This window comes from Thalassophryne amazonica, chromosome 2 (genome assembly GCF_902500255.1).
Source record: "Thalassophryne amazonica chromosome 2, fThaAma1.1, whole genome shotgun sequence".
Lineage (NCBI taxonomy): Eukaryota > Metazoa > Chordata > Actinopteri > Batrachoidiformes > Batrachoididae > Thalassophryne > Thalassophryne amazonica.
Genome location: NC_047104.1, coordinates 66,083,061 through 66,155,149, shown reverse-complemented (window position 1 = coordinate 66,155,149; position 72,089 = coordinate 66,083,061). Strand labels below are relative to the sequence as shown.

The 72,089-nt window shown below is 42.0% G+C and overlaps 3 protein-coding genes across 5 annotated transcripts in view; 2 read left to right on the top strand and 1 right to left on the bottom strand.

Moving 5' to 3' along the window:
* The first annotated feature begins 14,139 nt into the window (after positions 1-14,139).
* On the top strand, positions 14,140-17,289 carry LOC117525186 (transmembrane emp24 domain-containing protein 3-like). Its single transcript, XM_034187036.1, has 3 exons — positions 14,140-14,313; positions 14,614-14,859; positions 16,946-17,289. The coding sequence occupies exons 1-3, from the start codon at positions 14,167-14,169 to the stop codon at positions 17,177-17,179; spliced, it is 627 nt and encodes a 208-aa protein (XP_034042927.1). The 5' UTR covers positions 14,140-14,166; the 3' UTR covers positions 17,180-17,289.
* Positions 17,290-22,565: 5,276 nt separating this feature from the next.
* LOC117525175 (isocitrate dehydrogenase [NADP], mitochondrial-like) lies at positions 22,566-49,088 on the top strand. Its single transcript, XM_034187027.1, has 11 exons — positions 22,566-22,789; positions 30,415-30,506; positions 30,754-30,919; positions 34,915-35,075; positions 35,170-35,313; positions 37,017-37,153; positions 37,258-37,409; positions 40,398-40,510; positions 47,792-47,889; positions 47,972-48,064; positions 48,142-49,088. The coding sequence occupies exons 1-11, from the start codon at positions 22,681-22,683 to the stop codon at positions 48,224-48,226; spliced, it is 1,350 nt and encodes a 449-aa protein (XP_034042918.1). The 5' UTR covers positions 22,566-22,680; the 3' UTR covers positions 48,227-49,088.
* Positions 49,089-54,967: 5,879 nt separating this feature from the next.
* The window catches only part of znf710b (zinc finger protein 710b), an 84,003-nt gene continuing 66,881 nt past the window's right edge, over positions 54,968-72,089 (bottom strand). For all 3 annotated transcript variants that reach the window (XM_034187017.1, XM_034187005.1, XM_034187012.1), the window contains one exon: positions 54,968-57,204. In XM_034187017.1, coding sequence (XP_034042908.1) covers positions 57,023-57,204 — 182 coding nt within the window. In that variant the 3' untranslated portion in view covers positions 54,968-57,022. The remainder of the gene's footprint in view (positions 57,205-72,089) is intronic.

Genomic DNA, 72,089 nt, shown 5'->3' with positions numbered 1-72,089 from the left:
AGGCTTTGAGACGGATTTTTCTCCTCGAAACTCTGCGGATCCGAAGATGCTGATCTGTATCTGTAACACACAGATTAGTGTCCACGGACCGCCGCAGTCTTATAAAACTTGCACGATGTCGTAAAAAAAGAATACTTTGCGATAGACATTTTAAAAACTCAGCGATGATCACAATTACAGAGTACAACACTAACACCCCCCCCCACACACACACACACACACACAATGAAATCCACAGAATTTTGCGGATCCGGGGAGTTTTCACAGCCCTGATTTATAACATCATGTTTGAAACATGTTGTTCAGACACTTTTTAAAAAGTTCTGTCTTGTCCCTTTCCAATTGCTGCTGGTACAAGTTTCTGTCTCGAGACCTCATTTGTTCTCATTACACTTGCTTCCCCTTCCATAACTCACAGGTCAGAGCTGTAGGGGCAGAGCTGGTAACTGAATAAGTGTATGGACAGATATTCAAACAGATATTCACAATTTCAGCCAGATTTCAAGTTGTAGCCTATTTTTTTTTTCAGTCAAAACCTGTATTAATTATCTTCTTGGACCAAATGAATGCCATTCTACCCAAAAAATAAAGTGTTTTTTTTTCGACCGAATAAGCGTCTGGACTGGACAGATATTCGGACATATATTCGGAATTCCAGGTTGATTTCCTATATTATGCATCTCTGTGGATCTACTGGATGTAACTCATACCAAAAAAAAATGCTGAATAAGTGTCTGAAAAAGTAACTGGTAACTGAATGGACAGATATTCAGACAGATATTGTTGTGAAAGTGTAGGTACACGGACCCACAACAGGGGGCGCAATGAACGGACAATGGAGAAAAGTAAAGAACAAGTTTTACTGTTGTGAAAAAGCACAACCAATACAATTAATAATTTGGAGGTGTAAGCCGAAATCTGCTGGTGTCGTGTGGGCAGGCTCGAAGGTAGGAGACGTCCGTCCCAGTCGAACCGGAACCACCCAGATCTCCTCTGCCACCGAAACCCAGAAGTACTGGAACCGCCAAGTCCCGAATTCCCAGGTGGCCACTGCCTTCGCTCGTCGGATCCGGTACTGCTGGCGGGAAAGAGCACAAACACACAGGTAGGAATGCGACAGCACCCAGTAGATGGAGAGGGGCGAAGCCGCCTCCACCTCTTGTTACAATGAAGCAGGAAAGGTGAGTACTTATCCGAGCAAGTTGCTTTCTGTAATCAGCTGTCCTGAAAAGGTTTAGCAAGGTTTATCAGAATCTTTAATATATGTTTGCAGAGAAGGTTTACCTTAAACTCAAGGCGATATCTCGGCACTGAGGTGGAGACGCCGTCCTACTGATATACCTCCGTGCTGAGTGGAACAGCTGTGTCCAGTGATGGGTGACAGCTGTCACCCAGGCTGCTCCCATAAGGTGGCAGCGCCCTCTGGTGCCTGGAGCCCGCACTCCAGGCAGGGCGCCCTCTGGTGGTGGTGGGCCAGCAGTACCTCCTCTTCAGTGGCCCACACAACAGATATTCACAATTTCAGCCCAATTTGCAGTTGTAGCCCAATTTTTTTTCAGTCAAAACCTATATTAATCATCCTCTTGGACCAAATTAATGGCATTCTGACCAACAAAATAAACATTTTTTCCCAAACGAATAAGTGTCTGGACTGGACACATATTCAGACAGGTATTCGCAATTTCAGTCCGATTTCCTCTATTACGCATCTCTGTTGATCCACTGGATGTCATTCATAAAATAAATAAATAATTGTCAAATAAGTGTCTGGATAAGTAACTGGTAACTGAATAAGTGTCTGGACAGATATTCAGACAGATATTCGCAATGACAGCCAGATTTATAGTTGCACCCCATTTTTTTCATTCAAAACCTATATTAATCATCTCCTTGGACGAAATAATGCCATTTTGACCAAAAAAAAAAAAAAAAAAATTCAGCCGAATAAGTGTCTGGACCGGACTGGACAGATATTCAGACAGATATTCGCAATTTCAGGCCGATTTCCTATATTATACATCTCTGTGGATCCACTGGATGTCATTCATACAAAAAAAAGCATAATAAGTAACTAGTAACTGATAACCAACTTCACTCTGGTATGAGCTGCCATCACCCACAATTAAGAAGCATGTGGACACATTGTCTTGAACGGACATGAGACAAGAATCTATTAATATATTCATCTTGATTGTGGGAAACCTCATGGGGTGTATTTATGTTCAGAATGATGAAGCTTTTATCTCCACTAATAAATATGTGACGTAATCACCCAGTTGGCGACAACTTTTTTTTCTCACAAAACTAATGTTTGACAGTTGACGAAGGTGAACAAAAAACAACCCTGGCATCAAGTTAGAAAAAATGTTGTTTTTCATTCAGCTGCTCCTGGCTTTTTTGTTCGGGTTCGCCACAGCAGATACAGCCAGATCCGCATTGGTAACTGGCACAAGTTTTACATCAGATGCCCTTCCTGACACAACTCCAGTTTTACCTGGAGAAACACACACAGCCGCTGGTGTTCCAAAGATGTCTCCCATCCAAGTACTAACCAGATCCTGCTCTGCTAACTGTGTTGTAGCATAATACCAGTCGGACCCGGCGCCACGAGGGGGCGTTTGGGGGTGATGCCCCCTCAGATATTAGAGTTATCAAAAAATAAAAATGAAAGAAAAAGAAATACTGGAATATATAGCAAAATATTAGACAATAAGATATGGGTGTGTGCACACCCAGTAACAACAACGGTGGGAATTCCACCTCCACCTCTAACACACACTCGTGCAGCTCCTGTCTACCCACTTATCTGGTAGAGGTGTGAAGCGAAGCCGTCGCTGATCACACCAAACGCCGGTCTCACAGATAAGGAACACCACAGGAAAGTGGCTGCAAAAAAGAGTTCAGACTGGCACACAGTTTACTTTAAGGCTGAGAATAGTACCTGAACGGTTCAACGATATCTCGGCAATGAGGTGGAGATGACGTCCGGGTTTTATGGAGTGAGATGATGAAGCATGAATGGGTGACAGCTGTCAAGAGATAATGAGTGACAGCTGTCACCCCCGGCTGTGTCCGTGGCGGCAGCGCCCTCTCGTGCCTGAAGCCTGCACTTCAGACAGGGCGCCCTCTGGTGGTGGGCCAGCAGTACCTCCTCTTCTGGCGGCCCACACAACAGGACCCCCCCCCCTCAACTGGCGCCTCCTGGCGCCCGACCAGGTTTATCGGGGTGTCGACGGTAGAAATCGGCCAGGAGGGCCGGATCCAGGATGAAGCTCCTCTTCACCCAGGAGCATTCTTCGGGTCCATACCCCTCCCAGTTCACCAGATATTGGAACCCCCGGCCCAATCGACGGACGTCCAGGAGCCGGACGTCCAGGCCGGCTCCCCGTCAATGATCCGGGCAGGAGGCGGTGCCGGACCGGGAGCACAGAGGGGTGAGGTGTGGTGTGGTTTGATCCTGGAGATGTGGAATACCGGGTGGATCCGCAGTGAAGCTGGGAGTTGGAGCTTCACTGCGGCAGGGCTGAGGACCTTGAGGATTCGGAAGGGTCCGATGAACCTGTCCATCAGTTTCGGTGATTGCACCTGAAGCGGGATGTCCTTCGTCGATAGCCACACCTCCTGCCCGGGCTGGTATGCAGGGGCTGGGGAACACCGGCGGTCTGCATGGGTCTTGGCCCTCGTCCAGGCCTCCAACAAGGCAGAACGGGCGGTGCGCCGCACCCGACGGCACCTCCGAAGATGGGCCCGGACCGAGGGCACACCGACCTCTCCCTCAACCACGGGAAATAATGGGGGCTGGTACCCCAAACACACCTCAAACGGAGAGAGGCCGGTGGCAGAAGACACCTGGCTGTTATGTGCATACTCGATCCAGGCCAGGTGGTTGCTCCAGGCCGTCGGGTGTGCGGATGTCACACAGCGGAGAGTCTGTTCCAACTCCTGGTTGGCCCGTTCTGCCTGTCCGTTCGTCTGTGGGTGGTACCCGGACGAGAGGCTCACGGTGGCCCCCAGTTCCCTGCAGAAACTCCTCCAGATTTGAGAGGAAAACTGGGGACCACGATCCGAGATAACGTCAGTAGGTATCCCATGCAGACGGACGACGTGGTGGACCAGGAGGTCCACTGTCTCCTGGGCCGTAGGGAGCTTCGGGAGGGCCACAAAGTGGGCCGCCTTGGAGAATCGGTCCACTATCGTGAGGATGGTGGTGTTGCCCTGGGACGGTGGGAGGCCCGTGACAAAATCCAGGCCGATGTGGGACCAGGGGCGATGAGGCACAGGAAGCGGATGGAGCAGTCCTTGGGACTTCCTGTGGTCAGCCTTGCCCCTGGCGCAGGTGGTGCAGGCCTGGATGTACTCCCGGACGTCGGCCTCCATAGACACCCACCAGAAGCGCTGCCGGACAACTGTCACGGTCCTTCGCACCCCCGGATGACAGGAGAGCTTGGAACCGTGACAGAAGTCTAGGGCCGCAGCCCTGGCCTCTGGTGGGACGTATAGTCTGTCCTTTGGTCCAGTTCCCGGGTCCGGGCTTCGTGCCAGGGCCTCCCGGACGGTCTTCTCCACATCCCAGGTGAGGGTGGCCACGATAGTGGACTCAGGAAGGATGGGCTCCGGTGGATCCGACAGCGCAGTTTTGACCTCCTCTTCGTGTACCCGGGACAAATCATCCGATCTCTGGTTCTTGGTCCCGGGGCAATAGGTGATCCGGAAGTCAAAACGCCCGAAGAACAGTGACCAGCGGGCTTGCCTGGGGTTCAGCCGCCTGGCGGTCCTGATATACTCCAGGTTCCGATGGTCAGTGAAAACCGTGAACGGCACAGACGCTCCCTCCAACAGGTGTCTCCACTCCTCAAGAGTCTCTTTCACCGCAAGGAGTTCTCGATTGCCGACGTCATAGTTCCGTTCAGCCGGGGTCAACCTGCGAGAAAAATAGGCACACGGGTGAAGAACCTTATCGGTCTCTCCGCTCTGGGATAGCACAGCTCCTATCCCTGAGTCAGAGGCGTCCACTTCAACCACAAACTGGCGGCTAGGGTCGGGCTGCACCAAAACTGGCGCAGTAGAGAACCGTCGTTTCAACTCCTTGAACGCGGCTTCGCACCGATCCGACCAGGTGAAGGGGACTTTTGGAGAGGTCAGGGCTGTCAGGGGCTAACTACCTGACTGTAGCCCTTAATGAACCTCCTATAGAAATTAGCGAAGCCGAGGAACTGTTGCAGCTTCCTACGGCTTGTTGGTTGGGGCCAATCTCTCACCGCCGCAACCTTGGCCGGATCAGGGGCGACGGAGTTAGAGGAGATGATAAACCCCAGGAAGGACAAAGAAGTGCGGTGAAACTCGCACTTCTCGCCCTTCACAAACAGTCGGTTCTCTAACAACCGCTGCAAGACCTGACGTACATGCTGGACATGAGTCTCAGGATCCGGAGAAAAGATGAGAATATCGTCCCGATATACGAAGATGAATCGGTGCAGGAAGTCCTGCAAGACGTTGTTAACCAAGGCTTGGAATGTCGCGGGGGCGTTGGTGAGGCCGAACGGCATGACCAGGTACTCAAAGTGACCTAACGGGGTGTTAAATGCCGTCTTCCACTCGTCTCCCTTCCGGATCCGAACCAGGTGATACGCATTCCTAAGATCCAGCTTAGTAAAGATTTTGACTCCATGCAGGGGGGTGAACACAGAATCTAATAACGGCAACGGGTATCGGTTGCGAACCGTAATCTCGTTCAGCCCCCTGTAATCAATGCATGGACGGAGTCCGCCATCTTTCTTGCCCACAAAAAAGAAACCTGCACCCATCGCGGAGGTGGAGTTCCGGATCAGCCCGGCAGCTAATGAGTCCCGGATGTAGGTCTCCATTGATTCGTGCTCAGGTCGTGAGAGGTTGTACAGCCTACTGGACGGGAACTTAACGCCTGGAATCAGATCAATGGCACAATCGTACGGACGGTGTGGGGGAAGGGCGAGTGCCAGATCCTTGCTGAAGACATCAGCAAGATCGTGGTACTCAACCAGCACCACCGTCAGATTGGGAGGGACTTTGACCTCCTCCTTAGCATGTAAACCGGGAGGAACCGAGGATCCTAAACACACCCGATGGCAGGTTTCGCTCCACTGAACCACCACCCCAGACGGCCAATCAATCCGGGGATTGTGTTTCAACATCCATGGGAAGCCCAAAATCACGCGGGAGGTAGAAGGAGTCACAAAAAACTCGATCTCCTCCCGATGATTTCCAGACACCACCAGAGTTACGGGTTGTGTCTTGTGCGTGATTATAGGGAGAAGGGTGCCATCTAGTGCCCGCACCTGCAATGGCGAAGGGAGCGCCACCAGAGGGAGCCCTACCTCCCTTGCCCATCTGCTGTCCAGCAGATTCCCTTCTGACCCCGTGTCCACCAGTGCTGGGGCTTGAAGGGTTAAATCCCCGCTTAGGATTGTAACTGGGAGTCGTGTGGAAATATGTGTATGTCCCACGTGAATGTCTTGGCCCACCCTTAGCCCAGTTTCTATGGGCGGGCGTTGGTGTTTAACCGCTTGGGGCAGTCTCTCTGCATGTGCTCATTTGAACTGCAGACAAAACACTCCCCGCGGGCCAGCCTCCGCTGTCTGATAGGTGGTCTAAATGTGGCCCTGCTCGTGTCCATAGCTTCGTCAGCAGGGGGAGCTGTTGCCACACGGAGCGTTGAGGCTGTGGAGCGTGGGGAGGGCGGAACCTTTTCGAACCCGGAAGGGAGAGGGACGGCGCGTGCCCGGCCACGTCCTTCGTCTCGCTCCCGACGGCGTTCCTCCAACCGATTGTCTAACCGTATAACGAGATCGATAAGCCCATCTAAATCCCGCGGTTCTTCCTTAGCTACCAGGTGCTCCTTCAGGACCGACGACAGTCCGTTTATGAAGGCGGCGCGGAGCGCAACGTTATTCCAGCCGGACCTCGCAGCCGCGATGCGGAAGTCGACTGCGCCCCTGTCGCATTGACAGCAGCACTGTTGAAGCGGTCTCTCCTCTGTTAGGGTGATCAAACACTGTTCTGAACTCCCTCACAAACCCAGTATAAGAGGTAAGGAGCCGTGAGTTTTGCTCCCAAAGCGCTGTAGCCCAAGCGCGTGCCTCACCACGAAGCAAGTTAATAACATAAGCCACCTTGCTGGCGTCAGACGCGTACATCACGGGTCGTTGTGCAAAGACGAGCAAACACTGCATCAGAAAGTCCGCGCACGTCTCCACACAACCCCCGTACGGCTCTGGGGGACTTATGTATGCTTCAGGGGATGGTGGGGGGGTTCGCTGAACGACCAGTGGAACGTTAATATCCGGCACCGGGTCGGCAGGAGGAGGAGCCGCAGCAGCGCTCTGATCACGCGCTTCCACCTGTGCGGTGAGAGCCTCCACCCTGCGATTAAGGATGACGTTTTGCTCGGTCATCAAATCCAGCTGAGCGGTAAAGGCGGTGAGGATTTGCTGCAACTCACCGAGCATGCCTCCTGCAGACGCCTGTGCACCCTGCTCTTCCATTGGCTGTCCAACAGATGGTTGACGCCCCTCGGGATCCATGACGCTGGCCGAGATATCCTGTTGTGAAAGTGTAGTGACACGGACCCACAACAGGGGGCGTAAATGAACGGACAATGAAAGAGTCGAATATGAACACTTTACTGTTGTGAATGAGCACAACACAGAGGAATGTGAAATTTTACAGACAGTCAATCACAAAGGTGACGTGTGGGCAGGCTCGAGGATAGAAGACGTCTGTCCTGAGATGAACCGGAACCACACGATTTCCTTCGCCACCGAACCCGGAGAATACTGGAGCCGCCAAGTCCCGAGTCCCCAGGTGGCCACCGTCTTCGAAGGTCGGATCTGGTACTGCTGGCAGGGAGCAGAGACAATAAGATATGGGTGTGTGCACACCCAGCAACAACAACGGTGGGAATTCCACCTCCACCTCTAACACACACTCGTGCAGCTCCTGTCTACCCACTTATCTGGTAGAGGTGTGAAGCGAAGCCATCGCTGATCACACCAAACGCCGGTCTCACAGATAAGGAACACCACAGGAAAGCGGCTGCAAAAAAGAGTTCAGACTGACACACAGTTTACTTTAAGGCTGAGAATAGTACCTGAACGGTTCGACGATATCTCGGCAATGAGGTGGAGATGCCGTCCGGGTTTTATGGAGTGAGATGATGAAGCATGAATGGGTGACAGCTGTCAAGAGATAATGAGTGACAGCTGTCACCCCCGGCTGTGTCCGTGGCGGCAGCGCCCTCTCGTGCCTGAAGCCCGCACTTCAGGCAGGGCACCCTCTGGTGGTGGGCCAGCAGTACCTCCTCTTCTGGCGGCCCACACAACACGATCGCCATCTTGAATTTGGGTCGCGTGAACCACAAAAAAACCTTTAAAAAACAGCAGTAGAATGATTCTCCCATCACCCTGCTGGGAGAAGCTTTTTTTTGGCTACTTTTCGGCATGACGCTGATGGAGGGAGGACTGACGACTTGGTGGGATATCGACCGAACCGCGACAGTGGGCTGACCTGCACGGAGAAGCCGGCCTTCAGGCATCATCACTGGGCAGACCGAGGCAGGCAGCCGGGGTGATGGAGCAAACCCACTGAGTCCGAAATCTCCCACTTTTTGGATATATGCGAAGTCCCAGTTTGCCCAACGGAGGTTAGTTCTGCAGCTTTATCGAGGTGAGGATAAAATAAAAGTAAAATGTGACGTTTCTGCACTGCTGTGAAGGTTTATTGATCGGCTAATGTTAGCTTAGGTTTTTAGCACAGTTGATCTGAGTGAACGCTTTAATTTGTAGATGGTTCAGTCTTTCTTATTTTTACCAAATAAAGCTACAGCTTTTTTCAGACACCACAAAAGCTCAACTTTAAATAACTTATTTTTTCGGGCGTTTTTTTCCATCTTTTTTTTTTTTGCCTTTTTTTTTCCCTTTTTTATATATAAACAAACTGTTTAGTGTTTCTTTATATTTAAAGAAATATTTTTATTTGTCCCAATCACGAACATTTGCTGTGCAGACAACCAAACTTCCACTGATGAGCTGAACACCACGAAGTCCAGTCGAAAGAAAACATCTCTGCTCTTCAAAATAGGACAAAAGTGTCTTCAGCAACACCACCAGAGTTCAAAGCTGCAGAAGAGACCTTCATCTGGTCCCAAGAATCCAGCAGAACATCACCTGCTTCTAAATAAAAGGCTCTTTCAACAGCAACTATTTTATTATTTTTTTTAAAGCTGTTTCATTTTATTCATTTATTCATTTAGGTAGAAGCTCTCCACTTATTGTGCTCAAATTCATATTTTAGAAATGACTCTGTCCTGATAACATTAAAGGCAATTACATATTTTGACAAAATTACAAGTTTAAATGACTATATATAAAAAAATTCATCATGAGGTTTATGTCACAGAAATCCTATTTTACAATCACACTGCAGTCATTGTTAAATTATTTCCTGTTGCATGTATAATAAACATTTGTATTTATTTAGTGTTTGTTTTTCAGGTTGAAAAGAGATAATCTACCAGACTTAAAAAATGTACAAGTTTCCATGTTATTTTATTTGTCTAAAAATAAATGTCCAAGGTTCCTTGTGTTAAACAAGAAATTATCTAATCTGAAATAACAGGTGGTTTTAATTTACAGATGAAAGGTTTCTAAAGAACCATTTATTGATTTATAATTATCTATTTTAATTACAAGTGTTCTAAACTTTTTTTAACAGTAATCAGAAATTTTGAGGTAAGAAACAACAACAAAAAAAACATTTCCAATTATTTTTCTTCAGAAAACTGCTCTATAAATGAGCAGTCCTGTCACACGTTAATGTTTTGTAGAGATCAGTGGTCCATCAATTGGTGCAATCCACAAAATCCATTTTGTCCGTGTTTTGGCCCGACGCGTCGTTCCTATTGGACAACGTGAAGGTACGTCACAGCTCAGAGTGTCGAAAGTTGGCGCACCTCATCTCAACAGAACAGTGGCTCTGTGTGGTATGCAGGAGATCACTTGACCGAGGGTCTATACGTTCAAATAATAATTAAAAAAAAATACTGTCATCACTCTTTACTCTTAGTTAGTCTCTTACAACGGTGTAGCCTAAATACACGAGCTTTCCAGGACCGTACCCAATTCATTATGCACTCTCAGAGGCACGTCCCCTCCGGTGCGCACTTTTTTGGGGGAAGGGGGGGGGCCCAACCCCGCCATTTGTGATAAACTCATCGCCCCCTTAATATTTTTTTTCTGGCGCCGGTGTTCTGATACCAGTCAAATAAAGTGGACTTACCTGTAGCAACAGCAACCCGTGGCGTGCATAGCAACAAAGTCCTAGGTCACCTCTGTGCACTTTTGCATTATTTAGCTCATTAATAATGTGTCCGTACCACTGTAAATACTTGAATAACGTCAAGCTAAAATCGTACTGTTGGCTGCGACACAATGTTTTCAATGATAGGAAGTCATAAAACCTCAAATGTCTTTTCCCCCAACGAGCCTGCGGGAAGCTTAAGACTTTCAAAATAAGAGTCTGTGGGCGTGGTCTGCACATATGACGTTGGCCTGAAGGTTGAGACGGGTATGCAGGCTGTAGTTAATCTAATTAACTAATTAATCTAATTAACCGTTAGCCTTGTTAAGGTCTTACGTCCCCCGTATCAGAAATGTGTGTAGTCTCCATACATATAACCGTATAAACTTTTTTTCTTTTGGATTTTAAGGTTATTTTCAAAAGTTGTTGCTGCTGATTATCACAGCATCGTGATACCAGCTCATACTCCAGTTTCACTTCTAACTTTATTTGCCCGCCCTGGTTGGTTGACAATATGGCAGTTTAATTCTGTTCTTCTGGCGGAAGAGTGTTGCAAAGAATTCATACATTCTCAGATTTCTTTATACTTTGAACTGAATGATTTACCTGGTATAAATAGAATAATTCTTTCGGAGGCATCTAAAGCTTATATTAGGGGTCAACTAATTTCCTTTATTTCCAATAGAAAAAGGTTGAAACCCCCTATATTACTTGGCTTTTTAGGAACATTAAAGAAATTGATGAACAATATGCTACTACAACCCCAATTCCAATGAAGGTGGGACGTGGTGTAACATGTAAATAAAAACAGAATACAATGATTTGCAAATCCTCTTCAACCTATATTCAATTGAACACACCACAAAGACAAGATATGTAATGTTCAAACTGTTAAACTTTATTATTTTTGTACAAAAAAGAATTTACTCCATTTTGGAATAAGGCTGTAACATAACAAAATGTGGAAAAAGTGAAGCACTGTGAATACTTTACAGATGCACTGTATAAGCAGGGTTGGGTAGGATTACTTTGAAATGTAATCAGATTACAAGTAATCCAAATGTATGTACATACATACATGTAATCCACATGTATTCCTTCAAAGTAATCCTACCCAACCTTGTGTATAAGCAGGTGGCCCTAGAGAGTTCCAATTCAACAGTATTAGCCTCCTGGCCAACAGAGTTTTGAATGCTAGTAAGTCCTTTTTTGCAATGAAGCAGGCCACACCCAAAAAGGCAGTCGCTCAATATCTCTATCAATTAAGGTGCGTTTACACATGAGCAAGACGCGTTACGAATGTCATTTTTCTGTCATTCGTGACACATTCCTGACATTCTTAATGTGACTTAACGCATCTGAATAGGTTTCTTAATAGTGCGTGTTGGTGCGTAATATTCTTGATATTCATGGAGCATGTTTTTGCCTGTCAAAAAATCTTCCACGAATGTCACACACCACCCTCATTTCGTCTCACGTCGTGGAGGTCGCAACTGAGCGTATTGATCCGTCTTGATGAGTATTGATCCTTAATCGAACGTGACAACGTTCGTAGTGGTTCCTGTGATGGTTCTTGGAGCCCAAACTGTCACGCGTTATTACGAAGTGACACGGAAACGGTCAAGTTTTGACACGACGTGTAACGTGGCGTCACATTTCACTGCGCGCCACGACGAATCAGTTTTCCGTCACGTGCGCACAATTAAACTCGGCTCCAAGTGTCGTTCCACAGTTCCTGCTGAAGCTCCTCAGGACGCTCCTGCAGGTGTTCCACCTGCTGTTGTAACCGATGAGCGGGAGAACGAGTCTGAGCAACCAGAGGAACCAGAGGAGACTCACGTGCAGCCAGACATCTCTGCACCTCCTCCAGTCCGGAGGAGGAAGAAGCGCGCACACAATTAAACCCTGCTGCACCGCAATCAGTTTGACTGCTGACACCAAGTCGGCTAAAAGTCAAATTTCAGTGCTCTTCAGCGCACTCCTGCAGGTGTTCCACCTGCTGCATGAGCCTGATGTTTGGGGAAATGCGCCAGACGAGAGCCGCATGAAGCCACACATCTGGCTCTGTCCGTCTCCTCCTCCTCCTCTCTGCGCCACTCCACGGCACAGAGCCCAACTACGCATGCAGTCACAAAGTTCTTCTGAAAAACTGGAGCGATCTGAATTCGGTTAGATGAATATGGGAGTGTGTGTGGAGACAATTCACCTCGTTCACAACGTGACAGAACTTAACGATGCGCTGTTACGCGCAATAGCGCGCAACAACGTGGAACACTATTCTTGACCGTGCATAATGGTTCCTGATAATTCTCCGGCAACACGTGCCATTAATCGTAACGTGTGGTAACAGGTTGCAGCAGTTCCTGATGACACCTGACGCCTCCGCCCCGAATAATCACATTCGTGATCAGCGGCCAAGAATGTGTACTTCATGGCATTCGTGACTTGCCATTATGTGTAAACGCAGCATTACAGTGAGGAAAATAAGTATTTGAACACCACAATGGCAACATGAAAAAAGTTTTCTTTCTTTCTTTTTTTTTTTTTTTGCAAATGTTTTAAAAATAAAAAATTAAGAAATCACATGTACATAAGTATTTACCCTTTGCTCAATACTTTGTTGATGCACCTTTGGCAGCAATTACAGCCTCAAGTCTTCTTGAATATGATACCACAAGCTTGGTGCACCTATCTTTGGGCAGTTTTGCCCATTCCTCTTTGCAGCACCTCTCAAGCTCCATCAGGTTGGATGGGGAGTGTCGGTGCACAGACATTTTCAGATCTCTCCAGAGATGTTCAATCAGATTCAGGTCTGGGCTCTGGCTGGACCACTCAAGGACATTCACAGAGTTGTCCTGAAGCCACTCCTTTGATATCTTGGCCTTGTGCTTAGGGTCATTGACCTGCTGAGAGATGAACCGTCATCCCAGTCTGAGGTCAAGAGCGCTCTGGAGCAGGTTTTCATCCAGGATGTCTCTGTACATTGCTGCATTCATCTGTCCCTCAATCCTGACTAGTCTCCCAGTTCCTGCCACTGACAAACATCCCCACAGCATGATGCTGCCACCACCATGCTTCACTGTAGGGATGGTGCCTGGTTTCCTCCAAGAGTTCAATCTTTGTCTCATCAGACCAGAGAATTTTGTTTCTCATGGTCTGAGAGTCCTTCAGGTGCCTTTCGGCAAACTCCAGGTGGGCTGTCATGTGCCTTTTACTTCCTGTTTACTACTTTGGCTTCTGTCTAGCCACTGTGATTGGTGGTTTGCTGTCGAGATGGTTGTCCTTCTGGATGGTTCTCCTCTCTCCACAGAGGCATCCCTTACCAAAAAAATAGTACTGATAAGTATATAAAAAGTAAACTAGAAGTATACTTGAAACATACTTGCATATACTACTTTTTGGTAAGGGATGCTGGAGCTCTGACAGAGTGACCAATGGGTTCTTGTCCACCTCCTTGACTGAGGCCGTTTTCCCTGATTGCTCATTTTAGACGTGCGGCCAGCTCTAGAAAGAGTCCTGCTGGATCTGAACTTCTTCCATTTATGGTTTGATGGAGGCCACTTTGTTTACCTTTTGCTGCTTGTTGAATTTTTGACTTTCTTCTTATATTTGTGGCTGTTGCCACTGAATGAAAGAAGCGTGTTTGTTCATGATAAAATTTAAAAAACAAAAACACTGTTAAAACAAATAATTGGGGGGGGGGGGGAGCTCCAGAGAGATGACGTCATGTGCCCCGGAAGTTGTGGCTGTCGCCACGTCAGAGTTGAAGCGCGGTAGACGAGCGTGCAGCGTGCACACGGAGCGCTGCTCTCAGTGTGCTCGTCCACCTGCACCATGCTCTACGTGGGCTTGTTGTGCTGCGTGCTGCTCCGCGTGCTCGTCGTGCGTGGGACACAGCTGTCGTTTAAACTTCCTGATAAAGAGGAGCAGTGTTTCTACGAAGAGCTGGAGAAAGGAGTCAAGTTCTGGATAAACTTCCATGTAAGTTTAGAGGAGTTTCCGCTCTTCATTTATTATACAGCATACTGAAAATAATTTTCTTATTTTAAAATCATTCCTTTTTGATGAGATGCCCGTTCAATTATCAAAAGACTCATTTAAATTTATTTATTGATTAATGTGTCGTTCATTGATATTTCTGCATATTATTTGCAGCACTTTTCCTGTGTACAAGGTAACATATGTTTGAGTAGTGCAGCACACTGCACTACTCAAACACTGCAGAGGTGTGGTGACATCTGCACACACATAACCTGTACTTTGTGTTTTCTCTCGTTTTAGGTCCTGGATGGAGGAAACCTGGATGTGGACTGGTCTGTCACAGATCCTCTGAACGGGCTGGTGTATGAGAAGAAGAGAGCGGAGCACGGCGGCTTATTTCACAACACAACCATGAAGGGCGTTTACACCATTTGCTTCAGTAACGCCTTCTCCACGTTCACAGACAAAACTGTGTACTTCAACATCCAAGTCGGAGAAGAAGAGCCACTTCTAGACACCATGTCCAGAGCCACAGCGCTGACCCAGGTGAGTCTGGAGGGACCTGACCCGTGACTACACACAGGGTTCTGCAGGTCTGCACACACAGGTGCAGCTCCAGGGTTAAGTGGCAAAACAGATACTATCTGATACTTTGAACTAATTGCTTTAGAAAAGAAAAGGGCGGTTTGCAGCCGAGTGTGAAGTGTCCGGGATGAAAATCAGCACCTCCAAATCCGAGGCCATGGTTCTCGACCGGAAAAAGGTGCTTTGCTCTCTTCAGGTCAGTGAAGTGTCCTTGCCTCAAGTGGAGGAGTTTAAGTATCTTGGGGTCTTGTTCACGAGTGAGGGACGGATGGAGCATGAGATCGATAGACGGATTGGTGTAGCATCTGCAGTGATGCGGTCGCTGTATTGGACAGTCATGGTGAAGAGAGAGCTGAGTAGGGGGGCAAAGCTCTCGATTTACCGATCGATCTACGTTCTGATTCTCACCTATGGTCATGAGATTTGGCTCATGACCGAAAGAACGAGATTGCGAGTACAAGCGGCCGAGATGAGTTTTCTCCGCTGGGTGGCTGGGCGCTCCTTTAGAGACAGGGTGAGGAGCTCGGAGTCGAGCCACTGCTCCTCCACGTCGAAAGGAGTCAGTTGAGGTGGCTCGGGCATCTTTTCCAGATGCCCCCTGGACGCCTCGCTGGAAAGGTGTTCCGGGCACGTCCCACTGGGAGGAGGCCCCGGGGAAGACCCAGGACACGCTGGAGTGACTACATCTCTCGGCTGGCTTGGGAACGCCTTGGGGTTCCCCGGAGGAGCTGGGGGAGGTGTGTGTGGATCGGGAGGTCTGGGCGGCTTTGCTTGAGCTGCTGCCCCCCGCGACCCAACTCCGGAGAAAATGGATGGATGGATGGATATTTCACAGTGTTTGAAATACTACATTGACATATATTGGACAGTGCAGGTTTCTTGATTCAGAACATGATTCACTGTTTCGGACCATGTAAACAAAGTAAATTTAAACAATTGATTCAGAAAATAATTACTGCTTAGAAATGTTTGACATGGTTTAATTTGGAGTGTTTCCAAAGAGTGGATTTTTTTTTTTTTAACAATTTCTTTAAATTATAATGTCTTCATAGAATAAATCTGCTTTTTTCCAGGACGGCATGGGGGGGGAGTCGGTATTGCATTAGTTCAGATGTCTTGGATCAATATATATATATATATATATATATATATTGTTTTGAAATGTTTGACACTAATTAAAAGTGTTTCATTAGAGAATAATCCACTGATTAGAACCATTCAAAACACTTACTGGAACAGTTTCTTCTTGAAAATCTGGGTTTCGAAGTGCTTAATGAAATGATTCACTGTTTTTAAAAGTTTTAAACTACATTGATGACATCTGATATTACAGATTTCTTGGAAATATGTGAAAACTGAATGAAATGATAGCTTCAGAAAAGGATTCACTGTTTGGATGGGGATATATATGTGCATATGTATACGTGTGTGTATTTATGCAAGTAAACACTCAGTAATGTGTGCTTGTCCCTTTTTTGTCATTAAAAAAAACCCCTTGAAAATAAACAAATGATTTAAAAATGACAAGCTTAAAACGATACAAAAAAGACAGTGTAACTGATGGCCAACAAAAATTCACAAGAATGAATTTATTTGATCATTTAGTGCATATACAATAAAACTAGTAGTTTTGTTTTTCCTCAAGTCCACTAGATGGTGACAGAGTTTCTCTAAATGAATCCAGGCATAGTTCCACATTTTGTTTTCCAAAATCTTGTTTGCAAATGTTTTATATGCCCTCATTGGTCCACCCCCCCCCCCCCCCCCCCCCCCCCCATTCCTGGATGACTGAAGTATCAGAGAGAAATCAACAGGTCTCACATTATCAGAACGCAACATGAAATACAAAGTGTCAGGTCATCAAAATGACCTGACTTCCTGTTCACACAGTATGAGTGGTCTGTGTGTTTCATGCACCTATAAGTGTAAAAAGCAGACCGAGTTTGTCAGATAAAACTTTGAGCGTGTGCAGCTTTGACCGCAGCATTTGTCCCTCACTTTTGCTGTGTGTGTGTGATTAATTTGAGTGTCTTCTCACCCCCCACAGATGGAGTCGACATGTGCTTCTATTCACGAGTTCCTGAGGATTGTGTCTGACTCCCAGATGTGGCAGAGGCAAAGGGAAGCACAAGATCGCCTGAAGGCAGAGCATCTTCTTGAGCGAGTCACCTACTGGTCCATTGGAGAAAGCATTCTGCTCTTTGTGATCGGCTTTGGTCAGTTAATGGTGCTTAAGAGCTTCTTCGCTGACAAGAAAGGCTGTGTGGCAACGTCCACCTAGAACCTGTTGTCTGGGAGAGACTCAGAAAGGAGCTCTGACAGTGAATGAGACCAGGCTGGAAGCACACAACTAGTCATTTTTCAGCAAGGTTTTCGTTAAATGATCTCAGGTTTTTTTTTTTTTTTTTTTTTAACTTTCAGGGCAACTCTGCAACTCTTGTATTAAAAATGACACAAATCTTTCAGCCTATCAGAAAATGTTTATATTTTTTCCTACAAGTATCTGTACAAACTGTATCAATTTCAAAAAACAAATCCATCTTGTCCAAAAGTTCTCAGGTTTTTCAACATCATTTTAGATAAAGAAGGTACAAATAAATTTGTGTACATGGACGTTTTATGGTGTTTTGTTATAACGGAGATATGAGGTTAATCTGTTACTGTGTTTTTATGTTGGTTTACATTTCAGGTTGTGAATTATAACTTCATGTTCATTACAAGATTTATTTACTGAATCCATGTTAGTAGTTTTTCTTCTGTTTGATGTCTTTAATGTCATTACAGTGCAGTTGAATGTGAAACTCTAGTCAATATCTTTATGCAGAATGAATGCTATAATGTGGAAATTTAACCTTGGCAGTTAATGCAGAATTTTTGTTTCACACAATCAGAAATGTATGTAATTTAGAGAAACCGGTGATAACTTATGTACCCTAGGGTACATCCTTACCCTAGGGTAAGGATGCCCCCTGGAACACCTCCCTTGGTATTCCAGGCACGTCCAGCTGTGAGGAGACCCCGGGGAAGACCAAGGACTAGGTGGAGAGATTATATCTCCCCACTGGCCTAGGAATGCCTCGGTATCCCTCAGTCAGAGGTGGTTAATGTGGCCCAAGGAACGGGGTCGCCTACTGAAGCTCTTGCCCCTGCGACCTGATCCCGAATAAGCTGTTAAAGATGAATAAATGAATGAATGACTGTTATGTACTCATCCCAAAGGTATAAGCAAGTTGGCTATAAAAATGTACCAAGATGAACTGAACCTAGTGGAGCTCTTGAAAACCAGAATAAATGCTCATAAAATGTTTGCAAGTAATGTAGTTATTGCACCCCCCCCCCCCCCCCCCCACAAAAAAAAAAAAAAAGAAGCTTGCTGTGGTCTTTTGAAGGTGATTCCAGGATCATTCACCCTTGGTAGAGGGTTGTACTTTTTAGTTGGAACCTGTGGTACCACTTGACTAACCATATTTCTGATTTATATTTGGCTTCTGGACTATTCTGAAGTGTCCAATGAAAAATTCAGAACACCAGACATGATCACCGCCAACAAGTATGATGACAGTGTTTTTATACCCACCACCTGATGGAGTGGCATTTAGGAACACAACTCAAGTCAGAAATCAAGCATAATGCCGAGCTGTAATTGAGTTTAATGCTTGGTGGGTAGTTCTCACTTTTTATTCTTAAAATAAGAGTTCACCACAGCCATTTCTGTGACTTTTGCAAAATCCTTCACCACTGTATGTCATGTTTTATTTTAGTTCTTGATACTGTACCAGCCATTATCACATTACCAACTTGCGAGAAACATCCTGAGATCATGAAATAATTATTGTATTGAGTCTCGTAATTTCACCATATGATGAGTGATGTGGAATTGTTAGTCATGGCCTACAATGATTCTGTTACTTCAGAAAAACAAGGATTTATTTTCCCAAAATAAAATTTTAGTCAACTAAAAAAAAAAAAAAAAAAAAAAAAGGTTTTCACATGAACTCACAAAATTAAAAGTTTGTTTTCCAAAAATGACAGACTAATTTCAGTCACCAGCGAGTAATCCAGCTGCTCTGTCATCATACAGTAAAATAGCGAAAGTACAGAAAAACTAAGTTTTGTTTTCTTAAGATCAGGAGCAAATTATTCCACTGTGTTTTGGAAAACAGAATTGTTTTTTGGTGCATATCTCAGGAAAACAAAACTGTTTTCCTGATATATATATATATATAGGGTGTCCCAAAAAATATGAAACAATTTATCAGCAAAGAAAATGGTCAAAGTATATGTCTATGAAATAAATTTATGGCTGGACAGAAAGCTGAAAGGTTGAATTTTCCATACCAGTGTCAATATTGGCCCTGCATTTTGTCAGTCTAGCATAAAGTCGCCGCACCTGTTTGACACTCTTGGTCTGGTGCCAAAACTCAATAATTTTTGTTCGCTGTAGTACGGTTAATCTTGACATTTTCCTGAGTCTTGCACAAGTGATTAAGTTTGTAGCATTTAAGGGTGAAACTGAGTGTTTTAAATGTATTTTTTGGGGGACACCCTATATATATTATCTTGAGAAAACAAAATGATGCTTTCTCAATCTTCAGAAACTTTTTTTTTTTTTTTTTGCAGAGATTGTGATCTTAACAGGGCTTTCTCAGCACAAGAGAATAATATTTGACACCAGCTACCAAATGGTAAATGGACTGCATTTATATAGCGCTTTTCCATCTGCATCAGATGCTCACAGTGCTTTACACATCCATGCCTTACATTCACTCCGATGTCAGGCTGCTGGCATGCAAGGTGCCCACTACACACCGGGAGCAGCTGGTGGATTAAAGGGCCCTTGGTGATTTTCCGATCAGGCTGGGATTTGAACCGAGGATCCTCTGGTCTCAAGCCCAACGCTTTAACCACTAGACCATCACCTCCCCTAATCCATCACTCTACTCTACATCTCTGTTATACCTTAAAATTATCTCAGGAAAACAGTGTTTCTTTTTCTTAACATACAGTCTATTTTTTTTAATTCACAAGAAAATTATTTCATTATCTGAGGAAAAACTAGTAAAAACCTAGGGGCCATATTCTCTGCTACCATTATTGCCTGTTACACTAAAAGTTTTGCAATTATACAAGTTTTGCACAATTTATTACCACCCTTGAAAAATGTCAGCTACCTCTTTTACAAACACTACCCAATGAGGCAGTGGATCTTCACGGGCAACACGCTATATATAAATCCATATTTTCTATGCATGGGTAATTCCTGTTTTATATCAATAATCCATACTTTATACAGAAGTAATCCATCAGAATCAGAGAATCAGAATTCTTTATTTGTCATTGTTCCTCAGGGGCTCAACGAAATTCAAAAACAGCTCTAAAAAGAAAAAGCAGTGCAAAAAAAAAAAAAACAACAACAACAAAAAACAAATAATGCATAGTGCATATAAAAGTTATAAAAAGACATAAAAAATATGAAGTTATAAAAAGACTGTTACAGTGGGGTTGAGGCGCTCAGGGCAACAACAGCTCTTGGAAAGAAGCTGTTTTTCAGTCTGTTTGTTTTACTCCTTATTGTTCTAAAGCGCCTCCCAGAAGGTAAGAGTTCAAACAGGTGGGGACCGGGGTGTGAGGAGTCCCTGATGATGCTGCGGGCTCTCCTGAGGCAGCGGGTGTGGTGAATCTCCTTCAGAGATGGGAGAGTGCAGCCAATCAGTCTCTGGGCGGTGTTAATGACCCGCTGGAGCTGCTTCCTCTCTACTGCAGTGCAGCTGGAGAACCACAGCGAGATGCTGCAGCTCAGCACAGACTCCACAGAGCAGCAGTAGAAGGACAGCAGGAGCTCAGGTCTCAAATTATTCTTCCTGAGAGTCCTCAGGAAGTAGAGTCTCTGCAGCGCCTTCTTCAGGATTGCTGTGGAGTTAATAGTCCACGTCAGATCCTCGCTGATGTAGGTGCCCAGGAACCTGAAGTCTTGCACCATCTCCACCCTATCCCCATTGATGGTGATGGGCTGAATGTCTGGTTTACACTTCCTAAAGTCAACGATAAGCTCCTTTGACATGGAGGTGTTCAGGGTGAGATTATTATCCGTACATCAGACAGACAGACGCTCCACCTCCACCCTGTAGGCAGTCTTATCTCCTCCTGAGATGAGCCCCACCACTGTGGTGTTGTCCGCAAACTTAATGATGGTGTTGCTCGGGTGGGTGGGGGTGCAGTCATGGGTGTAGAGGGTGTAGAGCAGGGGGCTCAGCACACAGCCCTGAGGAGAGCCGGTGCTGGTCCTCAGTGATGAGGACAGGTGGTGGCCTACTCTCACCCTCTGGGAGCGGTCCGTCAGAAAGTCCATAATCCAAAAACAGGTGCTGTCGGGGAGACCCAAGTCCCTCAGTTTGCTCACCAGCCTGCTCGGGATGATGGTGTTAAAGGCCGAGCTAAAGTCCAGGAAGAGCAGCCTGGCGGCGCTCCCCCGCTGCTCCACGTGGGTCAGCGTGATGTGCAGAGCAGTGGCGATGGCATCCTCTGTGGACCGGTTGTCTCTGTAGGCAAACTGGTGGGGGTCAAATCCATATTTTATATACATGATTAATCCATGTTTTATGTATGTCATTAATCCATATTTTACATAAATGAGTAATGCATGTGTTTGTATGCACTGATCTTCAGTATATATTACTGGATCGCTCATTGGTCCACACGCACACTCCGTACAATCCGCTGAAGCAAACTGGCGGCCATCTTGCCACTCCCAATTTATGCAGACCGCACATAGACAGCTTATTAGAACAACAACAATTTCAAGTAATAACTGAGCTGATTCTCTCATTTACTTATTTTTCTTCTTCGGATAATGTAAGATTGATCCCTCCTAATCCATGCCTGTCATGATTAGCTATTTGATTTAATTTTTTCTTTCTTTTATTACTTTGACACTTTCTTCCCTTCTGTTCTCACTCACTCATATCTCACTGGGACAAATACTCAATTCTAAAATCATTCTTTAATCAAAGTTTATACAAGTGTTGTGGAATCATCAGCAAGTTTTTATATTTTCACACACACACACACACACACACACACACACACACACACACACACACACACACACACACACACACACACACACACACGTATATATAAAATGTGTGTGTGTGTGTGTGTGTATACCATATAATGAACAAAAGGATGGATAACAAAAGTCATAATGGATAATACAGAAATAGTGGATTTTTTTTTTAAAATAGTTGGACTAAAAGAATAAACACCACTTAACTAGCTACAGGAGCGTTAGTTTTCCCTGCAATGACAACATTTATTACACATAACTCTGTGAGCTTCAGCCTGATATAAGTAATAAAGCTCGTAGCAACAACACCTAAAGCTCCAAAACTATGCACAAGTAGACCTAATAAATGTCTTAAAATAGTTAATCCAACACAAAATACACATGTTGAGTTAAAATAGAAAAGAGCGTTCAGGAGCGGGACATGGGAGTGGTAATATGGCGGCCGGGCTGCTTCAGAAATATTGGCCAATGAGCGATCCAGTAATATAGAGAGATCAGTGTTTTTATGTCATTAATCCGTGTTTTATATGTCTCGGTGCTAGAATCGGCGAATGTGAGGTCAACATAGGCGATCCAATCAGAGTGCAGCATGCTCAGCGCGTGCTGGTGCTGACGTCAGCCGGGTTCAAAGAACATCCGGTCTCGAGTTGACCGGGTGTCACCTGTTGTTTCATTCATAAAGACACGAGACTCTCCGGGTTCGATCATCAGTGAACATGGCGGGCTGTCTGAAGGTTCTCATGGCGGCATCCAGAGGCGCAGCCGCGACTCTCACCTTAAACCCCGCCGTGATCTCACCGGCTGCTGTCTGCCACCGCAGGAACTGTAAGTAAAGCCCGCATTTCCTATCGGTACCGAAATGTAGACTCCATAACTCTGCCATGGGGGGGACGAAAAAAGTTTTCAAAGTGAGTGCGGAAAAGAAAGCCGCCGGAATGCGCGCAGGCCGGGACAGAACACCGGCAGTGACCACGTGACGTCAATGGCGGCTGTTTGAGGCTACGTACAGTCTGCGGTTTGAGTCCACGTGGAATTTGGCACAAAGCAGCCTGAACTGCTGTCAAAACTGGTTATTGAAACCACACAGCCAGGAGAACTGGATACAACCTGCCCCACTTTGATGGTTTGGTTTGAATTTGTTAAAAAAATAAATAAATCCTACATGTAAAATAACACATACAAATAAATTCTGAACATGAATTGTGAGAAGTGTAAAACACTTATTTCCAATGTGGTCCTCTAAATATGTAAATAAAATAACAGCAAATAGAAAAAAAGTAAAACATAAAATGCAAGAATAAAAATGACCTAAAATGGTGTAATTGAAGTTACAGCAAACAGACTAAAAGTAAAAACACCAAATGTAACTCTTCAGTTATTTAAATATATATTAATAGGGATGCACCGATGCTGATACCAGTATCGGCTCAATCCCATATTCATTTACTCGTACTTGTAATCATAAAATGTCTCAGATACTCTGACCCGATACCTCTTTACAGCAGCGTGAAGTCAACCACTCAATGTGGGATTTTCACGCACATGCTCTGAAATTTCCGAATTATAAACCACTACTTTTTTCATATGTTTTGAACACTGCGGCTTTAACAACGATGCGGCTAATTTATGGATTATTACAGGCTTTCATGAAATTTACTCATGTCAAATACATCCATCAATGTAATCCATTGATTGTCTGAAAGCTGCAGTTCATCATGCAGAGTTAAATCGTGCGCACAGTAAATAAATAGTCTTACCTGTTCGTTTCAGTGGAATTCATCATCATATGAGCTTGAAGAAAAATAATCCACCCAAAGCTTCCTGAGTTAATTGGAACAGAACATCTTAATTCCTCATATGGCTGAAAAAAGTTCCTCTGTGAATTCGGCATTTTGCACCAGTTCCTCCATCAGAACTCTGATCAGGGTTTCAGCGGCAGAGGTTGTCCATCAGGTTGATGAGTTTCAGTCCTTGGTGTGGGTGTCCAGGCCCGATGGGAGATTGGCTCGGTACACAACAGGTGTGTAATGTGTTTGCAGAATGTCCGTGGGGTGTTCAGAACCTCCGCTCACCTCCACAAGCCGCAATTTGGGCAAGAAGTTACAGTAAAAGCGTTGCTGCTCCTCGTTAACGGCTCATTTACCACAACAGGCTATTCTGTCTGAATGCGAGGGAAATTATCCCATGATCCACAAAGAAAAACTAAAATCATGTTAATTGCTCCATTTTGCCTCAGCGTGTCGTGGAGATGCCGCGCAACAGTGTGTGCATGTGTGCACGCGCATGCCGTACTCATCAATATTACATGTTCCACCTTTGGGGGAAAAAATTATGGATTGTATTTGTGTATGTAACATACTTAACAGTGGTATGTATTTAATTAAAAGTTAAAAAATAGTGTGGAGAGTGAAAGGCCCTTTAGTTCATTGTCACACATCGTAGATAAAAAAAAAAGAGCTGTAACACAGAGAAGCTTCTTTTCATCAAAATGAATCTGTCCCTCACATTTTCATAAAAGGCTTTTAGTCCTCACAGACATAAAGTAAAGTTGGTGATGGACAGTTTCAGTTCTGTTCCTGGTGTTGTATATTTTGTAGTGCTGAAGTCCACAGGTTACATCATGTTTGTTAAGAAACACACAATTAATGTTAAAGGACAATTTGTTGTCGTCAAAAAGTAAGGTTACATAATTTAAGTGAAATGTTTGAAAATAAAAACAAAGCTAATGATATTGGTAAGAGTTACAGTCAAAAAGTAATGAACAACTGATGAATAAAATATGATTTCAGTCATCATAAAACCGTAATGGTATCATTAAGTATTTGTATCGGTACTCTGTATTGACGAGTACCAAAATGTATGTACTTGTACTTGGTCTGGAAAAAAGTGGTATGGGTGCATCCCTACATATTATGGCTGATTTTGAAATTTATGCTATAAAAACTGTTTGACTTGATTAAAAAAAAATGTTTTGAGGTTGACTTGATCAAGGTAGACAGACTAGTTCCCATATACATAAAACAACGCTTTACAAAACTCTCAGTACTACACATGAGGTGTCACCAGCTCCTGTTCTGTACCTGTCCTGATTACAAACCAATTTAGCATGACCCATGAGGTACTCTGTTGTGCGGCGATTTACCCAAACTCTCTCCAACAACGTACCCAAACTGACCCAAATATGACTAAATAAAGACTTTTATTTATTTTCGGAAATGCACTCCGTTCTCAAAACAGTACATTAATAGACAGCGCTCTGTCTCGCTGCCTCTTCAGAATGTTGAAACAATAAACAAGGGATCTTAAAGTACGTTTGTGTACTGGAATTTGGGGGGGGGGGGGGGGGGCATACGGACTGAACTTTGATATCTGATGTTATGAGGCAGCATTGCATCCCGCTGTACATCTGCAAAGGCGAGTGCCATTTCCTTTCATGTACCATTTCGAGAACGGTGTGTATTTCCGAAAATAAGTAAAAGTACTTCAATTAGTCATATTTGGGTCCATCGTTGGAGTCGGTTTGGGTAAATGCACCCGTACTCTGAGCATTACCAGTTCCAATATTACCAAGTTTCAGTTGTTTAATGCTCATAGTATCTCTGCTGAGGAAGTCTGTATGTTGTTTGTGTGTTACTGAAGAAAAAAGTAACCTATCATTTGAATCTGAAGGGAATAGAAAGCATTTGATTTTAAATTGTGAGATGTGTGTGTTAAATGGACTGCATTTATAAAGCGCTTTTCCATCTGAATCAGATGCTCAAAGCGCTTTACAATTATGCCTCACATTCACCCCGATGTCAGGGTGCTGCCATACAAGGCGCTCACTACACACCGGGAGCAATAGGGGATTAAAGGCCTTGCCCAAGAGCCCTTAGTGATTTTCCAGTCAGGTGGGGATTTGAACCCATGATCTTCTGGACTCCAGCCCAACACCTTAACCACTAGACCATCACCTCCCCTTGTGTTAATGCACTCGATCGCTGTTGAAGTTGGTGAGAAGGCTGAATGATGCCACTTGTGATGTCCACAGTGGGTTTTGGGAGTTTCTGTAATGTGGGCCCCATGAAGATATATTTCAACCACCCTAGCTCCTCTTTTTTTTTTTTTTTTGTATTGATCTGCTGCTTGAAATTTAACCCAACATTTAGTCAATTTGTCATCGTTATGTAACCTTTTAATGTGGGGCTTTATAAGATGATGGCATTTATTCTTGAGTTATTGTGTTAGACTCTTTTAACTGAATTTAGTCTAAATGTTGAGCCTGGTGGAAAACAGTATTGTATTTAGAACCATTAAAAAATTGTCAACATACCATTTGACGTAAAACTGCTCTAGTTTCATAGAGACTCCAGCCTACATTTCATCTCTTGGTTTCATGTTTGAAAATTGTTCTGTTCTACTCTACCATGTTACTGATGATGCAACCGGTGAGCTGTCAATAACCTGCCAGTTAGTCTATTCCCATTTTATTTATGCTAGGTTTGAGGTTGGTTGTAATATATAGTGCATTCACAGCACGTCACTTTTTCCACATTTTGTTAGGTTATAACCTTATTCCAAATTTTTCCTTAAAAATTCTACTTGCAACACCCCATAATGACACCATGAAAAAAAAAAGTTTTTTTGTTTTTAATTTTTACAAATTTATAAAAAAAAAAGAAAAAGAAATCACATACGTAATCAATACTTTGTTGATGCACCTTTGGCATCAATTTCAGCCTCAAGTCTTCTTGAATATGATGCCACAAGCTTTGCCCATTCCTCTTTGCAGCATCTTTCAAGCTCTATCAGTTTGGATGGGGAGCGTCGGTGCACAGCCATTTTCAGATATCTCCAGAGATCTTCAAATGGCTTCCCGTCTGGGTTCTGGCCGGATCACTCAAGGACATTCACTCCTTTGATATCTTGGTTGTGTGCTTAAGGTCATTGTCCTGCTGAAAGATGAACCGTTGCCCCAGTCTGAGGTCAAGAGCGCTCTGGAGCAGGTTTTCATCCAGGATGTCTCTGTACATTGCAGCATCCATCTTTCCCTCCATCCTGACTAGGGATGGGTATCGAGAACCGGTTCCTTTCGGGTATCGTTAAGAAATGATTCGATCCACCGACATCAATAAGCTTTGTGCTTAACGATTCGGTTATCGGTCCTTCAGAGTGGCCGTTGTTTTGGGGGTGTTTGTCAGGAAAATGATCATTTCTCTACATTGATTACAGACCCTGCAGTGGGTCCGTAATCAACTTTTCTGCAGCGCGACTTTGCTTTGAACCTTGAACCAATCGAAGCAGTGTTTCGCAGATTGAAGCAACGCTTCGATCTATTGCTTTGTTTATTCTTTCTTTCTTTCGCTTAATTTTCCCCGGCTAAAACCCTAAAGAGCATACGTCTGTGAATATTATTTACCTTTTCTATGTTAAACCGACCTGTTATGGTCTTCTGAAACAGTTGATAGATGTATTTTATAACTTAAAAACGGGAGCGATGCTAACACGTTAGCATGTCTGTGGCATTTTCAATGTTAAAACTTAGCATTAAGCAGTTGCAGCTGTCATCACGTTCGGGTGCATTTGTTTTCAAATGGTAATATTTATTAAATTTATTTTTGTTTATATATTAATAATCTAATGATTATTATATACAATTTTAGAGAGAGACAAAAAGAACCTGAATAGAAATACAACAGAAAATATAAAAGCAACTAACAATGAACATACATAAGTGTTTGCTGTGAACACCTAGTGAGTCTTACACCTCCATTTCATCCCTGACTTATTTAAGTTTAATGACAGTTTGTTTCGGTCAAACCATATTTTCAATGTGTTAATTTCTTCAGTGATTTCCTCCAGAACTATCTGTCAAACTAGAAAACTGCTGCATCCTAGTAAGAGCAGAATACTACTGGAATGAATTTGAATAAGGAAAGTTGTTTTTTTTTCTCACCTAAATGGATTCAGCACTCACTCCAGTTTATTGTCTGGAACAGTCCCAGATTGCATTTCAGAGCTTCTAGAATTGAAACATTTTCGTGTGGGTGGTGTTGGGGGGTAATTTTGGGTTTCAGCTTTTTTTGTTTTTCACCACTTTCATCCCTGAATATGTCAATCGTGAGTCATGTTTGTGCAGATTAAAGTTACGAACTGGGACTCCTGTCTTGTTGCGAGAAAGAAATGAGAATCGTCCTCCGTTCTTTCACACAGCTCCAAACGTTGTGCGGCTCTCTGACGAGTCAAGTTAGAACGATAGAATTCAGTCTGAATTAATAACTTCAAAGTGAAACACCGTTTTGTTTATTTTTATTTATGTTCAGAGATCAAGGATACAGTGACCAATTGCATATTTATTTACTTTAAGACTCAATGAAATACATAGAAAACCTGTAAAGCCTACTTTTAGTACAAAATTCACGAGGTATCGATAAGGAATCGGATCGATAAGCAGAATTGATAATGGCATCGATATCTATTAAAATCTTATCAGTACCCATCCCTAATCCTGACTAGTCTCCCAGTTCCTGCTACTGAAAAACATCCCTACAGCATGATGCTGCCACCACCATGCTTCACTGTAAGGATGGTGCCTGGTTTCCTCTAAACATGGCATTCAAGCCAAATAGTTCAATCTTTGCCTCATCAGCGCAAAGAATTTTGTTTCTCATGGTCTGAGAGTCCTTCAGGTGCCTTTTGGCAAACTCCAGGTGGGCTGCCATGTGCCTTTTTCAAAGGAGTGGCTTCCATCTGGCCACTCTACCATACAGGCCTGATTGGTGGATTGTGCAGAGATGGTTGTCCTTCTGGAAGGATCTCCTCTCTCCACAGAGGAATGCTTGAGCTCTGACAGAGTGACCATCAGGTTCTTGGTCACCTCCGTGACTAAGGCCCTTCTCCCTCAATTGCTCAGTTTAGACGGGTGGCCAGCTCTCAGAAGAGTCCTGGTGGATCTGAACTTCCTCCACATACGGATAATGGATGCCACTGTGCTCATTGGGACCTTCAAAGCAGCAGAAATATTTCTGTACCCTTCCTCAGATTTGTGCCTCAAGACAATCCTGTCTCAGAGGTATACAGACAATTCCTTTGACTTCATGTTTGGTTTGTGCTCTGACATGCACTGTCAACTGTGGGACCTTGTATGTAGACAGGTGTGTGCCTTTCCAAATCAGGGCCAATCAACTGAATTTACTCCAGGTGGACTCCAGTTAAGCTGTAGAAACATCTTAAGGATGATCAGTGGAAACAGGATGCACCGGAGCTCAATTTTGAGCTTCATGGCAACGGCTGTGAACACTTATGTACACATGAATTCTTAGTTTTGTTTTGTTTTTTGTTTGTTTGTTTTGTTTTTTGTAATAAATTTGCAAAAATATTAAAGAAAAAAAACTTTTACATTGTGATTATGGAGTATTGTGTGTAGAACTTTGAGGGGGAAAATTAATTTTATTCAATTGGAATAAGGCTGTAACATAACATATGGAAAAAGTGCAGCACTGTTAATACTTTCTGGATGCACTGTAAGTAACTAAGTCCCTTCGGCTGCTCCCTTGTTTTCACTTGGAGTCGTCACAGAAAATCCCAGGTGATTCTGCATGTTGAATTGACAGATGTTTTATGCCGGATGGCCTTCCTGATGCAACTCTACACTATATGGAGAAATGTGGTAGGGGTGGGATTTGAACTAGGAACCTTCTGCACCAAAACAAAGCGCACAAAGCACTTGGTCACCACCCCGTTGTAAGTAATAAAGTTTGAAAAATAGCAAATTAGAAGGTTAAGTTTTTCTTTTGATTAAATGGCAGTTTTATAATTTTATATCTTTTTAACAGTGAATGTAGACATAATGAGCATCAACAGAGTTGGACTGCAATGAATTAAAATAATTTTGTTATTGATGTTTTCATAATAATAAGAAAAAAATCATTAATATTTTTAGTTTGATTATTTTCTGATTATCCTTTAGGTGCTCTGTAATAGACTGGTGTCCTTTGTAGCCCGCCTCTCATCCTATGCTGGGATGGACTACAGCCCCCCCCCCCCCCGTCAGTGGAGTCAGTGAATGAATAAAAAATATAATTTGGGTAATTCATTCTGTCATTTTCAATACCCTCTTAGTCACCTTGTCCATGACACCATCGTCTTGTCTCTCTGGATGGCAACCATCCAGAGAGACAAGTGGTCCCAAGATTAAATGTGCTGTTTTGTCCACAACCCAAAGATATTTACTTTACTGTCAGCTCTAAAACCAAACTATCCTTCAGTGACCAATTGTTGCAAAAGGTTTTAAAACTATAATCTCTTCAGCCAACTGACTGTTGGGTAGATAACAGTGACAAACTCTCTAAAAATTCCCTACAAACGATTCCTCATTGTCACCACAACCTGCAAACTCGGTTCAACACTATAACACGTAATATTGTTAAAATTTGTTTTTATTATAATTTGTTTGAGGTTTTTTCCCCCAGATGGTACAGGGCGTATTAAGGTGGACCAGCCGGTGGTGGAGATGGATGGTGATGAGATGACGCGCATCATATGGGAGTTCATCAAAGAAAAGGTAGCTGAAAAAGCACAGGCTCCCTCTCCTGAATTATGTATCTTGTGTCTAAAGAAATCTGATATATTGAGAGACCTTTAATTTCAAATGATCAGTGTTCAGTCTGACAGAAAGGGGGGGGGGGGGGGGGATACTCTCCTTCCTTGAGCTTATGCTCCAGTATAAGAATCTGAAATTTACATGTTATGCCTCAAATGTTATTGCCTGTCTTATGTAAATCGTATGTCATTGTTTTGTTTATGCACAGCTCATCCTGCCCAATGTGGACGTTGAGCTCAAGTATTATGACCTGGGACTGCCTTTCCGAGACCAGACAGATGACCAGGTCACCATTGATGCTGCACTGGCCACCAAGAAATATAACGTAGCTGTTAAGTGTGCCACCATCACGCCTGATGAGGCTAGAGTCGAGGGTATTAAGTTAATACTTGACTAACTGTACTGTCTTTGCTGTCTAAAACGTGATGTTATTAAATTGTGTCAGTCACCACTAAGGTTGGGTATCGAGAACCGGTTCGTTTCGGGTATCGTTAAGAAATTATTAGATCCACCGATATCAATAGCCTTTTTGCTTAACGATTCCCTTATCGGTCCTTCAGAGCGGCCATTGTTTTTGAGGGTGTTTGTCGATTGCAGACCCTGCAGCGTGTCTGTAATCAACTGCTTCTCCAGCGCCACGACACTTTGAAGTGTGAACCAATGAAACAATGCTTCGATCCGCTGGCTCGTCAGTTCTTTGATTTGCTGCTCTTCAGAAACGGCAAGTCCACTTCTTAACCCCACTCAAAGCCATTAAATTATGTCAATCATGGGTCACTTTTGTGTGGATTAAAGTCACTAACTGGGACTCTTGTCTTGTTGCAGTCAAGAAAGGAGAATCATCCTCAGTTCTGTTGGCACACCTCCAAATGCTGCGCGGCTCTCTGCTGAGACGGAGTCCGGTCAGAATTAGTAACTTTAAAACCAATTGCCGCTTTAAATAAAATGACACCTCTTTCCAAATGCTGTAATACAGACTAGAAACTACAATCGACCAAAATGTTTTTCTCCTCCCAAAATGAGACATCCTGCATTCTTTATGAATTACATCCTGACGTGCAGCACAGCCAGCTACAAGAGTTCAGCTCAAACGTATAGAAAGACATTCATGCCAATAATGTCTGAAAGGAAATGCTTTTGACAAAAAATACAGATTTTATTTCTATTTATGTCCAGAGATCAAGAATTTATTATGTCCAGAGTTTAAGGATCTTACTTTAAGACTCAATAAAATGTTGTTGACATAGAAAACCTGTAAAGCCTACTCTTGGTACACAGAAAATTCACAAGCGGTATTGATAAGGGAATTGATAAGGAATTGGATCGATAAGCGGAATCGATAATGGTATCGATATTAATAAAATCTTATCAGTACCCATCCCTAGTCACCACCGATTTAGGGGATGGCCATTACGCAGTGATGGCTCAGCAGCTTGGAAGATGGAAGATGAAACACATGAGCCGTAGTCTTATGTTATGCTGTCATGGCGAGTAATATCGCACCTCCTCATTGGTGTTTTGCACTGATGTCCTTGTGTCTGCTTCGTGGTGAAAAATCTGGAGGAGTTCTTTGTTTTACAAGAGCCTGAGCAGCTACAACGTGTGGGGTCCTAAGACAACCTGATGACTATAAATAAGTACAACTTAAATGGGTTAGAGAACTAACTCTTGGCTTCATCAGGCAGTGACCTCTGATGTGCATTGAGCAGGTTTGAGGCTGAGTGTGAAGCAACTGGGATGAGAATGAGCACCTCCAAATCTGAGACCATGGTCTTCTGTCAGAAAAAAGTGGATTGTCCCCCCTCTGGGTCAGGGGAGAGTTATTGCCCCAAGTTGAGGAGTTAAGCATGTCTGGGTCTTGTTCACGAGTGGGGGTAAATTGGAGCATGAATTTACGAGATGGATTGGGGCAGTATTTTACAGATGTTGTACCGAGCCGTCTTGGGGATGAAAGAGCTGAACCAGAAGGCGAGACTCTCCATTTACCAGTCCGTTTTTGCTCCTAACCTCCCCTATGGTCATGTCTTTTGGGTATTGACCAAAAGAACAAGGTTATGGATACAAGCGGCAGAAATTAAATTCCTCTGTTGGGTATCTGAGCTTGCACTCCAGGACAGGGTGAGAAGCTTGGCTATTCAGGAGCGTCTCAGTAGAGCCGCTGCTTCTTCGCACTGAAAGGAGCTAGCTGAAGTGGTTCAGGCATCTGGTGAGGATGCCCCCTTGTCGTTTCCTAAGGGAAGGTCTTCTAGGCACATCCAACTGGGGAGAGGCTCCGGGGAAGACTCGGGACACGGGGGATTATATTTCCCAGCTGGCCTAGGAATGCCTCAGGATCCCCCAGGATGAGTTGGGGCACTTGGCTGAGGATAGGGGTGAGCTGCTTGGTCTACTGCCACTGCACCGTGATCCCGGATAAACGGCAGAAAAATAATTGTTTGGTACTAGTCAGTGGAAGGGTACTCATACAGTACTTGGGATCTCATTCTTGCTGTGGAAAGGTACCACGAATGACCTTAATGAACTTTAGCGTCACGTTTGTTTCTAGTGTTTTAAATTGTTTTTCATACACTCATACCAACTATAGGATGGTAATGTAGAAGCACCAGAAATACAACCCCTGGCAAAAATTATGGAATCACCGGCCTCGGAGGATGTTCATTCAGTTGTTTAATTTTGTAAAAAAAAAGCAGATCACAGACGTGACACAAAACTAAAGTCACTTCAAATGGCAACTTTCTGGCTTTAAGAAACACTATAAGAAATCCGGAAAAAAAAATTGTGGCAGTCAATAACGGTTACTTTTTTAGATCAGAGGGAAAAAAATATGGAATCACTTAATTCTGAGGAAAAAATGATGGAATCATGAAAAACAAAAGAACGCTCCAACACATCACTAGTATTTTGTTGCACCACCTCTGGCTTTTATAACAGCTTGCAGTCTCTGAGGCATGGACTTAATGAGTGACAAACAGTACTCTTCATCAATCTGGCTCCAACTTTCTCTGATTGCTGTTCCCAGATCAGCTTTGCAGGTTGGAGCCTTGTCATGGACCATTTTCTTCAACTTCCACCAAAGATTTTCAGTTGGATTGAGATCCGGACTATTTGCAGGCCATGACATTGACCCTATGTGTCTTTTTGCAAGGAATGTTTTCACAGTTTTTGCTCTATGGCAAGATGCATTATCATCTTGAAAAATGATTTCATCATCCCCAAACATCCTTTCAGTTGATGGGATAAGAAAAGTGTCCAAAATATCAATGTAAACTTGTGCATTTATTGATGATGTAATGACAGCCATCTCCCCAGTGCCTTTACCTGACATGCAGCCCCATATCATCAATGACTGTGGAAATTTACATGTTCTCTTCAGGCAGTCATCTTTATAAATCTCATTGGAACGGCACCAAACAAAAGTTCCAGCATAATCACCTTGCCCAATGCAGATTCGAGATTCATCACTGAATATGACTTTCATCCAGTCATCCACAGTCCATGATTGCTTTTCCTTAGCCCATTGTAACCTTGTTTTTTTCTGTTTAGGTGTTAATGATGGCTTTTGTTTAGCTTTTCTGTATGTAAATCCCATTTCCTTTAGGCGGTTTCTTACAGTTCAGTCACAGACGTTGACTCCAGTTTCCTCCCATTCGTTCCTCATTTGTTTTGTTGTGCATTTTCGATTTTTGAGACATATTGCTTTAAGTTTTCTGTCTTGACGCTTTGATGTCTTCCTTGGTCTACCACTATGTTTGCCTTTAACAACCTTCCCATGTTGTTTGTATTTGGTCCAGAGTTTAGACACAGCTGACTGTGAACAACCAACATCTTTTGCAACATTGCGTGATGATTTACCCTCTTTTAAGAGTTTGATAATCCTCTCCTTTGTTTCAATTGACATCTCTCGTGTTGGAGCCATGATTCATGTCAGTCCACTTGGTGCAACAGCTCTCCAAGGTGTGATCACTCCTTTTTAGATGCAGACTAACGAGCAGATCTGATTTGATGCAGGTGTTAGTTTTGGGGATGAAAATTTACAGGGTGATTCCATAATTTGAGTCCATATTTTTTTCCCTCTGCTTGGTCTAAAAAAGTAACCGTTACTGACTGCCACAATTATTTTTCCTGATTTCTTATAGTGTTTCTTAAAGCCAGAAAGTTGCCATTTGAAATGACTTTAGTTTTGTGTCATGTCTGTGATCTTTTTTTTTTCTACAAAATTAAACAACTGAATCAACATCCTCCGAGGCCGGTGATTCCATAATTTTTGTCAGGGGTTGTATTAGTAACGAAGGCATTAGCATCTCTGTGTGGTAGTTAACAGGGTTATGTTAAAGCTTGTGAAATTCACTACCCCCTCCCCTTTTTTTAGAATTTAAACTAAAAAAAATGTGGAAGAGTCCTAATGGAACTATCAGGAATATTTTGGGCGGCACAGTCTTCCGTGAGCCAATCCTCTGTAAAAACATTCCTCGTCTGGTTCCTGGTTGGACGCAGCCCATAACCATAGGAAGACATGCATTTGGAGATCAGGTAAATAAAGCAGTTGTAAGATTATTATTATCAGCAGATGTGCAGGGAAAAAAAAAATCTGTCTGATACCAAGTGTGCTGTTTTAATCTCACAGTACAGAGCCACAGATTTTGTTGTTGACCAGCCTGGAAAGTTCAAGATGGTGTTTTGCCCGGCTGATGGCAGCAAACAAAAAGAGTGGGAGGTGTACAACTTTCCTGCTGGTGGCTGTGGGTTGGGAATGTACAACACAGACAAAGTGAGTTTTATTTAAAAAATCTATTTAGAAATAAATAAATATATATATATATATATACATACACACTCAACAAAAATATAAACGCAACACTTTTGGTTTTGCTCCCATTTTGTATGAGATGAACTCAAAGATCTAAAACTTTTTCCACATACACAATATCACCATTTCCCTCAAATATTGTTCACAAACCAGTCTAAATCTGTGATAGTGAGCACTTCTCCTTTGCTGAGATAATCCATCCCACCTCACAGGTGTGCCATATCAAGATGCTGATTAGACACCATGATTAGTGCACAGGTGTGCCTTAGACTGCCCACAATAAAAGGCCACTCTGAAAGGTGCAGTTTTATCACACAGCACAATGCCACAGATGTCGCAAGATTTGAGGGCGCGTGCAATTGGCATGCTGACAGCAGGAATGTCAACCAGAGCTGTTGCTCATGTATTGAATGTTCATTTCTCTACCATAAGCCGTCTCCAAAGGCGTTTCAGAGAATTTGGCAGTACATCCAACAGCCTCACAACCGCAGACCACATGTAACCACACCAGCCCAGGACCTCCACATCCAGCATGTTCACCTCCAAGATCGTCTGAGACCAGCCACTCGGACAACTGCTGAAACAATCGGTTTGCATAACCAAAGAATTTCTGCACAAACTGTCAGAAACCGTCTCAGGGAAGCTCATCCGCATGCTCGTTGTCCTCATCGGGGTCTCGACCTGACTCCAGTTCGTCGTCGTAACCGACTTGAGTGAGCAAATGCTCACATTCGCTGGCGTTTGGCACGTTGGAGAGGTGTTCTCTTCACGGATGAATCCCGGTTCACACTGTTCAGGGCAGATGGCAGACAGCGTGTGTGGCGTTGTGTGGCTGAGCGGTTTTCTGATGTCAGTGTTGTGGATCGAGTGGCCCATGGTGGCGGTGGGGTTATGGTATGGGCAGGCATCTGTTATGGATGAAGAACACAGATGCATTTTATTGATGGCATTTTGAATGCACAGAGATACCGTGACGAGATCCTGAGGCCCATTGTTGTGCCATACATCCAAGAACATCACCTCATGTTGCAGCAGGATAATGCACGGCCCCATGTTGCAAGGATCTGTACACAATTCTTGGAAGCTGAAGATGTCCCACTTCTTGCATGGCCGGCATACTCACCGGACATGTCACCCATTGAGCATGTTTGGGATGCTCTGGACCAACATTCCACAGGCCACAATTGACAACCTGATCAACTCTATGCGAAGGAGATGTGTTGCACTGCATGAGGCAAATGGTGGTCACACCAGATACTGACTGGTATTCCCCCCAATAAAACAAAACTGCACCTTTGAGTGGCCTTTTATTGTGGGCAGTCTAAGGCACACCTGTGCACTAATCATGGTGTCTAATCAGCATCTTGATATGGCACACCTGTGAGGTGGGATGGATTATCTCAGCAAAGGAGAAGTGCTCACTATCACAGATTTAGACTGGTTTGTGAACAATATTTGAGAGAAATGGTGATATTGTGTATGTGGAAAAAGTTTTAGATCTTTGAGTTCATCTCACACAAAATGGGAGCAAAACCAAAAGTGTTGCGTTTATATTTTTGTGTGTGTGTGTATATATATATATATAATATATAACTTTTTGAAATGTGATATCAAGATGTGGAATTGGCCATTTAATTAATTGATTTATGCATTTATCGATACAGTCCATTGTTGGATTTGCTCATAGCTGCTTTCAGTATGCCATCCAGAAGAGATGGCCTCTGTACATGAGCACCAAGAACACCATCCTAAAAGCCTACGATGGCCACTTCAAAGATCTCTTCCAGGAAATCTTTGAAAGGTACTGAACAATCTGGAAAGTCTTTCTTTTTATTCAAACCAGTTGTCTTAAAAACTCAGACCTGAATGTAGCTGTCATAATAAGCTTTTATTATTCTCTTTTAGTAAGTACAAAGAAGAGTTTGACAAGCTGAAGATCTGGTACGAGCACCGCCTCATAGACGACATGGTGGCTCAGGTTCTGAAGTCCTCCGGTGGATTTGTTTGGGCCTGCAAAAACTACGACGGAGATGTGCAGTCAGATATCCTGGCTCAAGGTAAGTGCTGCGTAACTTTACAGTGGGGCATCACTATTTTAATTTTGTGTGTGACCCAGTACCCATTTTCAAAAGGTTCAGGTTATTAAAGCTACAGTATGTAGGATTTCTGGGAGTTTATTAGTAGAAATGGAAAATAGCGTTCATAACCATCTCGTTTCATATCGGCCGCCATGTTGCAGCACCATGTTGGTAGAGAAGCTCAAAAGGGCTTTTGCATTTTGTGGCACAGTTGGAAGACTGAAGAACAAAGAGGAAGGGGTATGTGTTCCACTGTACACTCTCTACTGGTTACTAGTGCGGGCTATCAATTTCAGAGCCCTGACTTTTGTGGAATGGAGGGTTGCACCTATTGCTTATCAAAAGTGAAGGAGAGGGAGCGTGAATCCCCATCGACAAAGAAGTGAAAATTGAACAGGTGATGGCATAATGCAGTCTCACCATGAGATGATGCACAGTGATACACCCTGTAGCTTTAAAAGAGATTGGACCCCCAGCAGAACCAGTCCAAAACCCTCACCTGATTTTTTTTTTTTTCTTTTTTTTTTTTACCTCCACCAATGAAGTTGGCCAGAGGTTATGTTTTCACCTGTTTTTTGTTTGTCTGTTTGTGAACAGCCTGTAACCCACAATTTTTCATATTATGACATTTTTACAGAGGAGTCACATCCTGATAGGCAAGAACTGATTCAGTTTTCAAGTTCATAGGTCAAAGTCAGGAAAAACATTGAATTTCTTTTATATCTGAGAGCCTTATGTAGGATGGTATCCTTTATCCACTGACAGTTTGATCCAAGTTGCAGATCGAACGCCCCCCCCCCCCCCTAAATATTGGTCCGCCCTGCCTTCACTGTGCATGTCATTTTGGAGCGTCAGCAACAGATTCAGATTATCGCCTCATTTCTGCTGTAAACTGCACTCCAGTCATCATCTCTCTCAGCGACAGATATCTGAAGCTTTTGTACAAGAATCATTTCCACATAAATTCATCATTATTTCATAATAAAAGATGGGGGAAGTGATCAGAGCGTCACAGCAGCTCATCTGAGTCTGACTGTCTTCACCCAAAGCGATCGAAGGGAATAATGTGATTATTAACTGTCAGATGACAGTTATAACCTCTAAAATCTGTTTTAAGCAGAAACAAGGTGATTAATTGGTGAATTGCTGCTGCTGATCCAAAATGACGTGTGCGCAGTGAAGGCAGGGGGACTGATTTTAGGGGGGACTGTTAGGTCTGCAACACTGGATCTGATTCAGATTACAGATTTTGTGGCCATTTAACTTTAACATTGAAAACTCCATTTAATGTATATTTTACATTATATCTTAATAAAACATGCCCTTTGTTGTGATTTGGTGCTATATAAATGAAAATAAATTGAAAATACCCCAATCACTCTCATATTTGAAAATGAGGTGCAGTCTGGCACCCAGTGTTGCCTGACAGTTTGATCCCGATCTGATCCATGTTGTGGATTTTGTGGACATTTCAATGTAATGTTGAAAAGCCCATTTGATGTACATTTTGCATTATATCTCAATTAAAAGTGCCTCAATCGCTCTAATTTGTGACAATGAGGTGCAAACTGACACTTACTGAATAAACTAAGTTTGATCCGCATTGAATCGTATTGCGAATTTAGTGGATATTTGATTTTAACGTTGAATTTTTCAATTTATTTTAATTTATATAGCGCCAAATCACAACAGAGTTGCCTCAAAGTGCTTCACACAGGTAAGGTCTAACCTTACCAACCCCTGGAGCAACAGTGGTAAGGGAAAAACTCCTTCTGAGGAAGAAACCTCAAGCAGACCAGACTCAAAGGGGTGACCCTCTGCTTGGGCCATGCTACAAATATAAATTACAGAACAATTCAAGGACGAATATACAAGAAATGCTATTGGCACACAGGACAGGAGGATCGCCAGCACGAATATAACTCCCATTTCTGGATGGAGCTGCACCTTTAAACAGAGGAAAAAAACAGAATCAGGCATCAGAAACACAAAAAATACTGTATAATTTGTCAGCATTAAACAACAAGAAAAACAGAGAAATACTAAGGTGATCACCGGCCACTGGCCCTAAACTTCACTAAAAGACCCAGAATTTAGGTAAAGCTGAGGCCGCAACCCGCTCCAATTACTAATCAATGAATTAAGAGTAAAAAGCGTAAAACAAAACTGTACCAGTATGCTAGCCATACAAAAGGGAAAATAAGTGCATCTTAAGTCTTGACTTGAAAATCTCCACAGAATCTGACTGTTTTATTGACACAGGGAGATCATTCCACAGAACAGGGGCATCATAAGAGAAAGCTCTGTGACCCGCAGACTTCTTATTCACCTTCGGGACACAAAGTAGTCCTGCACCCTGAGAACGTAAAGCCCGGGCCGGTACGTAAGGTTTAATTAGGTCAGCTAGGTAGGAAGGTGCCAGTCCATGAATAATTTTATAGACTAGTAGCAGAACCTTAAAATCTGATCTCACTGGGACAGGAAGCCAGTGAAGGGATGCCAAAAGGGGTGTAAAATTGAAAAGCCCTTTTGATTGATATTTTAGCTTATGAAAAGCCACTTCTAACAGGACTTTGACATTGAAAGTTTTGTCAAAGGTAAAAATTTGTGGAATAGGAAACTAGCGTTGGCAGAGCTTTGAGCACGATGCTGTAGTTTTTTGTTTCTGTGTGAATTGTATACTAATAGTTCTCTAATATTCTCTATTTGCCTGTGGGGTGTGTGTGTTTTTTTTTAAGTTCAAATTTGTGGTTTTGTGTAAATTGTTTAGCCATCTTCCTTATAATTAATGTAATTTTGCAACAAACATCACTGTAATATTTACTAATCAAAGCCCACCCTGTAATTGTCAGATCAAAGTATCAGGCCGACGTGTTTATGGAAATTTTATGTTCTGTGATGTGAAAGTTATCCCCCCCCCCCCCACAAGCTTTGTGTGTGATGGCACATATTGTGTGTATGTTGTAGGTTTTGGTTCTCTCGGTCTCATGACATCAGTTCTCGTGTGTCCAGACGGTAAGACTATTGAGGCTGAGGCTGCCCACGGCACTGTCACCAGGCACTACCGGGAGCACCAGAGGGTAAGTGCCAACAGTCTCCGATTTAAAAACAAAAGGTGTGTGTGTGTGTGTGTTCTCTGTGAACAAATTTACAGAAAAATTTAGAATATTTGCCAAATTTTAGCATTTTGCCCAAATTATGAACGTTCTAGTCTTAAAGTTGGCATTAAAAATATGTAAAAGTTTAAAGTTGATAACTAGGACAAAATTAAACTTTTTTTCGAGGCGGGGGCAGTTTAGACTTGGGTGAGTGGCTACCGTGTTAACATGTTACAGCGTGCACATGGCCTGCATGACCGAAGTATCCCATATAGCTGTCTTGTGTTCAGCAGGCGTGCCCCTCTACAGAATGGAGCCAGTGGCTGAATTTTTCCCTTTCCGCACACATGCATATCACAAGCAAATCATTGCTTTCTGGTTCCAAGAAGTCTCTTTTCTGGTCTTCAGTTTTCCAAGTGCTTCAAAATTAAATTCACAAAGAACTCTGTGACTCACAGGATTAATATTTTTTTTTTGTTTGTTTTAATCATTTGGTTCAGAACAATGTGCATTTCTATTTTTAAGCTTATACAGTGAGGAAAATAAGTATTTGAACACCCTGTGATTTTGCAAGTTCTCCCACTTAGAAATCATGGAAGGGTCTGAAATTTTCAACTTAGGTGCACGTCCACTGTGAGACATAATCTAAAAAAAAAAATCCGGAAATCACAATGTATGATTTTTTTTTAATTTGTTTGTTATTGCTGCAAATAAGTATTTGAACACCTGTGAAAATCAATGTTAATATTTAGTACAGTAGCCTTTGTTTGCATTTACAGAGGTCAAACGTTTCCTGTAGTTTTTCCACCAGGTTTGCACACACTGCAGCAGGGATTTTGGTCCACTCCTCCATACAGAACTTCTCCAAATCTTTGAGGTTTGGAGTTTCAGCTCCCTCCAAAGATTTTCTATTGAGTTCAGGTCTGGAGACTGGCCAGGCCACTCCAGGACCTGGAAATGCTTCTTACGGAGCCCCTCCTTAGTTGCCCTGGTTGTGTGTTTGGGGTCATTGTCATGCTGGAAGACCCAGCCATGACCCATCTTCAATGCTCTTACTGAGGGAAGGAGGTTGTTTGCCAAAATCTCACAATACATGACCCCATCCATCCTCCCTTCAATATGATGCTTCACAGTTGGGATGGTTTTCTTGGGGTTGTTCTCATCCTCTAAACATGGTAAGTGGAGTTGATTCCAAAAAGCTCTATTCTGGTCTCATCTGAGCACATGACCTTCTCCCATGCCTCCTCTGGATCATCCAGATGGTCACTGGTGAACTTCAAATGGGCCTGGACATGTGCTGGCTTGAGCAGGGGGCCCTTGCTGCCCTGCAGGATTTTAAACCATGACAGCATCATGTGTTACTAATGTAATCTTTGTGACTGTGGTCCCAGCTTTCTTCAGGTCATTGACCAGGTCCTCCTGTGTAGTTCTGAGCTTTCTCAGAATCATCCTTACCCCACAAAGTGAGATCTTGCATGGAATCCCAGACTGAGGGAGATTGACAGTCATCTTGTGTTTCTTCCACTTTCTAATAATCATAACAGTTGTTGTCTTCTACCAAGCTGCTTGCCTGTTGTCCTGTAGACCACCCCAGCCTTGTGCAGGTCTACAGTTTTGTCCCTGGTGTCCTTAGACAGCTCTTTGGTCTTGGCTATGGTGGACAGGTTGGAGTGTGATTGATTGAGTGTTGGAACAGGTGTCTTTTATACAGGTAACAAGTTTAAACAGGTGCAATTAATACAGGTAAAGAGTGCAGAATAAGAGGGCTTCTTAAAGGAGACCTGCATTGAAAAAAATGCAGTCAGATTTTTTGAACAAAAAATGACTTACATTTACACATGAGATCCTTCTGAATGTAGTAAAGTAAATCTGCAAGCCCAGATCTGTCATTCAAGGGAGAAATCTTCATTTGAAAATGACAAATTTACAGCTAACATTTAGCCCTCTGCAAATTGTCCCTCTCATCATGGACGCTGCCGAGACGTCACGAACAAGACCCTCTCCCAGCATGCATTGCACCAATTGTAATTTGTGGATTTACGTCAGTTTGCATCTGCACCTTTTTCTTGGCTTATACGGAAAGATCTACTTTATTTAAAACTTCATATTGTCTTGCGGCACGTTTGGTGAGTACACATTTCTTTTATTTGTGCTTGAAAATTATTTTGGGGGACTTTTTCATACGCCTGTTTGATTGAGTGGTGTTGCAATGAAAATCTACTGTCTTTTGCCTCCGGTACCATCGCGGGATATGGAGGCAAGACCCGCAAAGAATCCCAGTCATTAAAAATATATAAACCTCTCTCAGCGTCCATGGAGCTCTGGGGCTCCGATTGCCGAGATGTGCGGTGCTGTAGATTTTGCCGCAAGAAGCCTGTCCTTGCAGCAACAGGTGTACCGGCCGCTTCACATTAAAACAGCGAGCATAGCGGAGGCAGAGAGCGGGAGAGGAAGAACGGCGCCCGCTGTCGATGTCGTTGCTGATCTGAGCACACAGATCTGTATCTCACATTCATTGCAGCTTACTTTTGGATGTTGAAACCAGGACGTGTATAAGTAACATTACTAACAGATAAAATCAATTTCAATGCGGGATCGGACTGAAGGCGGGAGCACGTCGTCTTGTCCCTGACGTCATGGAAATGATACGGCTGTACAAACTGTTTTCACAGAGGGCAAAATTTTAGCTGCAAATTTGTCATTTTTAAATGAAGATTTCTCCGCTGATTTACAAATTTGGGCTTACAGATTTACTTTACTGCATTCACAAGGGTCTTATAAATACATATCAGCTATTTCTTTCTGAAATCTGACCATTTATTTCAATGCAGGTCTACTTTAAAGAAAAATTAACAGGGCTGTGTGAGCCAGAATTCTTGCTGGTTGGTAGGTGTTCAAATACTTATTTGCAGCAGTAACATACAAATAAATTATTAAAAAAATCATACATTGTGATTTCCGGATTTTTTTTCTTTAGATTATGTCTCTCACAGTGGACATGCACCTAAGATGAAAATTTCAGACCCCTCCATAATTTCTAAGTGGGAGAACTTGCAAAATCACAAGGTGTTAAAATACTTATTTTCCTCACTGTACATTATCCCATGTTCAACACAGTTTGTGCTTTGAGGACGGCGCTCTCAGCAGACCGCCAGTAAACTCTGCTGCATGTAACAGTTTAAAACAATAGGCAAGTCCTGTCGGCTCTTCCCTTGATTCACTCTGGGTCGCCACAGCAGATCTGATGTGGGTCTACATGTTGATTTGGCACAAGTTTTAGCTTGATGCAATGCCACATTACATGGAGAGTAGGCCCTGAACCAGAAACCTTATACACTGGAAAGGACCATACATAACCACTTTTCCACCACCCGTACTTACCGGTTTAAAACTTTTTTAAAATTGATCCCCCCCCCCACCTTAAAAATCACTTCCAAAAACTGCTGCTTAACACAGTGTGTGTGTGTGTGGGGGGGAAGCTATAATATAATATATAATCAAAGTTCCACATGCACCCTCATGGCGGTAGCTATAACTGGGTTAAAACGGCGTCCTTCTCAGGTACACATGGCAAACTCTGCACACATCTAGATCCAAAATTGGACAAACTTTCAATAAAATAAAAACAAAGCCTACCAACTCCATTGATGAGGGGGAAAAATACAAAAGTAAGAAAACTGAACTGGGCACTCACCCACTTGTAGAATGACTTCTGCAGGCTAAAATATGTCATGTCCAGGTTCATGCCATGAAAGAAGTTCTGGCCAGCACCGTCACACACGGATGCCGTGTGACATTATCCTGTGGACAGATGTTCTGCTTTTCTGAAGTCTGTTTCTATGCATGCGGGCTTACCATTGCGTGCGCACAGCTCAAGGCCACCAGCATGAGGTATATCTCTATTGCTGTCCTGATTTAGAAGAAGAAAAATAAATTTAATCCCAAGTGGTGCAGACAGGTGTGTCCACCTCTTTGATCATGAGCCACGGCTGTTGGGCTCCATCGCCCACTTCCAGAAGCACTGTCTCTCTCTGATCATCTCAGCTGTTTTGGCATGTTCCCACGGTAGTTCGCGCATCTCTCGCAAGGAATGTCAAATCCTTATTTTGGTCTCCAATCACTCAATGTAGTTTTATCCACTGTCAGCCCCTCACGATTCTCGCATGTTAGAAAGTCCATTATCTACTGAAAATAGTGTATTCCCTACTTTTTTCTAATGTAACAAATGGTTGCATTTTCAGGAAGCCTGTAACAACAGCATCGTGAAGTGTTTCCACATGCGTGTTCACAGCAGCAATTATCACAGGGTAAAACAGCATCCTGAGACACAGACGGCAGACTCGGCACTCGTCAGGATCCAAAATCAACAGACTCGCTCAAAAAATTAACCATTTTGGGATGAAGTGTGTCATCTCCTCTCTGTACTGAACACTGACCTGGGTGGAAAGCAGTGCTTGTGTGCAATCACAAGCTGGTAGAAAGTCAATTATTCCGGAAAATGACATCTTCCCAACTTTCCGAGTGCTCGCAGGTCCACTGATCTGAATGAATGCTGAGCTATCGCTGTCATATGAATGGTCAGTAGTTTCATGCAGCGTTTGTTTGACTCTGTTCGCTATTGTACCGTTTCTGTATTTGGTCAGACGTCTCCCACCACAGAACGAGAGGTTTAATTAGCAATAAAATCGGTGACCACTAATGGTGCCTGCGTGCACATTGGTAGACTTATCACAAATACTTTGTTTTATTGACCAGCATGTTAAAAAATATGCGACATGTTATTAAAATGCAGCCAAAGGTTCCTCCATGAACCCATTTATGCCCAGTGGAAAAAGTTGCATTAATACAGTAGTGTTCAGAATAATAGTAGTGCTATGTGACTAAAAAGATTAATCCAGGTTTTGAGTATATTTCTTATTGTTACATGGGAAACAAGGTACCAGTAGATTCTCACAAATCCAACAAGACCAAGCATGCATGATATGCACACTCTTAAGGCTATGAAATTGGGCTATTAGTAAAAAAAAAAGTAGAAAAGGGGGTGTTCACAATAATAGTAGCATCTGCTGTTGACGCTACAAAGTCAAAACTATTATGTTCAAACTGCTTTTTTAGCAATCCTGTGAATCACTAAACTAGTATTTAGTTGTATATCCACAGTTTTTCATGATTTCTTCACATCTGCGAGGCATTAGTTTTGTTGGTTTGGAACCAAGATTTTGCTCGTTTACTAGTGTGCTTGGGGTCATTGTGTTGTTGAAACACCTATTTCAAGGGCATGTCCTCTTCAGCATAAGGCGACATGACCTCTTCAAGTATTTTGACATATCCAAACTGATCCATGATACCTGGTATGCGATATATAGGCCCAACACCATAGTAGGAGAAACATGCCCATATCATGATGCTTGCACCATCATGCTTCACTGTCTTCACTGTGAACTGTGGCTTGAATTCAGAGTTTGGGGGTTGTCTCACAAACTGTCTGCGGCCCTTGGACCCAAAAAGAACAATTTTACTCTCATCAGTCCACAAAATATTCCTCCATTTCTCTTTAGGCCAGTTGATGGGTTCTTTGGCAAATTGTAACCTCTTCTGCACGTCTTATTTAACAGAGGGACTTTGCGGGGGATTCTTGCAAATTAATTAGCTTCACACAGGTGTCTTCTAACTGTCACAGCACTTACAGGTAACTCCAGACTGTCTTTGATCATCCTGGAGCTGATCAATGGGTGAGCCTTTGCCATTCTGGTTATTCTGCTATCCATTTTGATGGTTGTTTTCTTCCACGCGTCTCTGGTTTTTTTTTTTGTCCATTTTAAAGCATTGGAGATCATTGTAGATGAACAGCCTATAATTTTTTGCACCTGCGTATAAGTTTTCCCCTCTCCAATCAACTTTTTAATCATACTACGCTGTTCTTCTGAACAATGTCTTTAACGTCCCATTTTCCTCAGGCTTTCAAAGTGAAAAGCATGTTCAACAGGTGCTGGCTTCATCCTTACATAGGGGACACCTGATTCACACCTGTTTGTTCCACAAAATTGACAAACTCACTGACTGAATGCCACACTACTATTATTGTGAACACCCCCTTTTCTACTTTTTTTTTTTTTTTACTAATAGCTCAATTTCATAGCCTTAAGAGTGTGCATATCATGAATGTTTGGTCTTGTTAGATTTGTGAGAATCTACTGGTACCTTGTTTCCCATGTAACAATAAGAAATATACTCAAAACCTGGATTAATCTTTTTAGTCACATAGCACTACTATTATTCTGAACACTACTGTACCTCTGAGATTTTTTTTCTGTTGTGAGTAGAAAATGACAGTGATACACTTCGGCAACAGTTTTTACCAGTAGGGCAAAACGGGTTAATCATTCAGCTGCTTTTCCAAATAATTCCATTAATTTATGGGAATTTCAAGGTCATTTTAAAGAGGTATTCATCTTGGTATATTTAAACATTTGACCCACTGGAAATCTGACAGTGAATAAAAGCTGAAATGACTCACTTAACTTTACACAGGAAAACTGTAGACTTTGACTTAACATTCATTGTGTTTTGATTTAAAAAGAAATATGCATGCATTAGGGGAAAAGATGAGGTTTATACAAAACTACCTACTCGCTGCGTGGGCACTGGGCAGCACATATCAGAGACCAGTACAAGGACAAATGACAGAGCCCTGATTAGACAGAAGATTAGTCACCTCTGCTGACCCAGTTATCCGCTGTTGGAGTGACATATGTCATTGGCTTTAGGTGAGCTGTTGAACACTGCTGGATGTGTTTGTGTGTTTATGGTTCATGCTCTAGATCTTTGGGGTAGGTTTATTTTTTTTGTGGGGGTGGGGTCCCCAATTTGTATTTTCTCTGATCTCATCAACTTTGTTATTCTGTGCATGTTACTTGTTTTATTTATTTTAATGTGCATCCTATTGAGTGTAATTATAGTCAAATGTGCTGTATAACTAATTATCTTGCCTTTTCTTGATTCTTGAGGGAGGAAATGTTTAATTCCCAGAAATGAGTTGATAAAGGCTAATTTTTTACCTCTTCTCCAAATGTCAGACTTTGGCATTGATGTATCAGAATCATCATGTGTCCCTTTTGTCGAAATTTTTAACAAGCGTATATAATGGTCAGATGGAGAAACCTGCTGCAGGAGATAAGTGTCTGCAGTCAAAACCAGTAGAACACAAAGATCAGCAGCATCCAGTGCGCTGTAGTGATGTTTAACTCTGACATTGCATTGAAGGGGAGACCAACCAGCACCAACCCTGTAGCGAGCATCTTTGCCTGGACCAGAGGACTGGAGCACAGAGGCAAACAGGATGGAAACTCTGATCTGATAAAGTAAGTTGCCTGACTGATTGGTGTCACTCGGTAAGTTGCTTGAGTTTTGCTTTGATTGTCACACTGATCTGTTGATCTGCAGCTTCTCTCGGACTTTAGAAAAAGTCTGTGTGGAAACTGTGGAAAGCGGCGTGATGACCAAGGACCTTGCAGGATGCATCCATGGTTTGGCAAAGTAAGTTAAAGTTTTGCAGATACTTGAATGACCAAAATGTTTCAGGTTTTCTAAATTATGAACTTTGACCTTTTCAGCTGCAAGATGAATGAACATTATGTGAACACATCAGACTTCTTGGATGAGATAAAGTTTAATCTGGACCGAGCGCTGGGCAAATGAAGACCAACTGCATAACACAGATACCAGTGTAGAGTGTCCGTCTGCATTACTTTACTTTATGTTTGTATGGAAATTTTAATTTCAGAGGTACTAATCTCTTTTTTTGGGGGGGTGGGGGGTGTATAATATTTATATATCTTTTCTCATTTTCTGATCTCTTTCCTGTTTGTTTTCTTTATTACACCATAGTCTAATTTTGTATGACTTCTAATTGTAAATGTTTAAATGTTAACTTAAAATGGCCAATATATACATTATCATTCCTTCACATTTAATAAGGTTATGTGTATAAAATGACATGGGTAAGTTGTGACTGAAACACTAAATGTTTGGTGTTTGAATTGCTTCAGAGACGCGTTGAGGTTTGGATGTTCCGTTGGGGTGAGATGTCAAGGCAGAACTGAGCCGTGTTGATTTTGTCAGAATACAAAGTTAAACTCGTTTTGTATCAACGTTTCAATGAAACATCACAGAAATGTGGTTAACTTCAGTCTGTAGATGTTTTGTTTTGACTTCTCAATTTTACAGAAGAGCACTAAGCTCCACCCACACAGGGCGAGAAATGATGCAAGTGCAGTCTTATTTGTAATTCAGTGTGTCTATGACTCGCTCCATATGTGTAGTGTAGGGAGCCATCGACCCTGCTCCTGGGGCCAGTTGTTCAAAATATTTAATCTGGTTAAAAGTGATCATGATCGGAATTGTAATCAGTGTCTTGCACCAGTTGGATTACTCTGAGAGAGACTTTTCAGGATGACCAAATCCAGATTAAAAGGTGTTCTGAATGGGATTAAATGTTACAATACAAAGAATTGCATGAAGTAACATTTTTCATAAAATAAAACTTTTTTTGTTACTTTTAGTCATCTGTCTCACAGAAAGTTATTTGTGAATTTTATATTTTTAACAAAAAATGTTAAGCAGTCAAGCATAAATTAGATTTAAGTAAGTCTACTACCACTGTATTAATTTTGTATTTCCTTCATATGATCCAGCGTAACTGATAAATATGCTTTAAATTGAGTTTAATGCTTTCATTTACAACTGCAATCCAGACAGATGAAAATCTTGCAACTAAAATATGTAAATCTTAAAAGTAGGCCTAAGTCTTTGTGTCAGTGTGTAATAGTGAGCAACATGACAGTGGTAATGTGGTATTTTAAACCTTTTCAGCTTTGACTCACTCACGTTCCAGGTGACATCATTTAAGCCTGGGCTGGGCCATGGAAATCATGCAGGACAGGTGATTCCCAGGAGCAGTAAAACATTTCTATCAGCAGAGGGCTTTTGATAGGAATTTGGCAAAAGCTTTTGCTGTAGTGGTGTACCTGCAGCACTTCACCCGCAGATGTCGACATAATCAGTGATTGAGAACGTGATTCCCTCCGGCAGAGTGCTTCAAAACATCTGATCCCTGAATCTGCAGGCAGCTGCCCCCTTATCAAGGGAATAAGTAATTTTTTATAAAGTGCATTCATACACAATACACTCAATCATGTGAGTGCGGTGTGGAGTGGAAGCAGTGTCACTCCTTCACATTGAATTAAGGCAGGTGCCAGAGATGATGTGGCTCCAACTCGATGCTCACATGGACTGGGTGTTGGGTACACTTATCGACCTCAGTAACTTAGGTGCTTTTGTTGGTGAGGAAAGGGGTATAACAAAGCAAATGAATGGTGTCCTGTTGCTGTAGAAATTGTCAACTGTATTGCTTTCAATAATGCACTAAGAAACTGGGGCAGTTTATTTATATATACTATAAAAACAACTAAATTTTATAGTTTTTGTTTTTTACAACTTTTGGCTGGAAACCAAGGCAGGGGTGGTGCCCAAGTAGCTGGTGCACTTGGTTTCAGTGCAGAATCCCCACCCCTGCCACATTCAAACAAGGGAGTGGCCAAAGGGACTTACTTTACTTCTACTTTTGGGCTGGAAACCATCTGCCTCATCTGGCAATATCAGTGATAATCATGTATGAGCACTTTTAGAACAATGTTAAAAAAAAAAATTGATACATAACGCAGGTCACTTTTCATAATTCCACAGTATATGTGATTTGTCACTTTACTTTGTTCAGTAAGTTGTAGTTTTTAGAAGCTAAAGATGTACGTCTCAGAGCAAGAGCTCAAAAATATATCTACAAAAGGCAGGCTCTGTCCAAAAGGTTTGGGAACCACTGCTTGAATTGTAGGACTTGAAACTGAGTGAGTAAAGTGTCTACTTCTGGTAGAAGTGTTGAACTGGTAGATACCTTTTATTGCTGCAGTGACATTTGTGTGTTTGGGATGTCTGTTTAAGAAAGTCATGACTTGAAAGAGCTTATGGAGTTTGCAGATTTCTAGAGAAACATGTTTGATGATGCCAATGGTAGTGAAAGAAAGTTCAGGTCATTGAGGTCTTTGTGAGACCTGGATGTGACGAGGTGTCTCCAGTGGGTCTCTGGGTATAGTTGGAATGACTGTCATACTTCAGATGAGGTGTATTAAGACATTATGGCCATCTGTCAGGTTTCTTGGCATGATCCACTGTCCATATGCCTCAGTGTTGAGGACCTCCATTGCCTGGAAAAGGCCAAAAGGAGGTGGATTATAGACTAGTTTTCTGCCTAGATGATGCCATCCAAGGCTTTGGGACACTTCTGCAGTGTGGTGGATGCAGTAGCTCACAGTACCAGAACAGGATTCTAGACTTGATAATCATGTACCCTTCTAGTCCATTACAAATACACAGCATAGTCTCATTTGAGGGGTTAAATGAAAGCATGTGATCAATCAATTCAATCAATCAATTTTATTTATATAGCGCCAAATCACAACAAACGGTTGCCCCAAGGCGCTTTATATTGTAAGGCAAGGCCATACAATAATTACGTAAAAACCCCAACGGTCAAAACGACCCCCTGTGAGCAAGCACTTGGCGACAGCGGGAAGGAAAAACTCCCTTTTAACAGGAAGAAACCTCCAGCAGAATCAGGCACAGGGAGGGGCAGTCTCCTGCTGGGACTGGTTGGGGCTGAGGGAGAGAACCAGGAAAAAGACATGCTGTGGAGGGGAGCAGAGATCAATCACTAATGATTAAATGCAGAGTGGTGCATACAGAGCAAAAAGAGAAAGAAACACTCGGTGCATCATGGGAACCCCCCAGCAGTCTAAGTCTATAGCAGCATAACTAAGGGATAGTTCAGGGTCACCTGATCCAGCCCTAACTATAAGCTTTAGCAAAAAGGAAAGTTTTAAGCCTAATCTTAAAAGTAGAGAGGGTGTCTGTCTCCCTGATCTGAATTGGGAGCTGGTTCCACAGTAGAGGAGCCTGAAAGCTGAAGGCTCTGCCTCCCATTCTACGCTTACAAACCCTAGGAACTACAAGTAAGCCTGCAGTCTGAGAGCGAAGCGCTCTATTGGGGTGATATGGTACTATGAGGTCCCTAAGATAAGATGGGACCTGATTATTCAAAACCTTATAAGAAGAATGTTAAATTCTATTATAGAATTAATAGGAAGCCAATGAAGAGAGGCCAATATGGGTGAGATATGCTCTCTCCTTTTAGTCCCCGTTAGTACTCTAGCTGCAGCATTTTGAATTAACTGAAGGCTTTTCAGGGAACTTTTAGGACAACCTGATAATAATGAATTACAATAGTCCAGCCTAGAGGAAATAAATGCATGAATTAGTTTTTCAGCATCACTCTGAGACAAGACCTTTCTAATTTTAGAGATATTGCGTAAATGCAAAAAAGCAGTCCTACATATTTAATATGCGCTTTGAATGACATATCCTGATCAAAAATGACTCCAAGATTTCTCACAGTATTACTAGAGGTCAGGGTAATGCCATCCAGAGTAAGGATCTGGTTAGACACCATGTTTCTAAGATTTGTGGGGCCAAGTACAATAACTTCAGTTTTATCTGAGTTTAAAAGCAGGAAATTAGAGGTCATCCATGTCTTTGTAAGACAATCCTGCAGTTTAGCTAATTGGTGTGTGTCCTCTGGCTTCATGGATAGATAAAGCTGGGTATCATCTGCGTAACAATGAAAATTTAAGCAATGCTTTCTAATAATACTGCCTAAGGGAAGCATGTATAAAGTGAATAAAATTGGTCCTAGCACAGAACCTTGTGGAACTCCATAATTAACCTTAGTCTGTGAAGAAGACTCCCCATTTACATGAACAAATTGTAATCTATTAGATAAATATGATTCAAACCACCGCAGCGCAGTGCCTTTAATACCTATGGCATGCTCTAATCTCTGTAATAAAATTTTACGGTCAACAGTATCAAAAGCAGCACTAACAGTCTAACAGGACAAGCACAGAGATGAGTCCACTGTCTGAGGCTATAAGAAGATCATTTGTAACCTTCACTAATGCTGTTTCTGTACTATGATGAATTCTAAAACCTGACTGAAACTCTTAAAATAGACCATTCCTCTGCAGATGATCAGTTAGCTGTTTTACAACTACCCTTTCAAGAATTTTTGAGAGAAAAGGAAGGTTGGAGATTGGCCTATAATTAGCTAAGATAGCTAGGTCAAGTGATGGTTTTTTAAGTAATGGTTTAATTACTGCCACCTTAAAAGCCTGTGGTACATAGCCAACTAATAAAGATAGATTGATCATATTTAAGATCGAAGCATTAAATAATGGTAGGGCTTCCTTGAGCAGCCTGGTAGGAATGGGGTCTAATAAACATGTTGATGGTTTGGATGAAGTAACTAATGAAAATAACTCAGAACAATCGGAGAGAAAGAGTCTAACCAAATACCGGCATCACTGAAAGCAGCCAAAGATAACGATACGTCTGTGGGATGGTTATGAGTAATTTTTTTTCTAATAGTTAAAATTTTATTAGCAAAGAAAGTCATGAAGTCATTACTAGTTAAAGGAATACTCGGCTCAATAGAGCTCTGACTCTTTGTCAGCCTGGCTACAGTGCTGAAAAGAAACCTGGGGTTGTTCTTATTTTCTTCAATTAGTGATGAGTAGTAAGATGTCCTAGCTTTACGGAGGGCTTTTTTTTATAGAGCAACAGACTCTTTTTCCAGGCTAAGTGAAGATCTTCTAAATTAGTGAGACGCCATTTCCTCTCCAACTTACAGGTTATCTGCTTTAAGCTGCGAGTTTGTGAGTTATACCACGGAGTCAGGCACTTCTGATTTAAAGCTCTCTTTTTCAGAGGAGCTACAGCATCCAAAGTTGTCTTCAATGAGGATGTAAAACTATTGACGAGATACTCTATCTCACTTACAGAGTTTAGGTAGCTACTCTGCACTGTGTTGGTATATGGCATTAGAGAACATAAAGAAGGAATCATATCCTTAAACCTAGTTACAGCGCTTTCTGAAAGACTTCTAGTGTAATGAAACTTATTCCCCACTGCTGGGTAGTCCATCAGAGTAAATGTAAATGTTATTAAGAAATGATCAGACAGAAGGGAGTTTTCAGGGAATACTGTTAAGTCTTCAATTTCCATACCATAAGTCAGAACAAGATCTAAGATATGATTAAAGTGGTGGGTGGACTCATTTACATTTTGAGCAAAGCCAATTGAGTATAATAATAGATTAAATGCAGTGTTGAGGCTGTCATTCTCAGCATCTGTGTGGATGTTAAAATTGCCCACTATAATTATCTTATCTGAGCTAAGCACTAAGTCAGACAAAAGGTCTGAAAATTCACAGAGAAACTCACAGTAACGACCAGGTGGACGATAGATAATAACAAATAAAACTGGTTTTTGGGACTTCCAATTTGGATGGACAAGACTAAGAGTCAAGCTTTCAAATAAATTAAAGCTCTGTCTGGATTTTTGATTAATTAATAAGCTGGAATGGAAGATTGCTGCTAATCCTCCGCCTCGGCCGTGCTACGAGCATTCTGGAAGTTAGTGTGACTCGGGGGTGTTGACTCATTTAAACTAACATATTCATCCTGCTGTAACCAGGTTTCTGTAAGGCAGAATAAATCAATATGTTGATCAATTATTATATCATTTACTAACAGGGACTTAGAAGAGAGAGACCTAATGTTTAATAGACCACTTTTAACTGTTTTAGTCTGTGGTGCAGTTGAAGGTGCTATATTATTTTTTCTTTTTGAATTTTTATGCTTAAATAGATTTTTGCTGGTTATTGGTGGTCTGGGAGCAGGCACCGTCTCTACGGGGATGGAGTAATGAGGGGATGGCAGGGGGAGAGAAGCTGCAGAGAGGTGTGTAAGACTACAACGCTACTTCCTGGTTCCAACCATGGATAGTCACGGTTTGGAGGATTTAAGAAAATTGGCCAGATTTCTAGAAATGAGAGCTGCTCCATCCAAAGTGGGATGGATGCCGTCTCTCCTAACAAGACCAGGTTTTCCCCAGAAGCTTTGCCAATTATCTATGAAGCCCACCTCATTTTTTGTGATGCAAAAATTGTGCTTCTGGGGACAGCCCCATTATTATTCACATTAACTCTTGCTTAAAATGTAACATCTTCCCTCCTCTACTGCAAACCGAAAAAAAAAAAAAAAAACCTGCGCTTTTCGCGACTGCATCTGAAAACAAAACCGTACACCTTTCTGTGTGAAGTGATGCTGTGTTTGTGTTGCACACGGGCAGGCTGTCCCCGGAAGTGGTCAAATCCCGCGATATCATGCAGGGGTTCAAACAAGACTGTGCTGCCCCATTACAGGACAACACTCTAAACTGCAGGATCTACCCCATGCACACCCAAATAGTGACTGACAAAAACAGGCTTAATCCTTTAAACTAGAGAACCTTTATTAAATAATTCACAATCCATGTCTGTGAGGGCACCCTCTGATATTTTTCATCTCAAACACAGCCCTTCTTCAGATTTAATGTGCATCCTGCATCTCGGAGGCCAAACAGGGTGCTGACCATCTACCCCAAACACAAGTATGGACACAGGACAAGTGTCAGTCTATTTTTAATTCAGATTATAGCCAGGGAGAGAATACAAACCTCAGGCCTAATTATAGTTTTAAAATCTGCCTCGATGTTTGTGTTTTACCATCCTCTCTCATTCCTTTGAGGGTGGGGAAGGACTCACGAATGAAAATCAAACTGAAAAATAGGCCTGACTTCAACAGTTTTGAAATCACAAAATCCCAACTGCAGAGTCACCGTACAATTGACTCATTCTTCACATTTGAGTTGACAACTGAAATACCCACAATCAAGGAAACTGCAGTCAGCCACAACTTGCAGAGAAATCCCATTTCTCTTTAAAAACATTGCCTCAATGGAGGCCTGGAAGATCCAGCTCTCATCTTCCCACCTCATCCCTGTGAATCAAACTCAACCAGAACACAGACTTCATTAAAAAAAAAAAGTGCATCATCCTGTTCACTTTAATTATTCACTATATGGGACAGATTATTAAACCATTTCAAACTACAGAGCCCCCTCCAGGGCCATGGTGGGAGTTATTTTAAGAGGTAGGAATTTATTTTTACAGCTTACTTTGTGTTCACTCTGAACAAGTTTTGCATTCCCCCGCAATAACTTTTGCATTCCCATGTAATATTGGCTCCATCACTCCTCAGTCACTCTTCAACACCTGATGCTATGGACCAGATATGCACTCACAGAACTGTATTTTGATGTTAAATATGCATACATCACTGCTGAATGAAAAGCATAGCTATGCAATTAGTGAGAGAAAACAAAGACCTTTTTAAAAAAAATAAAGGCTGTCTCAGAGAAAACACTGCGAGATGCTGTCGATTCAAGTCAGTCTTCAGGTACTGCAAACTGATAAAACTTCACAGGTACAGATGGATGCATTTCGAATGCAGAAAACAAGGTCTGCCTGTCAGAAAGGAGGATGTCTGCTTAATTATTGATAATAACAATAATAACATGTCTGCATGAATGTGACTGGATGTCTTTGGAGACTGAATTTGTCAAAGGGTCCACATTACATGTTGCTCAATACCGATTTCTGAGTGCTTCCATTCCATAGTGTTGGGCATTAAGAGTAGCTAAGTGAGAAGGAATGTAGTCAATATTGTGTGGGAATGCAAAGCTACTGTGAAGGAACAGAAATCAAGCTAACAAAACAAAACCAAAATTCCCACCTCTAAAAACGTAACCCTCACTGTGGCCCTTGGGGGTGGTGTGGCTGTATTAAAAAAACAAAACAAAAAAAAAACAGTGTGAGGGTTTTACATCTTAAGCACCTTTGTCTTATGGTACCAGCCAACATGTGAAGGGGGGTGGGGGTCCTGTGCAAAAGCATGCACATAGAAAACAGGCCAGTTCACCGCTAATAAGAGCATTCAAACCTATCAATACGCTGTGACTACTGCTTGTACCAAAAGTCTCATATACTGTGAATAAATAGTTGTCAGGGTGGAAGCTTAATTAAAAATGTGTCTAGCTGGCACTTTTAGTCAAAAATATAAGGGCATATATTTGTGTCAGACAAAATGGCAAAGTGGTTAATTTCTATCACATCAAATTAACTGATGGCTCTGCAACTGCCACTTTTTTCCTTCCAAATAACATACTTACAATGTACAGAATTGACAGTCTTTGTTTCTGTAGTGTCATTAAAAAAAAAGTTCCAGACCATATCAGTTTTAGTGTCTCTGCGATCAGCCGCAGATCTGAAAGGTCCTGTTTGAAGTGCGTTTCCTTCCCAGCGTCCGATCAGAGTACATCAGTTCAATCTCTGCTGGAAGGAGCTCAAAACACAAAGCAAATCCTTTCGGCAGCAACAACAAAGCCTTCACAAAATTTCTGCATAACCTCAAAAAACCAAAACAAACGACTCTGGTCCATTTCTGCTTAAGGTGTAGTGTAGCTGCTTGTATCCTTTCCAAAATTGTAATACTCCTCCATATCCTCCATATTTGCTGTAGTGAGTTTAGTCAGGTTTTGGGATCCACTATTGTCCATATTGTCTGGTGATGTAAAGTTGAAATTCTGTCCTTCATACTCCCCCTGGCTTTCCATTTCTGGAAGAACTTCTGGGGAGAGAAAGCGAGAGAGATGGACATTAAGCACACTTCCAAATTGAGTACTTTCAACCAGTGAGCTCAAATATAATCATAGAGCATCCAGAAAGTTTTCACAGCACTTAACTTTTTTCACATTTTGTTATGTTACAGCTTTATTCCAAAATGGATGAAATAAAATTTTCCCCTCAAAATTTTACTCACAACACTCCATAATGACAACAATAAAAAATTTATTGAAAAGTTTGCAAATTTATTAAAAATAAAAACTAAGAAATCACATGTACAACCCAAATTCCAATGAAGTTGGGACATTGTGTGAAATGTAAATAAAAAGAAAATACAATGATTTGAAAATCCTCTTCAACCTATATTCAATTGAACACACCACAAAGATATTTAATGTTCAAACTGATAGACGTTTTTGTTTTTGTGCAAATATTTGCTCATTTTGAAATGGATGGTTGCTACACATTTCAAAAAAGTTGGGACTGGGTGACAAAAGACTGGGAAAGTTGATGAATACTCAAAGGACACCTAACTGGAAACAGGTGAGTGTCATGATTGGGTGTAAAAGGAGCATCCCCAAACGTCTCAGCCGTTCACAAGCAAAGATGGGGCGAGGATCACCACTTTGTGAATAACTGCATGAAAAAATAGTCCAACAGTTTAAGAACAATGTTTCTCAACGTTGATTTGCAAGGAATTTAGGGATTCCATCATCTGCAGTCCATAATACAATAAGAAGATTCAGAGAATCTGGAGAACTTTCTACACGTAAGCGGCAAGGCCGAAAACCAACATTGAATGCCTGTGACCTTTTTAACCTCGGGCAGCACTGCATTAAAAACAGACATCATTGTGTAAAGGATCTTACCGCGTGGGCTCAGGAACACTTAAGAACACCATTGTCAGTTGACAGTTTGTCGCTACATCAACAAGTGCAAGTTAAAACTCTACCATGCAAAGCAAAAGCCATACATCAACAACATCCAGAAACGCCGCCGCCTTCTCTGGGCCCGAGCTCATTTGAAATGGACAGACGCAAACTGGAAAAGTGTCCTGTGGTCTGATGAGTCCACATTTCAAATTGTTTTTGGAAATCATGGATGTCATGTCCTCCGGACAAAGGAGGAAAAAGACCATCCAGACTGTTACCAGTGCAAAGTTCAAAAGCCAGCATCTGTGATGGTATGGTGGTGTGTTAGTACCCATGGAATGGGCAACTTACACAGCTGTACTGGCACCATCAATGCTGAAAGGTACATCCAGGTTTTGGAGCAACACATGCTGCCATCCAAGCAATGTCTTTTTCAGAGACATCCCTGCTTATTTCAGCAAGACAATGCTAAGCAACATTCTGCACGTGTTAGAACAGCGTGGCTTCGTAGTAAAAGAGTGCGGGTACTAGACTGGCCTGCCTGCAGTCCAGACCTGTCGCCCATTGAAAATGTGTGGCGCATTATGAAGCACAAAATACGACAACAGAGACCCCGGACTGTTGAACAACTGAAGTCGTACATCAAGCAAGAATGGGAAAGAATTCCACCTACAAAGCTTCAATAATTAGTGTCCTCAGTTCCCAAATGCTTATTGAGTGTTGTTAGAAGGTGATGTAACACAGTGGTAAACATACCACTGTCCCAGCTTTCTTGAAACGTGTTGCAGGCATCCATTTCATAATGAGCAAATATTTGCACAAAAACAAAGTTTTATCAGTTTGAACATTAAATATCTTGTCTTTGTGGTGTATTCAACTGAATATAGGTTGAAGAGGATTCGCAAATCATTGTATTTTGTTTTTATTTACGGGTGATTCTTAGACTACGGGCACTTATGTCCTGTGATCATATTGTATGAAGAACAGAAAAAAATTTCACACTTTTATAGTCATCTTTACAATAAAAGTGTGTTAAGAAATTTGTTCTAGTAGTCTATGATGACTTTTTCACCTTTTTTCAGCATCATTATATGCAAATATTGCCGTTTTGTGCTTGTCCCACACCCAGACTTTTGATGTTCAATGATAAAAATGAATGGTAAAGAAATGTTTTTTCTAATGTTTTAAAATATCTGAATAAAATATCAGTAAAATAATCAAACATAATTGGGGTATTCAATGTCATACAACAGTTGTGATTTTTTTTTAAACAAAATGTAGTTGTCCCACACTATTGCCGTAATTTCCACCACAACACTGTAATGTCCCTTTAAACAGTTTGTATGAAAGATTGTTTGGGTAGTTTCTATGGAGATAAACAGTGACATCAGAGCACATGTATATAGCGCCAAATCACAACAAACAGTTGCCCCAAGGCGCTTTACATTGTAAGGCAATGGTGTGGTGGAAATTACATTTACAAGGCCAATAGTGCCCGTAGTTAAAGAATCACCCTTACATTTTACGCAACGTCCCAACTTCGCTGGAACTGTGGTTGTACATAAGTATTCACACCCGACTTTGTTGATGCACCTTTGGCAGCAATTACAGCCTCAAGTCTTCTTGAATATGATGCCACAAGCTTGGTGCATCTATCTTTGGGCAGTTCTACCCATTCTTTGCAGTACCTCTCAAGCTCCATCAGGTTGGATGGGGAGCGTCAGTGCACAGCCATTTTCAGATCTCTCCAGAGATGTTCAGTCAGATTCAGATCTGTGCTCTGGCTGGACCACTCAAGGACATTCAGAGTTGTCCTGAAGCCACTCCTTTGATATCTTGGCTGTGTGCTTCGGGTCATTGTCCTGCTGAAAGATGAACCACCACCCCAGCCTGAGGTCAAGAGCGCTCTGGAACAGGTTTTCATCCAGGATGTCTCTGTACATTGCTGCATTCATCTTTCGCTCAATCCTGACTAGTCTCCCAATTCCTGCCTCTGAAAAACATCCCCACAGCATGATGGTGCCACCACCATGCTTCACTGTAGGGATGGTGCCTGGTTTCCTCCTAACATGACACCTAGCATTCACACCAAAGAGTTCAATCTTTGTCTCATCAGACCAGAGAATATAATGCGTCCACCATCCTGCTAGCTAAAGGACCTCAAAGCAGGTAACACTGGGGGCCATGTTTAAAGCGGTAATGATCTTATCTGATGAACAAGCATAATCAGATTTCTGACATCCACCAATTCGGATCCTCAATCTCCTTCAAGATTCAGTGCAGTCTTCCATGCCCTAATATCTATCTGCAATGCAAATTTGATGAGAATCCATGAAGTAGTTTTTTTTTTTTTGTTTTTTTTTTTAAACAAAATCCTTCAAAGCCTATATAAAGTGAGATCTTGATACAGAATCCTGATCTGTATCACCTCCAAGCTTTAATGGAGTCTTTCATGACATTTATCTGTGGTGAAAATTTTGTCAAAATCTGTGCAGTAGTTTTGAACTTAGTTTTGACAGACAGACAAATAAAAATGCCCATGATTTTATTACGTCCTTGGCGGACGTAAATCAGACTCAGACTTGCTTTATTGTCACTCGACCCCTACAGGCAGAACGAAATGCAGTTTATCCAGGTCTTGGTGTAGTTAACTAAGACTAGTGACAATTTTAACCTAACCTTAATCTAACTTCCAATGATCAATATATGCACTCCCTATGGCCATAGAATATATGTACAAAGCACAGGGTCTGCAGCAGCAGCATTAGAGCATTAAAGAGAAAGTGACAATGTGCATGTAGTGCAATGTTCAGTTTGGTGGTGGATGTTGAACTGTTCTGGCAGCATTCAGGTAGAAGCTGTTTTTCAGTCTGGATGTTTCTGCCTGGATGCTGCGCAGCCTCCTTCCAGAAAGAAGGGGTGTGAACAGACCGTGCGCAGGGTGGGGAGGATGCAGGTGGCTTTGTCTCTACATCTGGAGATGTAGATGTCCCCAATGGGCGGTAAGCTGCATCCAATGGTCCTCTGTGCAGGCTTCACCACCCGCTGCAGCACCTTCTTCTCTGCCACCGTGCAGCCACCATACCACACAGGGAGGCAGCAGGACAGGACGCTCTCCACTATACAGCTGTAGAAGGCCCTGAGGACCTCAGTGTTCAGTCCGGCCCTTCCCAATTTCCTCAAAAAATAGAGGCGTTGGTGGGCTTTCTTGATGACAGCCGTGGTGTGAGCCCGATCACTGCTGTGTCATCTGCAAACTTAACAAGATTATTCTCGTGCTGGGCTCTGCAGTCGAAAGTAAACAGTGTGTACAGCAGTGGGATGAGCACACAACCCTGGGGCGAGCCGGTGTTCAGGATGATAGTGGAGGACGAGGTGGTGTTGATCCTGACAGCTTGGACACCAGTTTCTGTGGGATGATGGAGTTAAACGCAGAGGTTAAAGTCCAGGAACAGCAGTCTAACATAGGAGTCCTTGTTCTCTGTGAGAAAGAGGGCCTGATGCACCACGGTGGAGATGGCATCAGCTGTGGACCGGTTTTGCCTGTACGGGTACTGGTGTTCGTCTACAGTCACATCAATGGTCTGCTTCAGGCACCTCATCACCAGCCTCTCAAAGCACTTTGTGGTGATGGGGGTGAGTGCAGTTGGCCTGTAGTTGTTGAGGCAGGATGGTGCAGAGGTCTTTGGCACAGGGATGATCCTTGATGTCTTGAGGCACGACAGAACTCTGGCCTGGGGCAGAGAGATGTTGAATATACAGTGGGCCAAAAAGTATTTAGTCAGCCCCTGATTGCGCAAGTTCTCCTACTTAGAAAGATGAGAGAGGTCTGTAATTTTCAACATAGGTGGGTGATTCTTTAACTATGGGCACTATTGGCCTTGTAAATGTAATTTCCACCACACCATTGCCTTACAATATAAAGCGCCTTGGGGCAACTTTTTGTTGTGATTTGGCGCTATATACATGTGCTCTGATGTCACTGTTTATCTCCATAGAAACTACCCAAACAAACTTCATACAAACTGTTTAAAGGGACATTACAGTGTTGTGGTGGAAATTACAGCAGTAGTGTGGTACAACTACATTTTGTTTAAAAAAACCACAACAGTTGTATGACACTGAATACCCCAATTATGTTTTGATTATTTTACTGATATTTTATTCAGAGATATTTTAAAACATTAGAAAAACGTTTCTTTACCATTCATTTTTATCACTGAAGATCAAAAGTCTGGGTGTGGGACAAGCACAAAACGGCAATATTTGCATATAATGATGCTGAAAAAAGGTGAAAAAGTCATCATAGACTACTAGAACAAATTTCTTAACACATTTTCATTGTAAAGATAACTATAAAAGTGTGAAATTTCCCCTTTTTTCTGTTTTTCATACAATATGATCAAAGGACATAATAAGTGCCCGTAGTCTAAGAATCACCCAGGTACACTTCAACTATGAGAGACAGAATGAGAATGAAAAAAATCCAGGAGATCACATTGTAGGATTTTTTTTAAAGAATTTATTTGTAAATTATGGTGGAAAATATGTATTTGGTCAATAACAAACAAGCAAGATTTCTGGCTCTCACAGACCTGTAACAACTTCTTTAAGAAGCTCTTCTGTCCTCCACCTGTTACCTGTATTAATGGCATCTGTTGGAACTCGTTATCTGTATAAAAGACACCTGTCCACCTCAAACAGTCAGACTCCAAACTCAACCATGGCCAAGACCAAAGAGCTGTCAAAGGACACCAGGAAGAAAATTATAGACCTGCACCAGCCTGGGAAGAGTGAATCTACAATAGTCAAGCAGGTTGGTGTGAATAAGTCAACTATGGGAGCAATTGTAAGAAAATGGAAGACATACAAGACCATTGATAATCTCCCTTGATTGAATTGAATTTTTGAATTGAATTGAATTTATTTATTTATCCGCCACACAACTGAGCAACAACAAAGGCAATAACAAAACATAAAAGAAACAACGTACGAAAACCCATGTGGCCGAAAGGGTGAAGGCAGAAGCAAAGCTTATAAGCACCCTCCCCTTATACCATTAAAAATAAAGAATGTATATATATATAGAGGCAGTAGAGGCTTGCCTCTACTGGTGGTTGGCTCTCACTGCGGTATTGTATCACTTCCTGTTCCGGAGCACAGCGGTGTTTTTCTGTATCTGTTAGCTGTTTAATCTGCGCAGTTAGATTGATCTAGTTATCTAGATTACGATTTGTTTCCCAGTGTAATCTTTACGTGCCTTAACTAAAGCACTCCTTCTGCTGAATCACCTCTAAATTATTTACACATTATTCACTTTGCGTGTTTTTAGGAATCCGCTAGCTTAGCGTAGCTACTAGCTCTTAGCCGATTTAGCATGGCGGCTTCTCCTGTCTCTCCCGCACTTTTCTGCTCTGGGTGTGAAATGTTTAGTTATTCCTCGGCCTCCTTTAGCAGTAATGGTACTTGTAATAAGTGTAGCTTATTCGTAGCTTTGGAGGCCAGGCTGGGCGAATTGGAGACTCGGCTCCGCACCGTGGAAAATTCTACAGCTAGCCAGGCCCCTGTAGTCGGTGCGGACCAAGGTAGCTTAGCCGCCGTTAGTTCCCCCCTGGCAGATCCCGAGCAGCCGGGAAAGCAGGCCGACTGGGTGACTGTGAGGAGGAAGCGTAGCCCTAAACAGAAGCCCCGTGTACACCGCCAACCCGTTCACATCTCTAACCGTTTTTCCCCACTCGACGACACACCCGCCGAGGATCAAACTCTGGTTATTGGCGACTCTGTTTTGAGAAATGTGAAGTTAGCGACACCAGCAACCATAGTCAATTGTCTTCCGGGGGCCAGAGCAGGCGACATTGAAGGAAATTTGAAACTGCTGGCTAAGGCTAAGCGTAAATTTGGTAAGATTGTAATTCACGTCGGCAGTAATGACACCCGGTTATGCCAATCGGAGGTCACTAAAATTAACATTAAATCGGTGTGTAACTTTGCAAAAACAATGTCGGACTCTGTAGTTTTCTCTGGGCCCCTCCCCAATCGGACCGGGAGTGACATGTTTAGCCGCATGTTCTCCTTGAATTGCTGGCTGTCTGAGTGGTGTCCAAAAAATGAGGTGGGCTTCATAGATAATTGGCAAAGCTTCTGGGGTAAACCTGGTCTTGTTAGGAGAGACGGCATCCATCCCACTTTGGATGGAGCAGCTCTCATTTCTAGAAATCTGGCCAATTTTCTTAAATCCTCCAAACCGTGACTATCCAGGGTTGGGACCAGGAAGCAGAGTTGTAGTCTTACACACCTCTCTGCAGCTTCTCTCCCCCTGCCATCCCCTCATTACCCCATCCCCGTAGAGACGGTGCCTGCTCCCAGACTACCAATAACCAGCAAAAATCTATTTAAGCATAAAAATTCAAAAAGAAAAAATAATATAGCACCTTCAACTGCACCACAGACTAAAACAGTTAAATGTGGTCTGTTAAACATTAGGTCTCTCTCTTCTAAGTCCCTGTTAGTAAATGATATAATAATTGATCAACATATTGATTTATTCTGCCTTACAGAAACCTGGTTACAGCAGGATGAATATGTTAGTTTAAATGAGTCAACACCCCCGAGTCACACTAACTGTCAGAATGCTCGTAGCACGGGCCGGGGCGGAGGATTAGCAGCAATCTTCCATTCCAGCTTATTAATTAATCAAAAACCCAGACAGAGCTTTAATTCATTTGAAAGCTTGTCTCTTAGTCTTGTCCATCCAAATTGGAAGTCCCAAAAACCAGTTTTATTTGTTATTATCTATCGTCCACCTGGTCGTTACTGTGAGTTTCTCTGTGAATTTTCAGACCTTTTGTCTGACTTAGTGCTTAGCTCAGATAAGATAATTATAGTGGGCAATTTTAACATCCACACAGATGCTGAGAATGACAGCCTCAACACTGCATTTAATCTATTATTAGACTCTATTGGCTTTGCTCAAAAAGTAAATGAGTCCACCCACCACTTTAATCATATCTTAGATCTTGTTCTGACTTATGGTATGGAAATAGAAGACTTAACAGTATTCCCTGAAAACTCCCTTCTGTCTGATCATTTCTTAATAACATTTACATTTACTCTGATGGACTACCCAGCAGTGGGGAATAAGTTTCATTACACTAGAAGTCTTTCAGAAAGCGCTGTAACTAGGTTTAAGGATATGATTCCTTCTTTATGTTCTCTAATGCCATATACCAACACAGTGCAGAGTAGCTACCTAAACTCTGTAAGGGAGATAGAGTATCTCGTCAATAGTTTTACATCCTCATTGAAGACAACTTTGGATGCTGTAGCTCCTCTGAAAAAGAGAGCTTTAAATCAGAAGTGTCTGACTCCGTGGTATAACTCACAAACTCGTAGCTTAAAGCAGATAACCCGTAAGTTGGAGAGGAAATGGCGTCTCACTAATTTAGAAGATCTTCACTTAGCCTGGAAAAAGAGTCTGTTGCTCTATAAAAAAGCCCTCCGTAAAGCTAGGACATCTTTCTACTCATCACTAATTGAAGAAAATAAGAACAACCCCAGGTTTCTTTTCAGCACTGTAGCCAGGCTGACAAAAAGTCAGAGCTCTACTGAGCTGAGTATTCCATTAACTTTAACTAGTAATGACTTCATGACTTTCTTTGCTAACAAAATTTTAACTATTGGAGAAAAAATTACTCATAACCATCCCAAAGACGTATCGTTATCTTTGGCTGCTTTCAGTGATGCCGGTATTTGGTTAGACTCTTTCTCTCCGATTGTTCTGTCTGAGTTATTTTCATTAGTTACTTCATCCAAACCATCAACATGTTTATTAGACCCCATTCCTACCAGGCTGCTCAAGGAAGCCCTACCATTATTTAATGCTTCGATCTTAAATATGATCAATCTATCTTTGTTAGTTGGCTATGTACCACAGGCTTTTAAGGTGGCAGTAATTAAACCATTACTTAAAAAGCCATCACTTGACCCAGCTATCTTAGCTAATTATAGGCCAATCTCCAACCTTCCTTTTCTCTCAAAAATTCTTGAAAGGGTAGTTGTAAAACAGCTAACTGATCATCTGCAGAGGAATGGTCTATTTGAAGAGTTTCAGTCAGGTTTTAGAATTCATCATAGTACAGAAACAGCATTAGTGAAGGTTACAAATGATCTTCTTATGGCCTCAGACAGTGGACTCATCTCTGTGCTTGTTCTGTTAGACCTCAGTGCTGCTTTTGATACTGTTGACCATAAAATTTTATTACAGAGATTAGAGCATGCCATAGGTATTAACGGCACTGCGCTGCGGTGGTTTGAATCATATTTGTCTAATAGATTACAACTTGTTCATGTAAATGGGGAATCTTCTTCACAGACTAAAGTTAATTATGGAGTTCCACAAGGTTCTGTGCTAGGACCAATTTTATTCACTTTATACATGCTTCCCTTAGGCAGTATTATTAGACGGTATTGCTTAAATTTTCATTGTTACGCAGATGATACCCAGCTTTATCTATCCATGAAGCCAGAGGACACACACCAATTAGCTAAACTGCAGGATTGTCTTACAGACATAAAGACATGGATGACCTCTAATTTCCTGCTTTTAAACTCAGATAAAACTGAAGTTATTGTACTTGGCCCCACAAATCTTAGAAACATGGTGTCTAACCAGATCCTTACTCTGGATGGCATTACCCTGACCTCTAGTAATACTGTGAGAAATCTTGGAGTCATTTTTGATCAGGATATGTCATTCAAAGCGCATATTAAACAAATATGTAGGACTGCTTTTTTGCATTTACGCAATATCTCTAAAATCAGAAAGGTCTTGTCTCAGAGTGATGCTGAAAAACTAATTCATGCATTTATTTCCTCTAGGCTGGACTATTGTAATTCATTATTATCAGGTTGTCCTAAAAGTTCCCTAAAAAGCCTTCAGTTAATTCAAAATGCTGCAGCTAGAGTACTGACGGGGACTAGAAGGAGAGAGCATATCTCACCCATATTGGCCTCTCTTCATTGGCTTCCTGTTAATTCTAGAATAGAATTTAAAATTCTTCTTCTTACTTATAAGGTTTTGAATAATCAGGTCCCATCTTATCTTAGGGACCTCGTAGTACCATATCACCCCAATAGAGCGCTTCGCTCTCAGACTGCAGGCTTACTTGTAGTTCCTAGGGTTTGTAAGAGTAGAATGGGAGGCAGAGCCTTCAGCTTTCAGGCTCCTCTCCTGTGGAACCAGCTCCCAATTCAGATCAGGGAGACAGACACCCTCTCTACTTTTAAGATTAGGCTTAAAACTTTCCTTTTTGCTAAAGCTTATAGTTAGGGCTGGATCAGGTGACCCTGAACCATCCCTTAGTTATGCTGCTATAGACGTAGACTGCTGGGGGGTTCCCATGATGCACTGTTTCTTTCTCTTTTTGCTCTGTATGCACCACTCTGCATTTAATCATTAGTGATCGATCTCTGCTCCCCTCCACAGCATGTCTTTTTCCTGGTTCTCTCCCTCAGCCCCAACCAGTCCCAGCAGAAGACTGCCCCTCCCTGAGCCTGGTTCTGCTGGAGGTTTCTTCCTGTTAAAAGGGAGTTTTTCCTTCCCACTGTAGCCAAGTGCTTGCTCACAGGGGGTCGTTTTGACCGTTGGGGTTTTACATAATTATTGTATGGCCTTGCCTTACAATATAAAGCGCCTTGGGGCAACTGTTTGTTGTGATTTGGCGCTATATAAAAAAATTGATTGATTGATATATATATATATATACATATATATATACACACACATACATATATACATATACATACACACCTACACATATGGTCATAATAACTGTACAAGAAAAGAGAGAAAAGGAAAAAAGTGCATAAACAATTTAACTTAATCACAAAATTTCAAAACACAACCAAACAAGAGTGAACAGTGACAAAATGTAAACCTAATCCTTCAACCTATAACGGGTAAATATATTCTTTTTGTAAAGCCTTTTAAAACCAACTAATGTACCAAGTATTTTAATATTATCAGGACAATTATTCCAAATATTAACACCCCTGAAGGAAACACAATGACTTTTAACAGTAGTTCGGATCTTCAATTTCTCAAATAATAATGTTCCTCTCAAACAGTAGCTGGAGTCTCTCATTTTAAACAGATTCTGGACATGTAGAGGCAAAAGCTTATTTTTAAATTTATACATAATCTGTACTGTAATATAATCAACCAAGTACCAGAATTTTAAAATTTGCAGACAAGCAAATAACGAATTTGTTGGCTCTCGATATGGTTTATTACTGATAATTCTTATGGCTTTCTTTTGCAACAGAAAAACTGGTTTAGTATTAGTTCTGTATGTATTTCCCCAAACCTCGACACAATATGTCATATATGGAACAAGTAATGCATGATATAAAGTGGTCAATGCATGTTGGGTGAGGAAGTCCTGGGCTTTGTGCAGAATTGTAATGGCTTTTGACATTTTAGTTTTAACATACTTAATGTGTTTTACAGCTTAATCTATCATCAATATGAACACCAAGAAATTTTGTATCTGTTACAATTTCAATATCATGTAGTAATTGTTTTTTACTTAAATTCCTGGTCTTATTCCCAAATATCATACACTTAGTTTTACCAAAATGGAGCGATAATTTATTTAAATCAAACCATTTTTTAAATTTATGTAATTCGTTCTCCATCTTGTCCAGGAGCTGTCCCAAATGATCCCCACTACAAAACACAGTCGTATCGTCCGCAAATAAAATACAACATACATACTTAGAAACCAAACATATATCATTAATATACACAAGGAACAATAGTGGCCCAAGGACTGAACCCTGGGGCACCCCACAAGTAATCTTCAAAAACTCAGAATTTGTCCCAACCAAAGTGGACACACTGATACCTACTGTCTAAGTAGCTCGCTATCCAATCATGTGCCAATCCCCTGATACCATACTTCTGTAATTTGTCCAATAGCAAGGTATGATCTATAGTATCAAATGCTTTCTGTAAATAAAAAAAAAACCCTACAGTATATTGCTTATTTTTAATCGCGTTGGTAATTTGTTCAACGAAATCCATCACAGCCAACGAAGTAGTGCGATTCTTTCTAAAACCATATTGCTGCTCAATAAGGATATGATGTTTAGTTCAAAAAATCGTTTAACCTAATTTCAAATACCTTTTCCAGAATTTTGGAAAATTGTGGTAAGAAGGAGATTGGCCTATAATTGCAAAAGACATGCTTGTCACCAGATCTGAACAATGGGATCACTTTAGCTATTTTCATTTTGAAAGGAAATTTCCCAGTCATTAATGACAAATTACAGATATATGTTAAAGGCTTAACAATGCAATCAATAATATTTTTAACCAAAAACATATCAAAACGGTCACTATCACTTGATTTTTTTCCCTTTAAGTTTGTGAACTATATCAATAATTTATTTTTCATCAGTTCCTCTAATAAACATTGAATCACGAACTGTTTCTATTGTTTTGCTGTAATTCAAGGAGCACGTTTTGGAAGGAACAACTGAATTTGCTAAGTATTTACCCACGTTAACAAAATAGCCATTAAAATGATCTGCAATAGCTTTGTTTTCTTTAACAATTGTGTCAGTATTTGCATAAACATAGGCAGGATATTCTCTGACATCTTTTTTCTTATTCATGATTTCATTTAACAACCTCCAAGTACCCTTTATATTCGTTTTATTTTTTTCCAATAAATCACTATAATACTGCTTTTAACATGATCACATAATGTAAGTTAGTTTGTTTTTATGTCTTATACCTTATCTAAGCTTCAATTGTTCTAGATTTTAAAAACTGCTTATACAAAAAAATTTTCTTTTTACATGCATTCAGAAGTCCCTTAGTGATCCAAGGTTTATCTTTGCTTAGCTTTTTTTCATTTTTTAACACACAAGGGCGATGTCTCTCATATAAATTAGAAATAATAGAAATGAATAATTCGTAAGATTGATCAACATCCTCAATGTAAATGTCACTCCAATTTTGCTGTCTTTAATCTGCCCTAAGCTTTTCCATTGTTTCCTTTGTTATTTTCCTTGTGAAGTTTGTAATACGAGGTCTGTCCATAAAGTATCGTACCTTTTTATTTTTTAAACTATATGGATTTGATTTATATGTTTTCACATCAGACAAGCTTGAACCCTTGTGCGCATGCGGGGATTCTTGCAAATAAATTAGCTTCACACATGCGTCTTCTAACTGTCACAGCACTTACAGGTAACTCCAGACTGTCTTTGATCATCCTGGAGCTGATCAATGGGTGAGCCATTCTGGTTATTCTTCTATACATTTTGATGGTTGTTTTCCATTTTCTTCCACGCGTCTCTGGTTTTTTATCCATTTCAAAGCATTGGAGATCATTGTAGATGAACAGCCCATAATTTTTTGCACCTGTGTATAAGTTTTCCTCTCTCCAATCAACTTTTTAATCAAACGACACTGTTCTTCTGAACAATGTCTTGAACGTCCCATTTTCCTCAGGCTTTCAAAGAGAAAAGCATGTTCAACAGGTGCTGGCTTCATCCTTAAAGTGGATATGACACCTAAAAAATTAGGTAAAACTGATATAAATATCAAAATATACATACAGTATAGTAAGTTGAAAGTGGTTTTAATTATTATCACTGAGAAATAAAGTTTGTACAGTTTCTCAAAAGTGTGTTTCTTGGAAAGCGCGCTGGTAGCGTTCCATCAGTAGTCACATGATGCCGTGACGTCACAAAATGTAGAGTCCCATCTTTGTCTGTTAGATTAACAAAAGGAACAGATGGACCTCAGCATGGACAGTGACGAGATGAAGAACTTTTCTGACTCCTCTTCAAGTGTGGATTATTTCTGACTCGGATCCTGAGGATGGCACAGCAGTGATTAGACCCTACAGATTGGAGACGTATCTTTCGGACGAACATTCAAACAGGAGCATTCTGGCAGCGAAAATAATGCCGACGGTGTTTATGGTGGAGCTAAAGCAGAGGCAAGAGATGTGCCAATTCCGATGGATTTTGAAAGGCTGCAGAATATGGAATGGTAAGGTAGGCTTTGATTTTTGTTGCTGCTGTTTATAACACTCTAATTACTGTATAGCATTTTCGATTCGAGCGTCTGTTTACTGCCTTTGTTATTGTTCCGGAGCCATGACAGTGTAGCTATTACTTGTGGACCACCGTCATTACCTTCGGGTTTTTGCCGTTTTTGAGTGCCTGGCATTGCATTCATCCGTGTTTAGTTACGTTATTTTCACGAAAGAATAGGAAATAAACGGCGAAGTTTTCGAAAAAGATCGCCGAAAACAACACTGCCGCCGCCATGTTTACATGCCGCCGCCGTGTTTACTACATAAGTTCCTTGACCATTTCAAGATTATTGTGAACATATTATTTGGGGTTGACAATTTATGTGTTCCTGTGAGCGGTGCGAGAACATGGAGACAGTAGAGGAAAGTGTCTGCTGTCTGGAGCAAATGTGGGTGTGCGAGCGGAGTGAGCGGCAGCCGGACATTTCGTGCATCACACAACACTGCGGCTTTTGATCAATCTGCCTGGACTTGAAAAGGCTAAAACCTTTCGCCCTTGTGTTTGTGCAATATGCTGCGACACACTGGTCAGGCATATCGACAACACAGCTCTCCCTGTGTTTAATCAAAGTTACTGCCGCTAAAAAAAGTGTAAACAATGGCTGCCAGGCGCGCGAGCCGATATGGTCTACATGTAGTGACGTATTTTAGGCTTGGTGCTCAGCGAGAAGCTGGTCACGGGGCGTGCACATTTTTCAGTGGCGGGACGTTCAAATGTTATATATAATGGGAGAACTGCATCTATTTTCCCAAAACGCTTAGGTTGACCGAATTATATAACCTTTGTTACAGGTAATAAGACTATGTTGTCTTTAAGTGTCATATCCACTTTAAATAGGGGACACCTGATTCACACCTGTTTGTTCCACAAAATTGATGAACTCGCTGACTGAATGCCACACTAC

Excerpts from the sequence above, each read along its gene's own strand:
- LOC117525175 (XM_034187027.1), top strand. The coding sequence starts at position 22,681 with ATGGCGGGCTGTCTGAAGGTTCTCATGGCGGCATCCAGAGGCGCAGCC. Across the intron at positions 22,790-30,414 it reads TGTCTGCCACCGCAGGAACT|ATGGTACAGGGCGTATTAAG; the intron begins GTAAGTAAAGCC and ends TTTTTCCCCCAG. Across the intron at positions 37,410-40,397 it reads GTCAGATATCCTGGCTCAAG|GTTTTGGTTCTCTCGGTCTC; the intron begins GTAAGTGCTGCG and ends TGTATGTTGTAG.
- LOC117525186 (XM_034187036.1), top strand. The coding sequence starts at position 14,167 with ATGCTCTACGTGGGCTTGTTGTGCTGCGTGCTGCTCCGCGTGCTCGTC. Across the intron at positions 14,314-14,613 it reads AGTTCTGGATAAACTTCCAT|GTCCTGGATGGAGGAAACCT; the intron begins GTAAGTTTAGAG and ends CTCTCGTTTTAG. Across the intron at positions 14,860-16,945 it reads GAGCCACAGCGCTGACCCAG|ATGGAGTCGACATGTGCTTC; the intron begins GTGAGTCTGGAG and ends CACCCCCCACAG.